The sequence below is a fragment of the Thalassophryne amazonica genome, chromosome 4 (assembly GCF_902500255.1).
Source record: "Thalassophryne amazonica chromosome 4, fThaAma1.1, whole genome shotgun sequence".
NCBI classification, from domain to species: Eukaryota; Metazoa; Chordata; class Actinopteri; order Batrachoidiformes; family Batrachoididae; genus Thalassophryne; species Thalassophryne amazonica.
The window spans coordinates 90,801,102-90,873,190 of NC_047106.1; the positions used below are offsets into that span (position 1 = coordinate 90,801,102).

The following is a 72,089-nucleotide window of genomic DNA, read 5'->3' on the forward strand; positions in this document are numbered from 1 at the left end:
CATGTGGTCCTGGATAGCAATGACCCAAGAAGACAACCGGCCATTCCCAACCTTGCCTAAGTAATCACTGAACTGCTCAACCTGGTTTCAGGGCAAGTTGTGATTCAGCAGCATGAAATATACATTAATCTATTGGTTCATGATATTGTCACGAAAAGCGCCTCATTTTCATCATGGCAGCACAAATTCATTCTAATTCATTCCGTGATGGCTGCATAAAATTAAAAGTGAAGCGGGGGAGTCGGGGTGGTTATGGTTAGGGTTGGGGAAGGAGTAGGGTTAGGTTATGGTTAAGGTTAGGGTTGGGTGTAGGAGTAGGGTTAGTAATAGTGAGTTAAAAAAAAATCCAGTCACGAAAATTTGACTCATTTTGTGACCCGAACATGAAAAAAAACAAAAAAAAAAAAAACATGAGAATGGGCTGAAATGCTACAGCCAGGTGAAATGTGGGCATCCCCTTGTCCTTCTCCAGCCTCTGTGATCCTCATAACTGAGGATCACAGTTATGAGGATCATGATCATGACCCAGAGAAATGCACGCCATGGCCAAATTTTGAAGATGATGTTCTTACCAAATGTAAGTGATAATCTAGTCTTTGTCTCTCCAAGTAACCACTTGTTTGAAAGTCATCCCAGCAGCTCTGAAGAGACCTTGTCTCAAGGACATTTTGCTATCAATGAACAACCACATTTTCTGTCTCCCTGCTCCTCCACAAGCTGACGAGCTCATTCGACAGAGTGCAAATGGCATTCACGAGGGAAGTTGTGAAATTTCTCGATACTTCCGCGGGGATTTGCATTCTCCTCGCATGAGTCACAGGGTGTCATTCTCATGTAGGTTGAATTTTGAACAGGTCAAAAAAAAAAATGTGACACATTTTCTGTCTAAAGAGTCATAGCATTATCATGGGCATCTTGAACCCTTCTGAATTTAGTTTCCATGAGTCAGAAAGTGTGAGAGAACTTGTGAGGGGTTGACGACACACTCATCCTTTTACATGATTGGAGGGGAACAGTGTTTCTGGAAGTGGTGCGATCATGGCCAAGTGAGTCCAGCAGCCTCCGGCCAACTGGCTCTGCTGCTGGGCCAGTTACAACCTAGTGTGCAGGCAGGGGTAGTGGGCTGGACAAGTCCTGTCCCCTGGTGGGGGAGTTTGACTACATGTGTGATCCAGATTTGTTTTGGGGGGTGGGGGGACCACAATCGAAATAACTTTAATGCATTGTTTTGTTATCCTCAGCAATTTTATATACATATTGTAGTGTTTATTTGTGTGCATGTATGTTATTGCCAACTAAACCAAATCAAATCAAAACATGCACACACCCCAAGTGCAGCTGGACATCGTGCTGTGTCATAGAGATATGGCAGTTCAGGCACATCAAGGAGTGATTCGAGTAGATCCCAGAGCCCAGCCAGCAGAGGACCGTATCAACAGAGGATCATATAGTGGTCATTCCCGAGAGGAGAGGAGAGTGGATCTCATGGGGAAAATAATGATTTTCCACTGCTTAATTGCAGTTTGAACACTGTTGATTGGCATTCTCAGTCCCTTGGATATCGTTTTATATCCCTTTCCTCTCTTATACAGTTCAATTACCTTTTCTTTGTCAATTCTTTTGCTTTCCCTATGACTCAGCAACCAGAAACATCAGTACAGCACTGGATGAAAGATGCAAGGGTCTGTCAGGAGCCCAGAAACTCACTGACCTTTTATACACACACACACTGATTACAAGCCAACAGATAAAAGTTGAGGATGGTTACCTTTTGTGCCCATTCAAACCCGTTTATGTCAACTTGTGTGCATGTTATCAGGCCAATATCACCAGGGTATGTAAACTATTGATCAGGTCATTTGGTTAGTTAGTGATATAAAAGAGTAAACACAGATGTTTGACAATTGGCTTCACACAACCACAAACCATGAGTAAAAAAAAAACAAGAATTCTGGCAGGTTATGTAAACTGTATATCACCTGAGTATGAGTCACCGACCGCTCAGGCACAGAACCAGTTCCCTACCCCATCTGAAGAAAAGCAGTAGCCATGGGCAACACAGGCCAGCCATGCAAAGAAAGAGTGCACCTAATCCATCCGCCAGTGCCAAGCATTTGTCCATTTTGTGTGTACACAATATATAATGTGGACTGTTGCATCCAACACACACACACACACACACACACACACACACACACACACACACACACACACACACACACACACACACACACACACACACACACACGTGCACTCATACACACACATGGATTCATTAATTTTATAAATGTATACAATTTATGAAATCATTTTTTAATTAATACATTTATTTAATATTAGTAGTGACCAATGACAACTATTAATATGACACTAATAACCATACCTGCCCTTAAGTGTGCAGAACAATAACAACATCATAAGCATGGTCACTGCACAAGTTACAATAAAAGCTCACAATAAATGTGTAGTTTTATCACACAACACAATGCCACAAAGTGTACAATTGGCATGTTGACTGCAAGAATGTCCACCAGAACTGTTGCCTCTGAATTGAATGTTCATTTCACAACCAAAAGCCCCATCTAATATCATTTCTGAGAGAGAATGTCACAGTATATCTCCCTGGCCTCACAACCACAGACCATGTGTAACCACACTAGCACAGGACCACCACATCCTGCTGACAGATCACCTGAAACCAGTGACACAGGTGATTTGTACAACCAAAGACTTTTTGCACAGTTTGTCGGACACCATCTCAGGGAAGCTCATCTGTGTTCCTGTCACCTTTACAGCAATGTGTCATCTTAACATGCTTATTTTGGAAAGTGCTGACTTTTGATTATGTGTGGCACCCTGGAGAAATGTTGTCCTAAGAATGAATCCAATTTAACTGCGAATGCACCATGACGTCTGTCAGTGTATGTCCCAGGACACTGCAGGATCAAAAGGTTGTAATTCAAAGTACCCCTGTAATACTGGCACGCACTGAGATTTCAGCAGTCATAGAAATTCACTGCAAGCCACAAGGTATTAATTTATTTAACTTTAGTAAGACTCCAAGTTTGATGTGTGCAGACTCTGCAGTGTAAAAAGAATGATGGGATGAAACTTCCATCACATCACCCTGACAACAAGACAATAGAATGAGATTAAAGCTCACTGACAGAAGATTGGACAGACTGTATTTTTGGTGAGGGAGACTGCTTTTTAAAAACATAGCTGTGCTTTATTTTTCTACTTTTTGAAGGAAAGAACACATTATTATTTTTGTAGTGCAGCTCAGCAGTATGATGTTGGTGTGTGAGTGAATGGGTGAATGTGATGTAACATTGTAAAGCATTTTGAGTATCTGTTTGCCTCAGAAAGAAAAAACATTCTATACTTGCATTCAATTTACAAAGTTTACAGGGGTCGCATTGTGCAATACCACATTTTATAGATCATTTACAGTTAAGTTTGGCTCAGATTTCCTATTAAAAATTCTGAAAGTCTCACAATTGCATGATGAGGTACGAAGAAATGCCGCTATAAACAAAATCTAGTTCAAGCATGACTTGAACAGTTCAAATGCCTTAATATAAACACTTACTTTACTTAAAATATGATGTTGTTGTTCATTCGGTTGCTTCCAGTTTTGTTCGGGGTCGCCACAGCGAATACAGCCAGATCTGCATTGGTAATTGGCAAAAAATATCATCCACTTCTCTGCAAGATTAAGCCAAGATATTGATTTGTATCAATTTGTGCAAATTTATTATGAAGACATTTTAAGACAAAGGATGTAGTCAGTTTGAGGGACAGCTGCTGAGCTAAGCACCTCCAACTCTCACAGCATCTGCAGCTCAGCGGCTGCCACTAGGTGTTTTGGAGGGCTGTGTCTGTTATTTTGACCATACTGTTACAAATTCCTGGAATAATATGTGTGACATGAAGCAGGGTTTGTCCAGTATGTATATCCAGGCTATTTCAAAAACTGTGTGTGATTTATTTTATTATTTATTTATTTAGTTCTTTATTTTAATGAAAGGACAAATCCTCACTTTTCTACCAGGGGGAAACACAAGTTATATATTGTTTCATCGGCTCTTATTGCAGGCTCTCCAGTGACACTATTGAAGATCCAGAGAACAGATATTGAGATAGTAGACTCTTATGCTGCGTTCACACTGGGTGCAACACGAGCGACTGCAGCCACAGGTTGCCATGTAATTCCTATGTAATGACGCGTTTTGGCGCCAAACCGCGCAGCGCGACGCGATGGACGCGAGTGAAGCGATTTTGAGCGTATTGCACGTTTGTAGCACAATATTGCGTCACGTCACGTCGAGTTGCCCTCCTCCCCAAGTTGAAAAATCTGAACTTTTTCATCTCTTCGCGCCGCGATGACCAATCAGGGACTGAATATGTAGTGACGTGGAGATGTCTGGAGTTTGACTGAAGATTTGAACATGTCCTGTCTCTGGTAGCAGCCTGTGAGCAGGACTTATGTCTCTTTTGTCCTTTATTTCACAATTATGAGAGAGCTTTTCGAGCGAGCAGCAGCACCACAGCAGGGGGAGTGGAGTTTCTTTTTATTTTTATTTTACGTGCGCGCGAGGGAATCGTCCATGGAGATTATTTTACTTATTAACTACACAGATGTATAATAAAGCAAATGGTGACTGGTTTCTAAAGACAATTATGACAGAGTTTTTTGGAGAAAGAGCGAGGAGCAGCCTCACAGCAAGCAGCGGAGTTTCTTTCTGTCTTTCTTTCTTTCTTTTTTTTTAATCTTATGTGCGCGCGCGAGCGAATTGTCTGTGGAGAATATTTTATTAATTAGCTACACAGATGAATAATAAAACAAATGGTGACTTGTTTCTAAACACAATTATGACAGAGTTTTTTGGGGGAAGTGCGAGCTGCAGCAAGCAGTGGAGTTTCTTGTTTTTTATTGTTTACATGTGCGCGCGTGAATGGGACAGTTGGTCCTCAAACTGGGTCCTGCAGAGGCAGAAGGACCGCTGAAAGTGGCTGTCATCCAGACGCAGCTCCTGCAGCAAATAATGATACTCTCTGTATTGGGAGCTTTTCACAACAACTCGCTCCGTGTGATCAAGGTCCATCATGATGACTTGACGCCGAGCGGAATGGAAGCTCCTCCTATTTGATGACGCACCGGGGTGAATTTTCGCAGCGAAAGTCCACCCAAGCAGAGCGACACACCGGGCGAAGGAGGCGCATCCTTCACCACGCGACCCCCGTGAATTTGTAGCGTCTGATCGCGCCTGGTGTGAACGTGGCATTAGAATTACCTGGGTGTTCACCTAAACAATAAACTGGACTGGTCAAACAACGACTACTGCACTTTATAAGAAAGGCCAGAGCAAACTCTACCTGCTGAGGCGAATCAGGTCCTTTGGAGTGTAGGGGGTACTCTTGATAACCTTCTTTGACTCTGTAGTGGCATCAGCCATTTTTTACAGAATGGTCTGCAGGAGCAGTTGCATGGGATCGAGTGTGCGCACAGTGTCGCACACCATCTCTGCTCCACATGGACGCAAACCGAGTAATTTTAACATTTATTTATTTTTTGCTTTGTGATCATGGGAACATTTCATCACGTGCACACAGAATCGACTGATGCCTGCAGCAACTGAGACAATGACTGACAATGATTCTTTCAACTTGTGGCGCAAAGAGAGAGGCTCAGTAGACGGAGTTGAGTCTCTGCTGACAGGAGACATTCAAGCCAGCAACCACTACAATAGACACCCAACCAATGGATTACACCTGTAGCAGACCATGCCAGTCCCTCATTGGCCCAGCCCCACTGCAACTCAACAACCTGATGGACGACCTCCGGCATAGAAACCATGATCTGGCAGAGCAACTGTGGCCCAAAGTTCTGGTGTCACAGAGGGACTATTCCACACTCTCACGAGCGCCACTAGCTTAGCTTATGGCAAGCTAAAAGTGGACGCTTTTATTTTAGCCGAACTTCGAACCAGTTTCTGGGTATTCTGTGTTAGTACGCACCCGCAGAGCCGACGTGCTTGATGGATTCCTGCGCAAAAAGTAGTTCCCAGGTAATTGTGATATATTCCTGTGAGATAATGAGAATATCTCATCTAAATTAATTCTAAATTTACCATCTAAATTAATTCTAAAATTTACCAGTAATAAAATTATAGCAGGGGTGGTGGCCAAGTGGTTAATGCGCTTGGTTTCAGTTCAGAAGGTTCCGGGTTCAAATCCCACCCCTGCCACAAGGGCATCCGGCGTAAAACTTGTGCAAATTCAATATGCAGATCCACCTTGGATTTGCTGTGGTGACCCCAAGTGCAAACAAGGGAGCAGCCGAAGGGACTTACTTTTATTATCAAATCAAATCAAATCAGTTTTATTTATATAGTGTCAAATCACAACAAACAGTTGCCCCAAGGCGCCTTATATTGTAAGGCAAGGCCATACAATAATTATGGAAAAACCCCAACGGTCAAAACGACCCCCGTGAGCAAGCACTTGGCAACAGTGGGAAGGAAAAACTCCCTTTTAACAGGAAGAAACCTCCAGCAGAACCAGGCTCAGGGAGATGCAGTCTTCTGCTGGGACTGGTTGGGGCTGAGGGAGAGAACCAGGAAAAAGACATGCTGTGGAAGAGAGCAGAGATCAATCACTAATGATTAAATGCAGAGTGGTGCATACAGAGCAAAAAGAGAAAGAAACAGTGCATCATGGGAACTCCCCAGCAGTCTAAGTCTATAGCAGCATAACTAAGGGATGGTTCAGGGTCACCTGATCCAGCCCTAACTATAAGCTTTAGCAAAAAGGAAGGTTTTAAGCCTAATCTTAAAAGTAGAGAGGGTGTCTGTCTCCCTGATCTGAATTGGGAGCTGGTTCCACAGGAGAGGAGCCTGAAAGCTGAAGGCTCTGCCTCCCATTCTACTCTTACAAACCCTAGGAACTACAAGTAAGCCTGCAGTCTGAGAGCAAAGCACTCTATTGGGGTGATATGGTACTATGAGGTCCCTAAGATAAGATGGGACCTGATTATTCAAAACCTTATAAGTAAGAAGAAGAATTTTAAATTCTATTGTAGAATTAACAGGAAGCCAATGAAGAGAGGCCAATATGGTTGAGATATGCTCTCTCCTTCTAGTCCCTGTTAGCACTCTAGCTGCAGCATATGGAATTAACTGAAGGCTTTTCAGGGAACTTTTAGGACAACCTGATAATAATGAATTACAATAGTCCAGCCTAGAGGAAATAAATGCATGAATTAGTTTTTCAGCATCACTCTGAGACAAGACCTTTCTAATTTTAGAGATATTGCGCAAATGCAAAAAAGCAGTCCTACATATTTGTTTAATATGCACATTGAATGGCATAACCTGATCAAAAATGACCGTGTGTCATTTTTTTGTGTAATCTATTAGATAAATATTATTCAAACCACCGCAGCGCAGTGCCTTTAATATGTATGGCATGCTCTAATCTCTGTAATAAAATTTTATGGTCAACAGTATCAAAAGCAGCACTGAGGTCTAACAGAACAAGCACAGAGATGAGTCCACTGTCTGAGGCCATAAGAAGATCATTTGTAACCTTCACTAATGCTGTTTCTGTACTATGATGAATTCTAAAACCTGACTGAAACTCTTCAAATAGACCATTCCTCTGCAGATGATCAGTTAGCTGTTTTACAACTACCCTTTCAAGAATTTTTGAAAGAAAAGGAAGGTTGGAGATTGGCCTATAATTAGCTAAGATAGCTGGGTCAAGTGATGGCTTTTTAAGTAATGGTTTAATTACTGCCACCTTAAAAGCCTGTGGTACATAGCCAACTAATAAAGATAGATTGATCATATTTAAGATTGAAGCATTAAATAATGGTAGGGCTTCCTTGAGCAGCCTAGTAGGAATGGGGTCTAATAGACATGTTGATGGTTAGGAGGAAGTAACTAATGAAAATAACTCAGACAGAACAATCGGAGAGAAAGAGTCTAACCAAATACCGGCATAGATAACGATACGTCTTTGGGATGGTTATGAGTAATTTTTTCTCTAATAGTTAAAATTTTATTAGCAAAGAAAGTCATGAAGTCATTACTAGTTAAAGTTAAAGGAATACTCGGCTCAATAGAGCTCTGACTCTTTGTCAGCCTGGCTACAGTGCTGAAAAGAAACCTGGGGTTGTTCTTATTTTCTTCAATTAGTGATGAGTAGTAAGATGTCCTAGCTTTACGGAGGGCTTTTTATAGAGCACAGACGTGAAGATCTTAAGTGAAGATCTTCTAAATTAGTGAGACGCCATTTCCTCTCCAACTTACGGGTTACTGCTTTAAGCTGCGAGTTTGTGAGTTATACACGGAGTCAGGCACTTCTGATTTATTCTGATTCCGACCTCTTCGGAAAGTTCTCTGTTCTCTCACGATGTCCTGGGTCAACAGAGGCTTAATTTGGAGGTTTTCAGCTTGAAACAGGATGACGACGTCGCCTCAGAGCGCTGCGCGACGTCCCGCTCCATGGGCAGTCCTTACAGCGATAGAAACAATCCAAAATCTCTCATCAGCCGTTAAAATTTTCACTGAAAACCAGCTGAATTTCTCGAATGGTGTCCACTCGGATGTGCCTCACAGTTTTTGAAAAAATTTTGATCAAGCACAGCGCCAGTCCTCTCAGCAACTTCTCAGACAAAGGAATTCCGACGAGGGGGCTGGACCACTCCTTCCACAAGGCGTGCTCACAGGTGAATGACATCACCGACAGGCGTGAAAAAAACTCTTGCATGCCCACGAGGGTTCAAGCTTGGCTGATGTAATCACACGTGATTCAAATCCATATGTTTTTTTTTTTTAAATAATAAGGTCGGATACTTTTCTCACAGACCTCGTATATATATATATATATATATGAATTGAACTAGCACATAATTGCCTGCCTACTGCTGCCTCTGGTTTTTCTCTGTTCCACGTTGTTTTTGGTCATCAACCTTCTCTATTCACCTCCAGAGTTCTGTGCTCGCCTGTACCTTCTGCTCTGTGACTCATCATGCGGTGCTGGCAGACCTGAGAGCCCTGTTTGCAGTCCTCCAAAAGTTACAAGGTGGCGGCAGATTGTATACAGTCAGTGACACCCTCTTACATTCCGTAACAACAGGTCTGCCTATCCACACAACACCTGCTGCTTCGTGGTGTGCCTCGGAAGATGGCTCCCAGGTTTGTTGGCCCTATCTCTGTAGCTAAGGTCATTAATCCAGTCCGTCTTCATCTTCCAAGGTCCAAAGTCAGCCTTCCAAGATGGCGGACTTTCCACGTCAGCCATATAAACCAGTCCATTCCAGCCCTTTGTGCCCACCTGCCAATCCCCCCGCCGCTGCCCGGTTTGTGGATGGGGCCCGTCTTCATTATGTGGTGCCTTCTGGCTTCCAGGCAGCAGGGCCGTGGCTTTCAGTACTTGGTGGACTGGGAGGGTTATGGCCCCGAGGAGTGGTCCTGGATTCCCTCCCAGTTTATTTTGGACCCTGGTCTTGTGTGGTGAGTTTCATGCTTCTCACTCTTCTGCTCCTAAGCCGTCGGTTGGATTGTTGGGTTGTTTTTGTGTTCTGTCTGTCTCTTGCTCTGTCTTTCTGCTTGGGTTTTCTCTGTCCTACTTCTTCTTGTCTCCCTCTCTTGGCTCTTGGTGGTGGGTGTCTCTTTCTGTCTGGCCACTCCCCGGTTCTGGGAGCTTCTCTGCACACCTATTCTTAATCACCTGGGTGCTTTATAAGCATCACACTTTGACTTTGTTCTTCGCCAGATCGATGTGCCTTGTGTCTTCCTTCCTTTCTTACTTTTGTGATCAAAATCATTGATTTGAATCTCAATTTGAGGCTGTTCTGTAAATAGTTTTTCAAATAAACAATAAATATGGCAACTTCTGATCAATCCATATCAATTTCAGGGTTAAAATAATGTAATGATTTAGCCCCGCCCATTTCTGGCCAAACCACGCTCACTTCCAGTTTAGGCCCTGCCCACTCCGAGTACAGATACAGATCATTTAGATGGTTGAATAGATACAGATACAGATACAGTTAGTGGTGTACTCGCTCATCCCTCATCGGCGGGTCAGCTGACCTGCGCTGATCTTGACCTTGATCAGCCTGCCATTATGCTTTGTTTGTGCTTTTGTTGACTGTTTTTTGGATCCTTTTTTATTTCCGGTGTGTTGTTTTGCACAATAAACCGGTGTTTTTTTTTGTTTTGTTTTTTGCTGTTTTTTCACCACCAACCTTGTTCCTGCTTTGGGGTCCCACTCACAACCCTTACAGAAACATTTTAGTTTATATGTAATGTTTATATGTCATGTTCTAAAATATCTGAGAAAAAGTATTGAACTTTTTCACAATATTCTAATTTTGTGAGATGGACTTGTATATATTAAAAAGCAGTCAACTTCATACATTCGTGGACATCAAAGTAAATTATTATTATTATTATTATTATTAACATTTATTTAACCAGGAAAGTCTCACTGAGATTAAAAATTTCTTTTGCAAGGGAGTCCTGGTCAAGAGGCAGAAAAAGTTACACTACAATTCGAATTAAATTCACACAATTAAAATAAAAAAGATGAACAAAAAAAGTTACAATTTAAAGAGGTCATCTCAAGTGCTCTCAGTCTTAAACGTGGACGTAAACGTGCTCAATGAAATAAGTTCAGTTAATTTCCAGTCTTTTTGCAACATGATCCATGTAGACAGAGCCCGAGTAAACAAAAGCCCTTTTTCCCCAGTTCTGTGCAGGCAAATGGAACAGAAAGCAACAAATGATCATTTGAAGGCAAAGTATAAGAATCAGCACTATCGGCTCAACTGCTGGTGACTCAGGTACTGGCACATTCCGATCTAATGGCTGCATTCACATAAGAAAAGGCGGCCTAATGATTTGTAAATTACCCCAGCAGTGCCATTTGGCACCCTTCGGGAGAAAAAGGACTAGTGTGAAAGGCTGGTAGTTCTAGTGTTAAATAACTGAAGTAATATCAAGAGCTGGAGCTCACACAGCAGGAAAAACACGACTGATAACTTTAACATTACGAACCTAAAAGTTCACAAAGTATACAGACCGGTTATGTCTGACCAGAAAACCCACAGAGGAAATAAAATATAGCAAATTAAGCCTGGAAGCTTGTAACAGGAAAAGACAGCCCCTGAGCTTGGAAGCTCAACTCAACAGTTTATTTTCTGAGCATGGGGGCTAAACTCGACAGGTTGCATTCTAAGCCTCGAATAGACAGCGGGAAAAACACAATAAATTATGTTCTGGAGCGCGGTAGCTCACAGTGGGAAAATCACAGCAGTTACGTACTGAGCACGAGGCTCACTGCGGAAAACACAACAGTTGACATTCATGGGCATGGAGCTCACAATGGGAAAAACACACAACAGGGTACATTTGATCCATAACTGACAAGAGACACCAAACCAAGATCTAAACAGACAAACATTAAAAGACCAGGTTACCGGCTGGGTGCATTGTTGGAGCACAACTGGAACCCGGTGGAAACCCGGAGACAACCTGGTATCAACCTGGAAAATACCCCGGAGATTCTGGTCCCAAATCACTGGAAGGTTTAATACTGGTGCTGACGAGGTGAGATGGCAATCATCTGTTAACACGCTCCTCTGCAGAAATGACAAATCACTCTGAGATGCCGCTCTGACAGAACCCATGTGCTGTCTTGACAGGATGGGTGGATCCCTGATGTGAAGACGCCGCTCTGACAGCTCCCATGTGCTGTCTTGACAGCAGGGCAAGAGCCATGGCATCACCAACAGACGAAGCACCGTCTGAACAGAAAACTGCCACAGTAACTTCACCTCAGCTTCACCTGGAAAGACAAACAGAGCAGGAACCAGGACAGACCAGACAGAACCAGAGGCAAACCCCAACAAATGCCCTTGCATGGTTGACATCATATGTGACCAGTTGTTCTCACTGTGTTTTGTACAACACACAACCTCTAACTTTAGTGACATGGAATTTGGGGTTCCACAGGGGTCTGTCTTAGGATGCCTGCTTTACTCCCTTTATATAGCACCCCTTGGGCACATATTGGTGATGGTCCTTGTAGTTAAGCGCTGGCTTGAGACCAGAGGATCCTTGGTTCAAATCCCAGGCTGACCGGAAAATCATAGGGCCCTTGGCAAGGTCCTTAATCCTCAAGTTGCTCCTGTTATGTAGTGAGCACCTTGTATGGCAGCACCTAGACATTGGGGTGAATGTGAGGCATTACTGTAAAGTGCTTGAGCGTATGATGCAGATGGAAAAATGTGATATAAATGTCCATTACCATTAGCATTCATTGCTATGCTGATGATAGTCAGAGTAGAGAAGCTTGAATCTTCGACTGGACTGGGTTGCTTGACGCGAGGATGTTTCGCTTCAAATCGCAGAAGCTTCCTCAGCTCAAATTCTGGCTCGCTTGCTTGGTCCTCGCGTCAAACACCCAGTCCAGTCGAAGATTCAAGCTTCTCTACTATGGAAACCACCTGGACAACTGAGACCCTACACAGAAACGATGATAGTCAGAGTAATACATGCCGATAACTGCTGGTAATCTCATCCACATAAAATCCTTAGAGGATTGCCTTGCATCAGTGAAAAGCTGAATGTCTAGCAATTTCCTACTTTTAAACTCTGACAACACTGAAATGATGATTCTTGGTCCAGTGAGACATTGGCATCAAATTGACCCACTTACACTTAGCTTAGGCTAGTGTGACATACATCACACTGATAAAGTGAGGAACCTTGGGGTAATTTTGATCCTCCATTGTCCTTTGACCTCGACATAAATATTATGAGGACTGCTAAAAAAGCCTGTGGATCACAGAGCTTTCTCTTATCATACACCTTTCAAGTCCAACTTAAAATGTGCTTATTTCCCTTTTGTTTGGTGAGCATGCTGGCATAGTAATGGTACTATGCTTCCTACCCTTTTAAATTCATTTTATTAGTAAACAGAGTGGGATGCGGCCATCAACTTTATCTAAAGTCTGGGTCTTTTAGTGAAAGCTTAGGGTTTGTGGCTGGCAATCACCTTAGTGTTTCTTCAGTTTTTTCTTGTTGCTTAATGCTGACAATTTATTTGACCTCCCATCCTATACTCCAACAAGCCTCCCCTCCTGCACACCAGCATGCACTCCCAAAATTTCCTGTATAATGGTATTGTCAAGTGTGTGGTAGCATGGCCCAAGCAGAGGGTCACCCCTTGGAGTCTGGTCTGCTTGAGTTTCTTCCTCAAATCATCAGAGTGAGTTTTTCCTTATTACTGTTAGACCATGCTTGTGTGTGTCAGGACGCGAGGATGCATGGCACAAAATGTGGGGGGGCACAAAATGCAGACTTGAGGAAAAAGTGTTATGAGTAAAAATTATCTTTATCATTTTCACAAGCAGGGGTGCGGTACATGGGAAGGCAGGCAGCGAAGCAGAGGTACAGATAGAGGCAAAAACGTGGTCGTGACAGGCTGGGTTCAAAGGCACGGAGAGATACTGTATCATAGGCTGAGGCAAAACAAGGTCTGATAAACAAAGCAAGGTCGTACGCAACGACAATACTAAAAACCAGAAAGAGCTGGAACGTGGATACAAGGATCACAATGAACTGGCAGGGGAGTGAGAAAGTGAAGGACTTAAATACACAGGTGGGGTAATTAGGTTAATAAGGTGCATGTGTGGAAGATGTTGTAGAAGGAAGGCGTGGTCAGGTGAATCCGAGAGGAGGGAATAGATGCAAGAGAGTGAGGGAGTGATCCAGGCAGACTGTGACAAACATGAAACAGGCAAGTGCAAGAGTGTAAGTGAACATATGGGGGAAAAAGAGACAAAGATGAAACAAGCATGTGGACGAGTGTAAGTGAACATAGAGGGAAAAACACAGACAAGAAGAGACAGACAATGCGAGAGTATACATGAAAGAAATACAAACGATGACCAAAAGCAATGACTATAAAGATAACATGCTAAACATTACACATGGCAGAAAGTCTCAAAGATAATACACATAACAAAGTAATCAATAGATAAACAGCTTAACTGTAGAACAGAAAACAAAACATAAGATAACCATATGAAGTGAACGAACAAAGAGGACTGAAACAACTAAAGACTACATTATAAGAAGCAGCAGAGAAAACCAGAAACAAAAGCATAACATAATGGAAATAACAATAACTGGACAGAAACCACGACTGAATAAACCACATGACTAAAATATGAAAAACAGAAAAGACAAAATAAACAGAAAACAAAACCAGAGACTACAGAATACAGAACACAAATAAATGATGAACTCAGAACAAAACTAATGTCTAGAAAATCATACTGTGGAAAGGGGAAATAAAGAAGGGACCCCACCTTGGGGCCGAAACCTGACAGTGTTTAGAGCCTTGATACAGCTTTGCTGTGATTTGGAACAATATAAATCAAATCAATTAAATTAAATTAAATTAAGAGAACCTCTCAGCATTGCAGATTTACAATACTGAAATGGATCTTTATTACAATGTGCTGCCTATGACTACCCTTGCTGCAAAACAAGGCCCAGGTGCATCCCCTGACTTCAAGCAGTCTAAGGAACAAGTGACCCTGTTGCTCTGCAAAAACTGGGAAGGAGACCATAAGCTGGTCCCACTGATGATTGGAAAATGTTGGTCTCCTAGATGCTTCCATCATGTGAACATGGACACTCTTCTCCTGCTTTATAACTCCCACAATGTGTGGATGATGGCCATCATCTTCCAGGAATGGCTTATGAAGACATTTGTACCATGGTTGAAAGAGTGCCTACACAACCATGGAGTGGAAGAGAAGGCCTTTCTACTCCAGATAACTGCCCTGTCTGGAAGTCCATTCACAAGGACTCCATGAAGAAATGCTGGACCAAGGCCCTTGGAGATCCCTTAAGCAGTGAAGATGCAGTTCCATTGACCAGCTCATCCCCAACCATCCATGAGCAGCCAGCCATCCACTAGTCAGCCTGCAGATGATGATGAAGATGATGCCGACTTCATGGGCTTCACCCAGGAAGACCTGCAGACATTCACCTTTTGCAATGTCTAGCTGTGATGCAGGACTGGCAATGTTCATCTATGAAGGAGCTTGTACAGACCTGGGCCACCATAGATGAATATGCCAATGCTGCTGAAATCTGCACTGACAAAACCCTTGTCACTGGAAGGCAATAGCCTGAAGGGGAAGAAGACTATCCTGAACCCACTTCAAACAAAGAAATCATAACCATCCTGGAACGAGTTATCTACACCAAGGAGATGGTAAAACATTACAAACTCTACCTGGGCTATGAGTGTTGTATGGCTGGGGGGCCTGGCTGCCTTTTTGTTTCTGTCGTTTGTTTTTCCTTCCAGGTGGCTTGCATTTGGGACTGAGTGGCTGTGTAGCTGAGTTTATCAGGACCTCACCCTGATCACCTGCGGCTCGTCAGGACTCACAGCTGTGGTGCATCTACATGGATTGGAACATGGTGGCATTTAAGACTGGAGTACACAGTGTGTATTTGCCAGAGACTCGACCTTGTGACCAGACGGGTGAGATCGTCGTCTCGAGAGCCATCTCATCATCAGTGGATGCAGAGAACGTCCAGGTTTGATGCATGGTCTGTAAAAGAGGAGGGGGTGAGGTCTCACGCTCGTCAGCACACTTCCTGAGGTACGTTAGATTTTGTGACTAACATTTATACAGTCAGTAAATATGGTGTCCCTCACCTTTATTATATTGAGCTGTATGTAGTCGTTTAATCAGCTTCCACTGCTGTGGAGTTTTGTGAACTGGATGTTCCATGCCTGCAGGGTGGGAAGCTGATTAGTAATTAAGCCAGGAAGTGTTTGCTGTTTGTACACCTTTGAGCGTTCTCTCTGTGTGTTGAGTGTGGACTCACATAATGATTCCTTCTTTCACAGACTCGGTTTCGCGGCCACCTGGGGGGTGTCGGCGGGGTCCTTGGGTCCGAACCAGTTCTGGCTCCGGACCGTTAGCGCTGCTGGGAGCGCACCGCAGTCCACCACGCCAGACCGCGCACTTTTATATTTTTCACAGCACTGTTATGTTCATTAAACTCTGTTATCCTTTGTACCGTGCTCTGCTTATTTTTACTGGGTCCTTCAAACGCTGGTCGGTTCTCCGGGCTGCGTCCGACACATAACAGTAGTCTCTGGCCAAACATCACGGACCCAGCGGTAGCAGAGACGGTAACGCGCCGGGAAGGCGGCAGCAGACGTTCAGAAGTTATCCGGATCAGTTGCGGGTGCTCTCCGCCCGGATGGTGCGCATTGGAGAACCCATTACTGAATACTGATTTGAGCGCTCATGCAGCCGTGTTCCTGTGTGTGCCTTATCCGAGGTCGTGGTGGAGTGTGACTGGCGACGGCCTCGTGTCGCACTTCGACCGGATAAGAGGTTTGAACGGGAGCTGCAAGAGTGTGTCTGTAATGGGTGCACGCGCACGGCGGAGCTCTGTGGCACGGGTCGCGGTGCTTCCCGTGTGACAGTTGTAGCCCCGTTTCCCCGGATGAAGATAACTACTGCGTCCGCGGCATGTTCCTGGTGAACTGTGCATCCCTGACGCTGGTTCCACAGCGCGGCCGCTCCATGTAGCGCCAGTCCCCGCGCCTCGAAGGATCTGAACGCCACAGCCAGAATCACGAGCTCCAGCCACAGCGATCACTTCAGCTCCAGCATTGCCCGAACCCTCTTTGCGACCGTCCTCCAAGTTCAGCTGAACACTGGCCACTGAGGTCGCAAATCGAGCCATCGGGAGAAGTCCTGTCATCATGGAGCTCGGAAGAGCCCGTGTCCCGTGAGCAAGTTAAGTCGCCCATGTCTTCTGTGTGTCCAGCCTCGGTCGCGGCGCATGGCCCGCCGCTCGAAGGGAAACAGTCATGGCGCGCGGCCCGCCGCTTGAAGAGGAAACAGTCATGGTGTGCGGCCCCCGCTTGAAGTGGAAACAGTCATGGAGCGCGGCCCGCCGCTCGAAGAGGAAACAGTCATGGCACGCGGCCCGCCGCTCGAAGAGGAAATAGTCATGGCGCGCGGCCCGCCGCTCGAGAGGAAACAGTCATGGCACGCGGCTCGCAGCCCGATGAGGAAACAGTCATGGCGCGCGGCCCGCCGCCCGAAGTTGGTCTCGTCTCGGCGTGCGGCCTGCCGCCCGAAGTCGGTGACGTCTCAGCGCGTAGTATCGTCACATCCACTGATCAATGCTACCACAGTCGGTCCAGCTTCATTGTCACCTACAGCCCACTCAGACTCTGCTTCCGTGTGCATCGCGACCACCTCACTGGTGACGTCATGCCAATCTGCCGTCTCACCCTCATCTACTGTCGTCGAAACTTCACTGTGCTCCATTCTCGCTGGCTGCTGAAGGAGTCTCTCCACACCGAGTGACTCGACCAGCGGTGGCTCCAGAGGGGGGAGTCCACCCGCACACAGACAGTTCATCCGTTCCAGGGCATCTACAAGCTGCACCAGCATCTGTCCTGGAGACATCCTCCAAAAACAGAAACTGCAGGATGGTCAGTTGTTTTTCGTTTTTCCTGTGGTTAATTTTGATCGGTTCACATGCCTGTGAAGCTCTCAGAAGTGTTAAAGCTGCCTTGTCTGAACCTAAAACAGTTTTCTTATGAATCTGTGGGAAATATGTTTAAAGCAATACTTCTGAGCCAGAGAAGGTTTCTTGTAAATGTTTACGAAATGCTAAACTTCTTTCACATTCTGAAACGTGCTTCATGCAAGCTTCTTTTTCAATTATTGACTGCACTGTGTGTGCTCCAGCTCTGCAAATTCTTTTCTGTGTTCAGTTCCTTCCCAGACATTCGGCATTTTGGGAGCTGTAACTCCTCTCATGCAGCTGTGTACATTAATGGATTCCCAAATTATTTTTTCAGTCTGGATCCCCTTTCTGAGCTATCAGGAACAATCAGTGTGAATGATTTGAAGAAAGAAATCTACAAAATTGGCATGTTCTCTGTTGAGATTTCTGTTCCCTGGCTATATACTACATCCTGCAACTGGATACAAAACACAGTAGAGTTTTTGGTCATGTATCTGCGTGCCTTGTTTAACCTCCTTTTGGCTGCTCATATTGGTACTTTGGTTCAATGGTTGAAGCCCTATTTGAATTCATTGAACTCCTGGTCCTTAATCTCTCGGATTGGTACTCAGTGTAGGGGTTTGGAGTCTAGCTACGGTTTTCCCTCTCAGTGGATGGTTGGGACAGTCTGGATTTCATTGTTTTGTTTGTTCCTGTGGTTTTGCCGCTTGCTTTATTTCCCCTTTAAACGTTTTTTATTTTATTTTATGTGGTTCCAGACGTCTAGTCCCTAGATCTGTTCCTTTGTGTCCTTCTAACTCCGCCTCTGTGTCCCGTGCCCCCCAGAGTCCGGTCACTGATATGTTTAAACACTTTGAGAAGCCTCATGGTCGTCCTCCGGATCTTGCCCTGAGTCGGTTCCCTGCTATGCCTGTGCACCGGGTTTTCCATTATGACTGTCCTCCTGCTAGTATTTCATGCCCGCTGCTTTCGGCACCTGTTTATGGTCCTGTTTTCGGTAATCTGTGGGGTCTCCTGCCTATAGGCCTCTTGTGTGCTGCCCTGGTCTCTGTGTCCACACAGTTGAAGTCCATCCCAAAATAACCTGTTGAACAGTGTGATTATGAAGTGGGATACTATGCACACGGCTGTGTGGAGCTTTAACTGAATCTGAGGGGGGACTTTAACTTAAAACAGTGGGCACTTACAACATTAAAAGGTTTTTGTATTTCTGTTTGTGGAGTGAGGATGTGGAACAGATTGAGGGTGGAGCTCAAGCAATGTCCAAGCATGAACCAGTTTAAGCAGCGGTATAGGTACATGGTTTTTTCTAGGTATAAGGAGGAGGAAGGGTGTTGAGGGTTAGGGTGTTTGTTGATCATTGTTTAGTTGTGTGCACTTTGTTTTTCTATCTTGTAAATATGTCGTATAAAATCACACGTATTGCATATGTATGTAGGTATGTGTGTATGTAGGTATGTGTATATATGTATGTATCTACACTAGAGATGTTTGTTACAGAACTCACAGGCAACTTTACACCTATTTTGATTACCCTGGAGCTGATCATAGGCTGAGTCTTTGCCATTCTGGCTATTTGATGCATTTGAATGGTGGTTTTCTGTTTTCTTCCATGTGCTTCTGGTTTTGTTGCCATTTTATAGCATTTGAGATCATTTTAGCTGAGCAACCTATCATCTTCTGCACTTCTTTCAATGGCGGCTCTACACTGAATCACTCCCTGGGTGAGACTCCCCCCCCCCCAAAAAAAAGTCAACTTTTTTGCACAAACAGCTGTTTATTATTATTATTATTATTATTATTATTATTATTATTATATAAGTTCTCCTGAAATTGCAATTGAAATTGACATCAAAAGGTCACAGGATACAATATAACACTTATACAAAAACATGCATGAATTGTAAATTGGAAAAAAACATGCCCTTACATGCTAAATGTCTGTTATTAGATGCTATTTTAATCTGTGTTTCAGGTAGGGATGATTACTTCTTAGTTACTGCCTCAAATTCTATGCTTGGCACACTGTTAGTTTTAACAGGTGCTTTGTCACAAACAGAGTTGTAGCAAATGGCAAGTGTTCATCTTTGAAACTACCTACAAATATATGAAAATTCTGTTGGTTAATTACAGGGCCCAACGTTAACCCAAATGATGGATATAAATAGTAACTGAACTGAAGCATGAGTAATTTTTCTATTGAACAATGTGTTAATTTTATTATTAAGTGCTCATGCTATTGACTCCTTTATATGTTTTCCCCTGTCCTGTCAACTTTTTAATCAAAGTATGCTGTTCTTCTGAGCAATATCTGGAACAACCCACTTTATTCAGATTTTCAGAGAGAAATGCACTACAACCAGCATGTACATTTGCTGATTTCATCCTTTAAAAAAAGGGCCACCTGTAATGCTGTAATAATGGCCACAAAAAGAAAAATACAGACACTACTATTTTTTTAAACAGCCTAATATTCATTTTTCTTCACTTTCTGGAAAGTAATAATAAATTTGCTATTTTTTTCATGTTTTGATTTGGAATCGAATGTGCAGTGTTCCCAATGCATTTGCATGTATGGGAAATAAAACTTATTATAAGGATTTTGAACTTTATTCACTTTTTAAACACACTTCTGTTATTTTCACATGACTGCAGTACATCCCAACAACAACCAGCACAACACACAATCATATTTAGATTTAGCAGCCATTTCTTGTTTAAAAAGATTAAGTAAAATATGAGGACTAAGGTCAATCTGAAGATATTTTTATTTTGTCACAGATCACTCTTGGTGCATCTTCCTGAGAGCAACTAAGTGCAAATGCACGGGAGATGCTGAAAACTGTTGGCGAGCAAGTGAGCCTGAAGAGCTGGAAGGGAAAGAAGCATTGTAGTCACTTGCCCTTTAGGGCATTATGAAGAGTAGGTTTTGTGAAAAGCATTGTTTTAAAATGCATGAAAAAAATATCTGTACATTTCTGGTCAATTTTGATAAAGACAACTTCACATTATAATGTACGATACATCTTCCTGTCCACAGAAGCCTTCTTGTGGAAGATGAAAAATATAAAGGTTGATGACATAGATGATACCATCATGGAGTGACATGCACCAAAAAGGGTAAATAATTATTTAGATTTTTTTAAAAGATCTTTATCACTTCAACAAATTGTGAGCATTTATTAACAACATGTTTACTGATTTTTACTTTTTCAGGCAAAGAAAGAGGCAGTGGAAAGATCAGAGGACAGAACTGATAACATCGATAATGACCTTGAGAGCATGGACAAGGAGGCTGAACTTGACGTCAAGGCTGGTAGATGTGGATTATGATGAAAGTGACATATCTGACAATAACTACAATGACTAACACTACAGTATTCCTGTCAAATTAAGCTACTATTGTGGCAACCTTCTTAGGCATTCTGAAAAGCAAACACAAATGGAAGCATTGCCTGTCACATCAAGTCATCCGAACTCCTGCTCTGCTGTCCAATGAAAAGTGCAACTTTCATTGCACTATGATAATCCTGAGCATAGTTTTTTTGGATACGTAGTTGCATAAAGAATAAAAAGTAATTTAGTTTTTTTTTTGTTTCTATAGAAATGCTGCTTCAACTCTCAATGCCTCGGCTCATGATTGCCTTCTTTGTGTTTCTCTCAGGTCGTAGGAGGATAATGTAACATTTTGGTCCAAACAGTGCAACCAAGAGGCCAAAACTGGAGGCCAGGATGGCAAATACTTCCACTGCATCTGAATATTTTCGGGAGAGGTGATATACGAGGTCTGTTAGAAAAGTATCCGACCTTATTATTTTTTTCAAAAACCATATGGATTTGAATCATGTGTGATTACATCAGACATGCTTGAACCCTCGTGGGCATGCAAGAGTTTTTTCACGCGTGTCGGTTACGTCATTCGCCTGTGGGCAGTCTTTGAGTGAGGAGTGGCCCACCCTCTCGTCGTTTTTTTCATTGTTTAGGAATGGCTCAGAAACTGCTGCTTTGTTTGATCAAAATTTTTTCAAAAACTGTAAGGCACAACTGAGTGGACACCATTCGATAAATTCAGCTGGTTTTCTGTAAAAATTTTAACGGCTGATGAGAGATTTTGGTCTGTAAGTGTAGCTTTAAGGACGGCCCACGGCGCCTGACGACGATCTGCGCTCCGAGGCGGCGTCGTCTCACTGTTTCAAGCTGAAAACTTCCACATTTCAGGCTCTGTTCACCCAGGTTGTCGTCAGAGAACAGAGAAGTTTCAGAAGAGGTCGGCATGAGGAGTTTATGCGGACATTCCACTGTTAAAGGAGATTTTGTAATGAAAGAACGTGCGGGCAGATTCGCATGCCGGGCCCGAACCCAACCGCGGGGGGACGCGACAGGAAAAACCCTCCATTGGAAACCTTAATGGACAAGTTGGAACATGCCCAGCTGTTTAAACAATTTCTCAGATACTCACTTGTTGAAAGCCATCAAAAGCCGCCTGAATTTACAAATGGTTTTCAACACGGAGGTGTTTTTCCTGTCCGCGCGCGGTGCAGACGATTTGCGGCGACGTCACGGAACCGACTCAGCTAATTGCCCGCATGTTCTTTTCATTACAAAAATCTCCTTTAAACAGTGGAATGTCTGCAATAACTCCTCATGCCGACTTCCTCTGAAACTTCTCTGTTCTCTGACGACGTCCTGGGTGAACAGAGCCTTAAATTAGGGAAGTTTTCAGGTCGAAACAGCCAGACGGACGCCACCTCCGACCGCGCCGCGCCGATCCGCTTTGTGAGCTGTCCTTAAAGCGAAAGAAACTCCACAACCTCTCATCAGCCGTTAAACTTTTCACCGAAAACCAGCAGAATTTCTCGAATAGTGTCCACTCGGATATCCCTCACAGGTCCCGAAAAATTTTGATAAAGCACGCGTGCCGTCTCCAGCAGCGTCTCAGACAAAGGATTTCAGCCGAGAGGGCTGGACCAGTGCTCACTCAAAGCCTGCCCACAGGCGAATGACGTCACCGACAGGCGTGAAAAACTCACGCATGCGCACGAGGGTTCAGCATGTCTGGTGTAATCGCATGTGATTCAAATCCATAGTTTTTTTTTTTTAATAAAACTGCCGGTTAGTTTTCTAATACACCTCGTAAGTGGGGACAAATGCCACCCACACAGCACAGAATATCAGCATGCTGAAAGTGATGAGTTTAGCCTCATTAAAACTGTCCAGGAAGATTCCTGGCCATGAATGCAGCAGAAGGCTGAGGACAGCCAGAAAGCTGATATAGCCCAGTAACACTGCAAAACCAGCTGTGGAGCCAACAACACATTCATAAACTATTTTGTCATTGTGATACTGAGTGTTTTTATGAGGAACTGGAGAGGAAGAGACAAGCCAAACAGTGCTAATTACTGCCTGGACAGAGCTCAAAGCGAGAACTGTCCCTCTCTCTTGCATGACACCAAACCATTTTAGTCTGGCCCCACCTCCTGGTTTGGAGGACTTAAACACAGCCAGAACCACAATAGTCTTTACCAGGATACATGAGACACAAAGTACAAAGCTGATCCCAAACGCTGCATGCCTCAGCTGGCATGTCCACAGCTTCAGATGGCCAATGAACAGGAGTGAGCATAGGAAGCACAGCTTTAGAGAAATTATAAGGTGGAAGCTCAGTTCTGAATTACTGGCACGCACCATTGGTGTACTGCAATAATATGTGAAGATCCCGAGGACAACAGCACAGACAAATGTCCCAAGCAATGAAGCAGCTGTTAAGCAGATACCCAGAGGCTCATGGTAGGACAGAAACTCAGTTTCCTTAGGAACACATTGATCACGCTGGGGACTAGACCAAAAGTCCTCTGGACAACTGGTGCAGTCCATGGAGTCTAACAAATAGAAAGGGACAGAAAATGTATTTTAATTACACTTAGCCAAGTAGATAAATGCTAAAATACAAATGCACATTTTTGTTTTCCTTAATGAAGTAAAATATCTATATCATTTGAACAAGAATGACTTATTTTCCCTCAAACTTGTTTACACATCAGGTCTGGGAGCATGCAGTGGTGCTGTCTATTTGCACAACCTCCACACCAGAGAACCACATGTGGTCCTGGATAGCAATGACCCAAGAAGACAACCGGCCATTCCAACCTTGCCTAAGTAATCACTGAAACTGCTCAACCTGGTTTCAGGGCAAGTTGTGATTCAGCAGCATGAAATATACATTAATCTATTGGTTCATGATATTGTCACGAAAGCGCCTCATTTTCATCATGGCAGCACAAATTCATTCTAATTCATTCCGTGATGGCTGCATAAAATTAAAAGTGAAGCGGGGGAGTCGGGTGGTTATGGTTAGGTTGGGGAAGGAGTAGGGTTAGGTTATGGTTAAGGTTAGGGGTTGGGGGTAGGAGTAGGGTTAGTAATAGTGAGTTAAAAAAAAAATCCAGTCACGAAAATTTGACTCATTTTGTGACCCGAACATGAAAAAAACAAAAAAAAAAAAACATGAGAATGGGCTGAAATGCTACAGCCAGGTGAAATGTGGGCATCCCCTTGTCCTTCTCCAGCCTCTGTGATCCTCATAACTGAGGATCACAGTTATGAGGATCATGATCATGACCCAGAGAAATGCACGCCATGGCCAAATTTGAAGATGATGTTCTTACCAAATGTAAGTGATAATCTAGTCTTTGTCTCTCCAAGTAACCACTTGTTTGAAAGTCATCCCAGCAGCTCTGAAGAGACCTTGTCTCAAGGACATTTTGCTATCAATGAACAACCACATTTTCTGTCTCCCCTGCTCCTCCACAAGCTGACGAGCTCATTCGACAGAGTGCAAATGGCATTCACGAGGGAAGTTGTGAAATTTCTCGATACTTCCGCGGGGATTTGCATTCTCCTCGCATGAGTCACAGGGTGTCATTCTCATGTAGGTTGAATTTTGAACAGGTCAAAAAAAAAAAATGTGACACATTTTCTGTCTAAAGAGTCATAGCATTATCATGGGCATCTTGAACCCTTCTGAATTTAGTTTCCATGAGTCAGAAAGTGTGAGAGAACTTGTGAGGGGTTGACGACACACTCATCCTTTTACATGATTGGAGGGGAACAGTGTTTCTGGAAGTGGTGCGATCATGGCCAAGTGAGTCCAGCAGCCTCCGGCCAACTGGCTCTGCTGCTGGGCCAGTTACAACCTAGTGTGCAGGCAGGGGTAGTGGGCTGGACAAGTCCTGTCCCCTGGTGGGGGAGTTTGACTACATGTGTGATCCAGATTTGTTTTGGGGGGTGGGGGGACCACAATCGAAATAACTTTAATGCATTGTTTTGTTATCCTCAGCAATTTTATATACATATTGTAGTGTTTATTTGTGTGCATGTATGTTATTGCCAACTAAACCAAATCAAATCAAAACATGCACACACCCCAAGTGCAGCTGGACATCGTGCTGTGTCATAGAGATATGGCAGTTCAGGCACATCAAGGAGTGATTCGAGTAGATCCCAGAGCCCAGCCAGCAGAGGACCGTATCAACAGAGGATCATATAGTGGTCATTCCCGAGAGGAGAGGAGAGTGGATCTCATGGGGAAAATAATGATTTTCCACTGCTTAATTGCAGTTTGAACACTGTTGATTGGCATTCTCAGTCCCTTGGATATCGTTTTATATCCCTTTCCTCTCTTATACAGTTCAATTACCTTTTCTTTGTCAATTCTTTTGCTTTCCCTATGACTCAGCAACCAGAAACATCAGTACAGCACTGGATGAAAGATGCAAGGGTCTGTCAGGAGCCCAGAAACTCACTGACCTTTTATACACACACACACTGATTACAAGCCAACAGATAAAAGTTGAGGATGGTTACCTTTTGTGCCATTCAAACCCGTTTATGTCAACCTTGTGTGCATGTTATCAGGCCAATATCACCAGGGTATGTAAACTATTGATCAGGTCATTTGGTTAGTTAGTGATATAAAAGAGTAAACACAGATGTTGACAATTGGCTTCACACAACCACAAACCATGAGTAAAAAAAAAACAAGAATTCTGGCAGGTTATGTAAACTGTATATCACCTGAGTATGAGTCACCGACCGCTCAGGCACAGAACCAGTTCCCTACCCCATCTGAAGAAAAGCAGTAGCCATGGGCAACACAGGCCAGCCATGCAAAGAAAGAGTGCACCTAATCCATCCGCCAGTGCCAAGCATTTGTCCATTTTGTGTGTACACAATATATAATGTGGACTGTTGCATCCAACACACACACACACACACACACACACACACACACACACACACACACACACACACACACACACACACACACACACACACACACACACACACACGTGCACTCATACACACACATGGATTCATTAATTTTATAAATGTATACAATTTATGAAATCATTTTTTAATTAATACATTTATTTAATATTAGTAGTGACCAATGACAACTATTAATATGACACTAATAACCATACCTGCCCTTAAGTGTGCAGAACAATAACAACATCATAAGCATGGTCACTGCACAAGTTACAATAAAAGCTCACAATAAATGTTGTAGTTTTATCACACAACACAATGCCACAAAGTGTACAATTGGCATGTTGACTGCAAGAATGTCCACCAGAACTGTTGCCTCTGAATTGAATGTTCATTTCACAACCAAAAGCCCCATCTAATATCATTTCTGAGAGAGAATGTCACAGTATATCTCCCTGGCCTCACAACCACAGACCATGTGTAACCACACTAGCACAGGACCACCACATCCTGCTGACAGATCACCTGAAACCAGTGACACAGGTGATTGTACAACCAAAGACTTTTTGCACAGTTTGTCGGACACCATCTCAGGGAAGCTCATCTGTGTTCCTGTCACCTTTACAGCAATGTGTCATCTTAACATGCTTATTTTGGAAAGTGCTGACTTTTGATTATGTGTGGCACCCTGGAGAAATGTTGTCCTAAGAATGAATCCAATTTAACTGCGAATGCACCATGACGTCTGTCAGTGTATGTCCCAGGACACTGCAGGATCAAAAGGTTGTAATTCAAAGTACCCCTGTAATACTGGCACGCACTGAGATTTCAGCAGTCATAGAAATTCACTGCAAGCCACAAGGTATTAATTTATTTAACTTTAGTAAGACTCCAAGTTTGATGTGTGCAGACTCTGCAGTGTAAAAAGAATGATGGGATGAAACTTCCATCACATCACCCTGACAACAAGACAATAGAATGAGATTAAAGCTCACTGACAGAAGATTGGACAGACTGTATTTTTGGTGAGGGAGACTGCTTTTTAAAAACATAGCTGTGCTTTATTTTTCTACTTTTTGAAGGAAAGAACACATATTATTTTGTAGTGCAGCTCAGCAGTATGATGTGGTGTGTGAGTGAATGGGTGAATGTGATGTAACATTGTAAAGCATTTTGAGTATCTGTTTGCCTCAGAAAGAAAAAACATTCTATACTTGCATTCAATTTACAAAGTTTACAGGGGTCGCATTGTGCAATACCACATTTTATAGATCATTTACAGTTAAGTTTGGCTCAGATTTCCTATTAAAAATTCTGAAAGTCTCACAATTGCATGATGAGGTACGAAGAAATGCCGCTATAAACAAAATCTAGTTCAAGCATGACTTGAACAGTTCAAATGCCTTTAATATAAACACTTACTTACTTAAAATATGATGTTGTTGTTCATTCGGTTGCTTCCAGTTTTGTTCGGGGTCGCCACAGCGAATACAGCCAGATCTGCATTGGTAATTGGCAAAAAAATATCATCCACTTCTCTGCAAGATTAAGCCAAGATATTGATTTGTATCAATTTGTGCAAATTTATTATGAAGACATTTTAAGACAAGGATGTAGTCAGTTTGAGGGACAGCTGCTGAGCTAAGCACCTCCAACTCTCACAGCATCTGCAGCTCAGCGGCTGCCACTAGGTGTTTTGGAGGGCTGTGTCTGTTATTTTGACCATACTGTTACAAATTCCTGGAATAATATGTGTGACATGAAGCAGGGTTTGTCCAGTATGTATATCCAGGCTATTTCAAAAACTGTGTGTGATTTATTTTTATTATTATTTATTTAGTTCTTTATTTTAATGAAAGGACAAATCCTCACTTTTCTACCAGGGGGAAACACAAGTTATATATTGTTTCATCGGCTCTTATTGCAGGCTCTCCAGTGACACTATTGAAGATCCAGAGAACAGATATTGAGATAGTAGACTCTTATGCTGCGTTCACACTGGGTGCAACACGAGCGACTGCAGCCACAGGTTGCCATGTAATTCCTATGTAATGACGCGTTTTGGCGCCAAACCGCGCAGCGCGACGCGATGGAACGCGAGGTGAAGCGATTTGAGCGTATTGCACGTTTGTAGCACAATATTGCGTCACGTCACGTCGAGTTGCCCTCCTCCCCAAGTTGAAAAAACTGAACTTTTTCATCTCTTCGCGCCGCGATGACCAATCAGGGACTGAATATGTAGTGACGTGGAGATGTCTGGAGTTTGACTGAAGATTTGAACATGTCCTGTCTCTGGTAGCAGCCTGTGAGCAGGACTTATGTCTCTTTTGTCCTTTATTTCACATTATGAGAGAGCTTTTCGAGGCGAGCAGCAGCACCACAGCAGGGGGAGTGGAGTTTCTTTTATTTTTATTTTACGTGCGCGCGAGGGAATCGTCCATGGAGATTATTTTACTTATTAACTACACAGATGTATAATAAAGCAAATGGTGACTGGTTTCTAAAGACAATTATGACAGAGTTTTTTGGAGAAAGAGCGAGGAGCAGCCTCACAGCAAGCAGCGGAGTTTCTTTCTGTCTTTCTTTCTTTCTTTTTTTTTAATCTTATGTGCGCGCGCGAGCGAATTGTCTGTGGAGAATATTTTATTAATTAGCTACACAGATGAATAATAAAACAAATGGTGACTTGTTTCTAAACACAATTATGACAGAGTTTTTTGGGGGAAGTGCGAGCTGCAGCAAGCAGTGGAGTTTCTTGTTTTTTATTGTTTACATGTGCGCGCGTGAATGGGACAGTGGTCCTCAAACTGGGTCCTGCAGAGGCAGAAGGACCGCTGAAGTGGCTGTCATCCAGACGCAGCTCCTGCAGCAAATAATGATACTCTCTGTATTGGGAGCTTTTCACAACAACTCGCTCCGTGTGATCAAGGTCCATCATGATGACTTGACGCCGAGCGGAATGGAAGCTCCTCCTATTTGATGACGCACCGGGGTGAATTTTCGCAGCGAAAGTCCACCCAAGCAGAGCGACACACCGGGCGAAGGAGGCGCATCCTTCACCACGCGACCCCCGTGAATTTGTAGCGTCTGATCGCGCCTGGTGTGAACGTGGCATTAGAATTACCTGGGTGTTCACCTAAACAATAAACTGGACTGGTCAAACAACGACTACTGCACTTTATAAGAAAGGCCAGAGCAAACTCTACCTGCTGAGGCGAATCAGGTCCTTTGGAGTGTAGGGGGTACTCTTGATAACCTTCTTTGACTCTGTAGTGGCATCAGCCATTTTTTACAGAATGGTCTGCAGGAGCAGTTGCATGGGATCGAGTGTGCGCACAGTGTCGCACACCATCTCTGCTCCACATGGACGCAAACCGAGTAATTTTAACATTTATTTTATTTTTTGCTTTGTGGATCATGGGAACATTTCATCACGTGCACACAGAATCGACTGATGCCTGCAGCAACTGAGACAATGACTGACAATGATTCTTTCAACTTGTGGCGCAAAGAGAGAGGCTCAGTAGACGGAGTTGAGTCTCTGCTGACAGGAGACATTCAAGCCAGCAACCACTACAATAGACACCCAACCAATGGATTACACCTGTAGCAGACCATGCCAGTCCCTCATTGGCCCAGCCCCACTGCAACTCAACAACCTGATGGACGACCTCCGGCATAGAAACCATGATCTGGCAGAGCAACTGTGGCCCAAAGTTCTGGTGTCACAGAGGGACTATTCCACACTCTCACGAGCGCCACTAGCTTAGCTTATGGCAAGCTAAAAGTGGACGCTTTTATTTTAGCCGAACTTCGAACCAGTTTCTGGGTATTCTGTGTTAGTACGCACCCGCAGCCGACGTGCTTGATGGATTCCTGCGCAAAAAGTAGTTCCCAGGTAATTGTGATATATTCCTGTGAGATAATGAGAATATCTCATCTAAATTAATTCTAAATTTACCATCTAAATTAATTCTAAAATTTACCAGTAATAAAATTATAGCAGGGGTGGTGGCCAAGTGGTTAATGCGCTTGGTTTCAGTTCAGAAGGTTCCGGGTTCAAATCCCACCCCTGCCACAAGGGCATCCGGCGTAAAACTTGTGCAAATTCAATATGCAGATCCACCTTGGATTTGCTGTGGTGACCCCAAGTGCAAACAAGGGAGCAGCCGAAGGGACTTACTTTTATTATCAAATCAAATCAAATCAGTTTTATTTATATAGTGTCAAATCACAACAAACAGTTGCCCAAGGCGCCTTATATTGTAAGGCAAGGCCATACAATAATTATGGAAAAACCCCAACGGTCAAAACGACCCCCGTGAGCAAGCACTTGGCAACAGTGGGAAGGAAAAACTCCCTTTTAACAGGAAGAAACCTCCAGCAGAACCAGGCTCAGGGAGATGCAGTCTTCTGCTGGGACTGGTTGGGGCTGAGGGAGAGAACCAGGAAAAAGACATGCTGTGGAAGAGAGCAGAGATCAATCACTAATGATTAAATGCAGAGTGGTGCATACAGAGCAAAAAGAGAAAGAAACAGTGCATCATGGGAACTCCCCAGCAGTCTAAGTCTATAGCAGCATAACTAAGGGATGGTTCAGGGTCACCTGATCCAGCCCTAACTATAAGCTTTAGCAAAAGGAAGGTTTTAAGCCTAATCTTAAAAGTAGAGAGGGTGTCTGTCTCCCTGATCTGAATTGGGAGCTGGTTCCACAGGAGAGGAGCCTGAAAGCTGAAGGCTCTGCCTCCCATTCTACTCTTACAAACCCTAGGAACTACAAGTAAGCCTGCAGTCTGAGAGCAAAGCACTCTATTGGGGTGATATGGTACTATGAGGTCCCTAAGATAAGATGGGACCTGATTATTCAAACCTTATAAGTAAGAAGAAGAATTTTAAATTCTATTGTAGAATTAACAGGAAGCCAATGAAGAGAGGCCAATATGGTTGAGATATGCTCTCTCCTTCTAGTCCCTGTTAGCACTCTAGCTGCAGCATATGGAATTAACTGAAGGCTTTTCAGGGAACTTTTAGGACAACCTGATAATAATGAATTACAATAGTCCAGCCTAGAGGAAATAAATGCATGAATTAGTTTTTCAGCATCACTCTGAGACAAGACCTTTCTAATTTTAGAGATATTGCGCAAATGCAAAAAAGCAGTCCTACATATTTGTTTAATATGCACATTGAATGGCATAACCTGATCAAAAATGACCGTGTGTCATTTTTTTGTGTAATCTATTAGATAAATATTATTCAAACCACCGCAGCGCAGTGCCTTTAATATGTATGGCATGCTCTAATCTCTGTAATAAAATTTTATGGTCAACAGTATCAAAAGCAGCACTGAGGTCTAACAGAACAAGCACAGAGATGAGTCCACTGTCTGAGGCCATAAGAAGATCATTTGTAACCTTCACTAATGCTGTTTCTGTACTATGATGAATTCTAAAACCTGACTGAAACTCTTCAAATAGACCATTCCTCTGCAGATGATCAGTTAGCTGTTTTACAACTACCCTTTCAAGAATTTTTGAAAGAAAAGGAAGGTTGGAGATTGGCCTATAATTAGCTAAGATAGCTGGGTCAAGTGATGGCTTTTTAAGTAATGGTTTAATTACTGCCACCTTAAAAGCCTGTGGTACATAGCCAACTAATAAGATAGATTGATCATATTTAAGATTGAAGCATTAAATAATGGTAGGGCTTCCTTGAGCAGCCTAGTAGGAATGGGGTCTAATAGACATGTTGATGGTTAGGAGGAAGTAACTAATGAAAATAACTCAGACAGAACAATCGGAGAGAAAGAGTCTAACCAAATACCGGCATAGATAACGATACGTCTTTGGGATGGTTATGAGTAATTTTTTCTCTAATAGTTAAAATTTTATTAGCAAAGAAAGTCATGAAGTCATTACTAGTTAAAGTTAAAGGAATACTCGGCTCAATAGAGCTCTGACTCTTTGTCAGCCTGGCTACAGTGCTGAAAAGAAACCTGGGGTTGTTCTTATTTTCTTCAATTAGTGATGAGTAGTAAGATGTCCTAGCTTTACGGAGGGCTTTTTTATAGAGCAACAGACGTGAAGATCTTAAGTGAAGATCTTCTAAATTAGTGAGACGCCATTTCCTCTCCAACTTACGGGTTACTGCTTTAAGCTGCGAGTTTGTGAGTTATACCACGGAGTCAGGCACTTCTGATTTATTCTGATTCCGACCTCTTCTGAAAGTTCTCTGTTCTCTCACGATGTCCTGGGTCAACAGAGGCTTAAATTTGGAGGTTTTCAGCTTGAAACAGGATGACGACGTCGCCTCAGAGCGCTGCGCGACGTCCCGCTCCATGGGCAGTCCTTACAGCGATAGAAACAATCCAAAATCTCTCATCAGCCGTTAAAATTTTCACTGAAAACCAGCTGAATTTCTCGAATGGTGTCCACTCGGATGTGCCTCACAGTTTTTGAAAAAATTTTGATCAAGCACAGCGCCAGTCTCTCAGCAACTTCTCAGACAAAGGAATTCCGACGAGGGGGCTGGACCACTCCTTCCACAAGGCGTGCTCACAGGTGAATGACATCACCGACAGGCGTGAAAAAACTCTTGCATGCCCACGAGGGTTCAAGCTTGGCTGATGTAATCACACGTGATTCAAATCCATATGTTTTTTTTTTTTAAATAATAAGGTCGGATACTTTTCTCACAGACCTCGTATATATATATATATGAATTGAACTAGCACATAATTGCCTGCCTACTGCTGCCTCTGGTTTTTCTCTGTTCCACGTTGTTTTTGGTCATCAACCTTCTCTATTCACCTCCAGAGTTCTGTGCTCGCCTGTACCTTCTGCTCTGTGACTCATCATGCGGTGCTGGCAGACCTGAGAGCCCTGTTGCAGTCCTCCAAAAGTTACAAGGTGGCGGCAGATTGTATACAGTCAGTGACACCCTCTTACATTCCGTAACAACAGGTCTGCCTATCCACACAACACCTGCTGCTTCGTGGTGTGCCTCGGAAGATGGCTCCCAGGTTTGTTGGCCCTATCTCTGTAGCTAAGGTCATTAATCCAGTCCGTCTTCATCTTCCAAGGTCCAAAGTCAGCCTTCCAAGATGGCTGACTTTCCACGTCAGCCATATAAACCAGTCCATTCCAGCCCTTTGTGCCCACCTGCCAATCCCCCGCCGCTGCCCGGTTTGTGGATGGGGGCCCGTCTTCATTATGTGGTGCCTTCTGGCTTCCAGGCAGCAGGGCCGTGGCTTTCAGTACTTGGTGGACTGGGAGGGTTATGGCCCCGAGGAGTGGTCCTGGATTCCCTCCCAGTTTATTTTGGACCCTGGTCTTGTGTGTGAGTTTCATGCTTCTCACTCTTCTGCTCCTAAGCCGTCGGTTGGATTGTTGGGTTGTTTTTGTGTTCTGTCTGTCTCTTGCTCTGTCTTTCTGCTTGGGTTTTCTCTGTCCTACTTCTTCTTGTCTCCCTCTCTTGGCTCTTGGTGGTGGGTGTCTCTTTCTGTCTGGCCACTCCCCGGTTCTGGGAGCTTCTCTGCACACCTATTCTTAATCACCTGGGTGCTTTATAAGCATCACACTTTGACTTTGTTCTTCGCCAGATCGATGTGCCTTGTGTCTTCCTTCCTTTCTTACTTTTGTGATCAAAATCATTGATTTGAATCTCAAATTTGAGGCTGTTCTGTAAATAGTTTTCAAATAAACAATAAATATGGCAACTTCTGATCAATCCATATCAATTTCAGGGTTAAAATAATGTAATGATTTAAGCCCCGCCCATTTCTGGCCAAACCACGCTCACTTCCAGTTTAGGCCCTGCCCACTCCGAGTACAGATACAGATCATTTAGATGGTTGAATAGATACAGATACAGATACAGTTAGTGGTGTACTCGCTCATCCCTCATCGGCGGTCAGCTGACCTGCGCTGATCTTGACCTTGATCCAGCCTGCCATTATGCTTTGTTTGTGCTTTTGTTGACTGTTTTTTGGATCCTTTTTTATTTCCGGTGTGTTGTTTTGCACAATAAACCGGTGTTTTTTTTGTTTTGTTTTTTGCTGTTTTTTCACCACCAACCTTGTTCCTGCTTTGGGGTCCCACTCACAACCCTTACAGAAACATTTTAGTTTATATGTAATGTTTATATGTCATGTTCTAAAATATCTGAGAAAAAGTATTGAACTTTTTCACAATATTCTAATTTTGTGAGATGGACTTGTATATATTAAAAAGCAGTCAACTTCATACATTCGTGGACATCAAAGTAAATTATTATTATTATTATTATTATTAACATTTATTTAACCAGGAAAGTCTCACTGAGATTAAAAATTTCTTTTGCAAGGGAGTCCTGGTCAAGAGGCAGAAAAAGTTACACTACAATTCGAATTAAATTCACACAATTAAAATAAAAAAGATGAACAAAAAAAGTTACAATTTAAAGAGGTCATCTCAAGTGCTCTCAGTCTTAAACGTGGACTTAAACGTGCTCAATGAAATAAGTTCAGTTAATTTCCAGTCTTTTTGCAACATGATCCATGTAGACAGAGCCGAGTAAACAAAAGCCCTTTTTCCCCAGTTCTGTGCAGGCAAATGGAACAGAAAGCAACAAATGATCATTTGAAGGCAAAGTATAAGAATCAGCACTATCGGCTCAAACTGCTGGTGACTCAGGTACTGGCACATTCCGATCTAATGGCTGCATTCACATAAGAAAAGGCGGCCTAATGATTTGTAAATTACCCCAGCAGTGCCATTTGGCACCCTTCGGGAGAAAAAGGACTAGTGTGAAAAGGCTGGTAGTTCTAGTGTTAAATAACTGAAGTAATATCAAGAGCTGGAGCTCACACAGCAGGAAAAACACGACTGATAACTTTAACATTACGAACCTAAAAGTTCACAAAGGAATACATGACCGGTTATGTCTGGACCAGAAAACCCACAGAGGAAATAAAATATAGCAAATTAAGCCTGGAAGCTTGTAACAGGAAAAGACAGCCCCTGAGCTTGGAAGCTCAACTCAACAGTTTATTTTCTGAGCATGGGGGCTAAACTCGACAGGTTGCATTCTAAGCCTCGAATAGACAGCGGGAAAAACACAATAAATTATGTTCTGGAGCGCGGTAGCTCACAGTGGGAAAATCACAGCAGTTACGTACTGAGCACGGAGGCTCACTGCGGGAAAACACAACAGTTGACATTCATGGGCATGGAGGCTCACAATGGGAAAAACACACAACAGGGTACATTTGATCCATAACTGACAAGAGACACCAAACCAAGATTCTTAAACAGACAAACATTAAAGACCAGGTTACCGGCTGGGTGCATTGTTGGAGCACAACTGGAACCCGGTGGAAACCCGGAGACAACCTGGTATCAACCTGGAAATACCCCGGAGATTCTGGTCCCAAATCACTGGAAGGTTTAATACTGGTGCTGACGAGGTGAGATGGCAATCATCTGTTAACACGCTCCTCTGCAGAAATGACAATCAGCTCTGAGATGCCGCTCTGACAGAACCCATGTGCTGTCTTGACAGGATGGGTGGATCCCTGATGTGAAGACGCCGCTCTGACAGCTCCCATGTGCTGTCTTGACAGCAGGGCAAGAGCCATGGCATCACCAACAGACGAAGCACCGTCTGAACAGAAAACTGCCACAGTAACTTCACCTCAGCTTCACCTGGAAAGACAAACAGAGCAGGAACCAGGACAGACCAGACAGAACCAGAGGCAAACCCCAACAAATGCCCTTGCATGGTTGACATCATATGTGACCAGTTGTTCTCACTGTGTTTTGTACAACAACACAACCTCTAACTTTAGTGACATGGAATTTGGGGTTCCACAGGGGTCTGTCTTAGGATGCCTGCTTTACTCCCTTTATATAGCACCCCTTGGGCACATATTGGTGATGGTCTTGTAGTTAAGCGCTGGGCTTGAGACCAGAGGATCCTTGGTTCAAATCCCAGGCTGACCGGAAAATCAATAAGGGCCCTTGGGCAAGGTCCTTAATCCTCAAGTTGCTCCTGTTATGTAGTGAGCACCTTGTATGGCAGCACCTAGACATTGGGGTGAATGTGAGGCATTACTGTAAAGTGCTTTGAGCGTATGATGCAGATGGAAAAATGTGATATAAATGTCCATTTACCATGTAGCATTCATTGCTATGCTGATGATAGTCAGAGTAGAGAAGCTTGAATCTTCGACTGGACTGGGTTGCTTGACGCGAGGATGTTTCGCTTCAAATCGCAGAAGCTTCCTCAGCTCAAATTCTGGCTCGCTTGCTTGGTCCTCGCGTCAAACAACCCAGTCCAGTCGAAGATTCAAGCTTCTCTACTATGGAAACCACCTGGACAACTGAGACCCTACACAGAAACGATGATAGTCAGAGTAATACATGCCGATAACTGCTGGTAATCTCATCCACATAAAATCCTTAGAGGATTGCCTTGCATCAGTGAAAAGCTGAATGTCTAGCAATTTCCTACTTTTAAACTCTGACAACACTGAAATGATGATTCTTGGTCCAGTGAGACATTGGCATCAAATTGACCCACTTACACTTAGCTTAGGCTAGTGTGACATACATCACACTGATAAAGTGAGGAACCTTGGGGTAATTTTTGATCCTCCATTGTCCTTTGACCTCGACATAAATATTATGAGGACTGCTAAAAAGCCTGTGGATCACAGAGCTTTCTCTTATCATACACCTTTCAAGTCCAGACTTAAAATGTGCTTATTTTCCCTTTTGTTTGGTGAGCATGCTGGCATAGTATGGTACTATGCTTCCTACCCTTTTAAATTCATTTTATTAGTAAACAGAGTGGGATGCGGCCTCAACTTTATCTAAAGTCTGGGTCTTTTAGTGAAGCTTAGGGTTTGTGGCTGGCAATCACCTTAGTGTTTCTTCAGTTTTTCTTGTTGCTTAATGCTGACAATTTATTTGACCTCCCATCCTATACTCCAACAAGCCTCCCCTCCTGCACACCAGCATGCACTCCCAAAATTTCCTGTATAATGGTATTGTCAAGTGTGTGGGTAGCATGGCCCAAGCAGAGGGTCACCCCTTGGAGTCTGGTCTGCTTGAGTTTCTTCCTCAAATCATCAGAGTGAGTTTTTCCTTATTACTGTTAGACCATGCTTGTGTGTGTCAGGACTCGAGGATGCATGGCACAAAATGTGGGGGGGCACAAAATGCAGACTTGAGGAAAAAGTGTTATGAGTAAAAATTATCTTTATCATTTTCACAAGCAGGGGTGCGGTACATGGGAAGGCAGGCAGCGAAGCAGAGGTACAGATAAGAGGCAAAAACGTGGTCGTGACAGGCTGGGTTCAAAGGCACGGAGAGATACTGTATCATAGGCTGAGGCAAAAACAAGGTCTGATAAACAAAGCAAGGTCGTACGCAACACAATACTAAAAACCAGAAAGAGCTGGAACGTGGATACAAGGATCACAATGAACTGGCAGGGGAGTGGAGAAAGTGAAGGACTTAAATACACAGGTGGGGTAATTAGGTTAATAAGGTGCATGTGTGGAAGAATGTTGTAGAAGGAAGGCGTGGTCAGGTGAATCCGAGAGGAGGGAATAGATGCAAGAGAGTGAGGGAGTGATCCAGGCAGACTGTGACAAACATGAAACAGGCAAGTGCAAGAGTGTAAGTGAACATATGGGGGAAAAAGAGACAAAGATGAAACAAGCATGTGGACGAGTGTAAGTGAACATAGAGGGAAAAACACAGACAAAGAAGAGACAGACAATGCGAGAGTATACATGAAAGAAATACAAACGATGACCAAAAGCAATGACTATAAAGATAACATGCTAAACATTACACATGGCAGAAAGTCTCAAAGATAATACACATAACAAAGTAATCAATAGATAAACAGCTTAACTGTAGAACAGAAAACAAAACATAAGATAACCATATGAAGTGAACGAACAAAAGAGGACTGAAACAACTAAAGACTACATTATAAGAAGCAGCAGAGAAAACCAGAAACAAAAGCATAACATAATGGAAATAACAATAACTGGACAGAAACCACGACTGAATAAACCACATGACTAAAATATGAAAAACAGAAAAGACAAAATAAACAGAAAACAAAACCAGAGACTACAGAATACAGAACACAAAATAAATGATGAACTCAGAACAAAACTAATGTCTAGAAAATCATACTGTGGAAAGGGGAAATAAGAGAAGGGACCCCACCTTGGGGCCGAAACCTGACAGTGTTTAGAGCCTTGATACAGCTTTGCTGTGATTTGGAACAATATAAATCAAATCAATTAAATTAAATTAAATTAAGAGAACCTCTCAGCATTGCAGATTTACAATACTGAAATGGATCTTTATTACAATGTGCTGCCTATGACTACCCTTGCTGCAAAACAAGGCCCAGGTGCATCCCCTGACTTCAAGCAGTCTAAGGAACAAGTGACCCTGTTGCTCTGCAAAAACTGGGAAGGAGACCATAAGCTGGTCCCACTGATGATTGGAAAATGTTGGTCTCCTAGATGCTTCCATCATGTGAACATGGACACTCTTCTCCTGCTTTATAACTCCCACAATGTGTGGATGATGGCCATCATCTTCCAGGAATGGCTTATGAAGACATTTGTACCATGGTTGAAAGAGTGCCTACACAACCATGGAGTGGAAGAGAAGGCCTTTCTACTCCGAGATAACTGCCCTGTCTGGAAGTCCATTCACAAGGACTCCATGAAGAAATGCTGGACCAAGGCCCTTGGAGATCCCTTAAGCAGTGAAGATGCAGTTCCATTGACCAGCTCATCCCCCAACCATCCATGAGCAGCCAGCCATCCACTAGTCAGCCTGCAGATGATGATGAAGATGATGCCGACTTCATGGGCTTCACCCAGGAAGACCTGCAGACATTCACCTTTTGCAATGTCTAGCTGTGATGCAGGACTGGCAATGTTCATCTATGAAGGAGCTTGTACAGACCTGGGCCACCATAGATGAATATGCCAATGCTGCTGAAATCTGCACTGACAAAACCCTTGTCACTGGAAGGCAATAGCCTGAAGGGGAAGAAGACTATCCTGAACCCACTTCAAACAAAGAAATCATAACCATCCTGGAACGAGTTATCTACACCAAGGAGATGGTAAAACATTACAAAACTCTACCTGGGCTATGAGTGTTGTATGGCTGGGGGGCCTGGCTGCCTTTTTGTTTCTGTCTTTTGTTTTTCCTTCCAGGTGGCTTGCATTTGGGACTGAGTGGCTGTGTAGCTGAGTTTATCAGGACCTCACCCTGATCACCTGCGGCTCGTCAGGACTCACAGCTGTGGTGCATCTACATGGATTGGAACATGGTGGCATTTAAGACTGGAGTACACAGTGTGTATTTGCCAGAGACTCGACCTTGTGACCAGACGGGTGAGATCGTCGTCTCGAGAGCCATCTCATCATCAGTGGATGCAGAGAACGTCCAGGTTTGATGCATGGTCTGTAAAAGAGGAGGGGGTGAGGTCTCACGCTCGTCAGCACACTTCCTGAGGTACGTTAGATTTTGTGACTAACATTTATACAGTCAGTAAATATGGTGTCCCTCACACCTTTATTATATTGAGCTGTATGTAGTCGTTTAATCAGCTTCCACTGCTGTGGAGTTTTGTGAACTGGATGTTCCATGCCTGCAGGGTGGGAAGCTGATTAGTAATTAAGCCAGGAAGTGTTTGCTGTTTGTACACCTTTGAGCGTTCTCTCTGTGTGTTGAGTGTGGACTCACATAATGATTCCTTCTTTCACAGACTCGGTTTGTCGCGGCCACCTGGGGGGTGTCGGCGGGGTCCTTGGGTCCGAACCAGTTCTGGCTCCGGACCGTTAGCGCTGCTGGGAGCGCACCGCAGTCCACCACGCCAGACCGCGCACTTTTATATTTTTCACAGCACTGTTATGTTCATTAAACTCTGTTATCCTTTGTACCGTGCTCTGCTTATTTTATACTGGGTCCTTCAAACGCTGGTCGGTTCTCCGGGCTGCGTCCGACACATAACAGTAGTCTCTGGCCAAACATCACGGACCCAGCGGTAGCAGAGACGGTAACGCGCCGGGAAGGCGGCAGCAGACGTTCAGAAGTTATCCGGATCAGTTGCGGGTGCTCTCCGCCCGGATGGTGCGCATTGGAGAACCCATTACTGAATACTGATTTGAGCGCTCATGCAGCCGTGTTCCTGTGTGTGCCTTATCCGAGGGTCGTGGTGGAGTGTGACTGGCGACGGCCTCGTGTCGCACTTCGACCGGATAAGAGGTTTGAACGGGAGCTGCAAGAGTGTGTCTGTAATGGGTGCACGCGCACGGCGGAGCTCTGTGGCACGGGTCGCGGTGCTTCCCGTGTGACAGTTGTAGCCCCGTTTCCCCGGATGAAGATAACTACTGCGTCTGTTGTGTCAGCTCCGGTGTTATTTAGTTGAATCACATTTTTGGTTGTGTGCTGCTCACAGGAAAAGCAGCATGAATTATTTTCTGTCACCAAAGGGTTTTTTTTTTCATTTTTAGCACTTTGGCTCCCTCTTTTGGTGACTGAGTCACATTACCGTCAAGCTCTTAAGTTGGAACAGGTGTGTTCCATTTGTTTGAGCTTGACGGTATAAATCACTTATTAGTTTTGTGTGTGTTCATTTTGTGTAGGTGTTTTTTGAGTTGGTTTTTGTGTGGGGTTTTTATTTGTACAGTATTTAGTGTCTGGGGTCGTGACCCTGCAGTTCTGTCAAAAAAAAAAAAAAAAAAAAAAAAAAGGACCCAAGCAACTTTATGTTAGTCTGTTAGTCTTTCTTTTTATTTCTTTCAGTTTCACCTCCCAGGGTTTGATGGGACGGTCCCCTGGGGGGTCATGGGGGGTAATTGGGTTGTTTTTTCTTTTTTTTTTGTTTTGTTTTTTGTTATGCCCTCTCTTCTCCTCTGACTCCAGCCGGGTGAGCCGTAGAGTCGGCGTTGCTGGAGTGGTGCAGTTTGGTTATGCTGGGCGTTTCCCAGGTAACCTCTGCACCTGGGAGGGGAGGGGGGGGTTTGGGGTATTTTCTTTTTGTTCCCTCTCTTCTCCTCTGGCTCCAGCCGTGTGAGCCGTAGTGTCGGCGTTGCTGGAGTGGTGCAGTTTGGTTATGCTGGGCGTTTCCCAGGTAACCTCTGCACCTGGGGGGGGGGGGGTTTGTTTGTTGTTTCCCTGTTCCACCTCCGGCTTCAGCACGCCTTTGAGCCGTCTGCCATCGGCGTGGCTGAGGTTTGGGGCAGTGGGATATACCCGCAGCTGGTGGCTGGTTTGGAAGTCGGAGGAGTGGCACCGTTTTGTGCCGTCTGCCATGACCGCTGTTCCACTCCTCCCGGTTGGCTTCTGGGGTATAGTCACGGTTGGTGACACTGGACGTGCTTCCAGTTTCCACTGTGCCAAGGGGGTGGGGTTGGGGTTGTTTTGTTTGTATGTTTTTTTTTCTCCTTTTGTTTTCCCCCCCAGTTTCCGCCCTCAGGGTTTGACTGTGGTGTCCTCTGGGGGGGAAAGGGCTGTGGGTCCATCTAGCCATAGACGGCCGGGGCTGGGTCCATTGGTCATGAGGGGAGGCGTCTCCTGGGGTTGATGGAATGGTCCTCTGGGAGGCGCTGGGTGTCCCCGTGGGTGACGTTGGATCCCAGAGGGACCTCGGCTGTGGTTATTACTCCTGGAGCTGGCGGGATGTCCTCTGGGGGGTGTTGGTCCCTACATGTCGTTGGGGGGGGGGGGGGGGGGTGTTAGTGTTTTTATTTGTTAGCTTAAGTTTGGGTTGTTTTTCTTTTCTCCCCTTCCCCGGGTTTGATGGAACGGGCCTCTGGGGAGGGGGGGGGAGGTTTTGGTTGTTTGTGTTTGTCTTTTTTGTTTTATGACTAATCAGACTGTGAACATGGTTGGACAAAGGCTGACCGCACAGGTTCAAGAACTCCTGGCCACACCTGTGCTAATTGACTGATAGAAACAAGGGCAAAGATGCAGCCAGAGGAGAAGACATCTACCGTTCTGTAGATGAAGATTCTGTTGGAAGATGAATGCAGATACGGTTTCCAGCCATGGTCCCTGGAGGGGGGTGTTTCTCCTGGGCCAGGTTTGTGTGGTCGCCGGGAGGTTTCCCGTGAGGGTGGGGTACTGTTGTATAGCTGGAGGGCCTGGCTGCCTTTTTGTTTCTGTCGTTTGTTTTTCCTTCCAGGTGGCTTGCATTTGGGACTGAGTGGCTGTGTAGCTGAGTTTATCAGGACCTCACCCTGATCACCTGCGGCTCGTCAGGACTCACAGCTGTGGTGCATCTACATGGATTGGAACATGGTGGCATTTAAGACTGGAGTACACAGTGTGTATTTGCCAGAGACTCGACCTTGTGACCAGACGGGTGAGATCGTCATCTCGAGAGCCATCTCATCATCAGTGGATGCAGAGAACGTCCAGGTTTGATGCATGGTCTGTGAAAGAGGAGGGGGTGAGGTCTCACGCTCGTCAGCACACTTCCTGAGGTACGTTAGATTTTGTGACTAACATTTATACAGTCAGTAAATATGGTGTCCCTCACACCTTTATTATATTGAGCTGTATGTAGTCGTTTAATCAGCTTCCACTGCTGTGGAGTTTTGTGAACTGGATGTTCCATGCCTGCAGGGTGGGAAGCTGATTAGTAATTAAGCCAGGAAGTGTTTGCTGTTTGTACACCTTTGAGCGTTCTCTCTGTGTGTTGAGTGTGGACTCACATAATGATTCCTTCTTTCACAGACTCGGTTTGTCGCGGCCACCTGGGGGGTGTCGGCGGGGTCCTTGGGTCCGAACCAGTTCTGGCTCCGGACCGTTAGCGCTGCTGGGAGCGCACCGCAATCCACCACGGCAGACCGCGCACTTTTATATTTTTCACAGCACTGTTATGTTCATTAAACTCTGTTATCCTTTGTACCGTGCTCTGCTTATTTTATACTGGGTCCTTCAAATGCTGGTCGGTTCTCCGGGCTGCGTCCGACACATAACAATGAGGCCAAGAAGCTCCAAATGCAAGTTAATCTTCATGACTTGAAAAGAAAATTGGAGGAACGTCGGGTAAAACCTAAGATCTGCACTTTCTTCAAGAACTAATCTATACTTCAAATGCTCAAAACTATTGTAATATGGCAAGTTGATCTGATTTTAAGTTATTTTGGTCTATCTTATTAACTCATGGTTTTAGATATCTCATGGCCCGATTTTATGCAGACTCGCAAAAAGTTAATGAGGCTCACATGTACTTTGCTGATGCACCTTAACAGCAATTGCAGCCTCAACTCTTCTTTAATATGATGTCACAAGCTTGGTGCACTTATCTTTGGACAGTTTTGCCCATTGCTCTTTGCAGCACCTCTCAACCTCCATCAGGTTAGAGCGTCGGTGCTCAGCCATTTTCAGATCTCTCCAAAGATGTTCGCAGAGCTGATGGCCCTCGATGAAGGGCTGACAAGTGCTGACAGCGGAGATTCTGTGGAGTGGACAGGCCTCGACGGCAAGCCAGCGAGCCCCGATGGCGGGGTTTTCCAGCAGTCACCACGGAATGGACGGCCCTTGATAACGGGCTGACAAAACAAAACCAGAGACTACAGACGGCGGAATTACCCAGCAGCGGTCGCAGAGTGGACGAGCTTGGTGGTGGACCTGACAAGCATAAGCTAAGATAACCAAGCTAACCGAGCTAACAGCTAGGCTGTGTTCTACTCGGTTGACTTCTGTTGGGAATTTTAGCTCAATATTTTATTTTATTTTATTGTTCTATTTTATAATTGTTATTGTTTATTAATTTCAGAAATGAGTTTCTTTTAGTAGTTTCAGGAGCTTCGGGTGTTTTAATTAAATCTTGCATGATGTTGGCATTCCGTGCAAATCCTTTGCAAATCATTTATGGAAATTGTGGATGCATTAGGATTCCAGCAATGCATTCAGGATTTGACGCACATTAGTGGAAATACCCTGGATTTGGTTCTCACACATGGTTTTGCTGTCACGAATATCGACATCTTGCCTCTTGCATCAGGGGTCTGTGAACACTCACTTATTAGGTTTACATTCATGCTGCTGCGTTTAGTGGAACAACGACCTTGTCTGTTATTGCGGTGAAGCATTAAACCTTCAACTATGACTGAACTCAAAGCTAGACTGCTTGACATTTTACCTTCAAGGTTGGAGAATGCTCAATCACTAGACATTTTTGTAGATAGTTTAAATTTAGAGCTCAAAACTATACTTGATAACATTTAACCCCCTCTATTAAGGCCACACCTTCCCAAGGCACAGTCGCCTTGGTTTAATGGGCACTTGCGTGACCTCAGGTAGAAGGCAGTAACGGAAATTGCACAGCTCCAAATTAGATTATAAGCATAGACTATTGGCTACAAAGAGGGCCTATTATTCTGATTTTCTAAAAACAAGCATAACTCAAAGTTTTTGTTTGACATAGTAGCATTTCTTATTCATGGACAGCCACCTGTTAGTCACTCTCCCTTTTCAGCATAGGACTTCTTGGATTATTTTGAGAAGAAAATAGAAGACATTAGGCTGAGCATTTCTCAGCATTAACTGGCCAAACCACTGCACCCTGCTATGGAGGTGGGTGCTACCACTGAGGTGTTACCTAGATTTACAGAATTTGACAGTATCTCACTGGGTGCACTGACAAAACTCGTGATGTCTACAAAAGCACAACCTGTTTATTTGATCCCATACCAACAAAACTGAGTAAGAACTTATGGCCCATTCTTGGGCTGACTGTTCTGGAAATCATTAATCTCTCTTTCTGGATCTGTTCCTAAATGTTTTAAATCTGCAGTGATTAAACCATTACTTAAGAAATCCATTCTTGATCCTCGTGTATTGAAAAATTATAGGCGATATCAAATCTATCATTTTGTTCTAAAATTCTGGAAAAAGTAATTTCACACCAGCTCATGGACCACCTTACTGAGAATAATCTTTTTGAGCAATTGCAGTCTGCTTTTAGAAAATATCACTCCACAGAGACAGCGCTCACTGAAGTATTGAATGACCTTCTATGATCAATGGACTCGGATACCACTACGGTCTTAGTGCTGTTGGATCTTAGTGCTGCATTTGATACCATGGATCATATTTTACTCGATAGGCTGGACAATCATTTTGGGATTACTGGAACTGCCCTTGCTTGGTTGAGGTCATACCTGTCCAGTCTTTCTCACTGTGTTTTATACAGTAACACTACCTCTGATCTTAGCGACATAAAGTTTGGGGTTCCGCAGGGATCCGTTTTAGGCCCCCTGCTTTTTTCTCTTTATGTAGCACCCCTTGGTAATATACTGCTGCATTTTGGGATTGCCTTTCATTCCTATGCTGATGACACTCAATTGTACATGCCGATAACTGCTGGTAATCTTATTCACATAAAATCTGTAGAAGATAGCTTTGCATCAGTGAGAAGCTGGAGGTCTAATAACTTCCTACTTTTAAACTCTGATAAGACTGAAATAATAGTTCTCAGTCCAAGCATCGGCATCAATTTGACCAGCTGGTGCGTAGCTTAGGGCCCCTTCACACATATTGCGAATTTGGTCAAACTGCCATTCAGTGCGCATGAAGCATGAATCGTATTTAAACCATGCAATTTTGTAACTGCTTCCAATGCCTTGTACACCTGTTGCTACAACTATTTGCGCACACCAGAGGCTGAAAAACAGTGTGCATTGTGAAAGCCCATTGAACCCTCTCGCGGCAGGTGTCAGCCAAACTCCAGGTGGCACGCACGAACATCTAACACCACTCGCATGGTACTTAGAAAATTTGTGGCCATTCGCACTCTTGGCACGACAACAGTCTGCTTCTTGAGGCAGTGTTCAGCACCTTTTACAGGACAGCGATGGTAGCTAAATTGGTAAAGTTTATGACTGCAATCAGAGCTTTTGGGAGGCGCGGGCTCAATTCCCGTGGGTGACGTGTATATTTATTTTTATTTATTTATTTTGCTTTATTTTAGCTGCGCATTGTGGTTAGTTGCTGGGTTAAAACTACTGTGCTTCTGTGTACACGGAACCATCACATCATGTATTTTTTTTTTTATTTGCTATTCATTTTTTCTTCACACCAGCTGCATGATGTATAACCACAAGGTAGCTGGTGGTACTGTGTTCCCGCATGCACGAACCATCGCACCAGCATCGTGCATGCCTGGCCGTCGGCACAATGTTTCGTGTTGTGCGCATACCAGTTTCTCCGATGGGCTCTGGAGTTATACATATTCGCATTATATGTGAAGGGACTTTTAGCACTAGAATGCCTGGAACTTTCTGCTGCTGCTGCAAGGCCCTCCTCCCCCTCTCAAATTAATGTTGTGATCACCCAATTGACTGGTTCCTCTGAGTTGCAAATTAGATCAGTACCTGCTCCCTTGCCCCACTCAGACTGTGTTGACAGAGGGAGACATGTGAAGCCCCTTTCACACCGGGGCTGCTCCCAGTTGCTCCCTGTGGCGTCATGACGACGCAGGAATTTCTGCGTCAGGTGCGTGCAGCAGGGAGCAGAGAGGAGGCGAGAACGCAGCCTGCAGGTTCCTGCACAGAGAAGTCAGAGTGCACAGTTTGGCTGCAGACAGACTGTGCACTCTGACTTCTCTTCTACTCGTTGTTGTGCTGAGCTGCAGGGCTGCGCTCTTTCTGTTATAGTTTATCTTTCCTCCCTTGACCGCGAGATGCGTGAACCGTCCTAAGCAAATGTGGAGATGTCTGGAGCTCTACTTGATGTTGACATGTCCTGGACTTATGTCCTTTTTTAACTGTGATAAGAGAGTTTGAGGAGAGAAAGGAACTATTTTTTTTTCTTTCCTCCTCGATTTTTTCTTTCCTCCTTGATGTTGACATGTCCTGTCTCAGGACTTACGTCCTTTTTTGTCCTTTTTTTAACTGTGATGTGAGAGTTTGAGCAGAGAACAAGGAACTAATACCTGCAGCCAGACTTTTTTTTTTCTTTTAATTGTTCACATATACGCGCGTGAATGAATGTGCATGAGTGGACTAGAGATGTCCAGACTTTTTACTGGATATTTCTGGCAATCATTCTGCATTTTTTTTTTCTTCAGCATGTAGTTTTTACTGCATTAAGTACACGGTATAAAAACAATCCTGTGTGATTTATACTGCGGGAACAGTGGAACACAGCAGGAATCATAAATTGGCTTCGAGTCAGGCCGGGTAACGCCTCTTTGCCCCGAGTTACGCCTCTTTGCCCCGACTTCCGCTGGAACCACTTCCTTTCTGCGTCGAGCACAGGACGCCAAAAAAATTAAACAGGTTTAATTTTTCGGCACCCGACTTGCTTCCTCCTTTGCGCCCCTCACACTGTTGTGGCGCCGAGCTGCATCGTCTCGGCACTGAGTTGCTTCCACGTGGCGTCATCATCATGATGCATGGCACAACTGGGAGCAACTGGGAGCATGCCCGGTGTGAAAGGGGCTTAAGAAAACAGGTTTTGAGGACCAGGGTTGGGCATCCCTTGCCTAAATTGAAGGATAGACCAAACAAAGGACTTCAGTGAAAAAAACAACATTTATTTCACACATAAAAATATTCAAGATAAATCGCATTGATAAACAATTTGTGAGCACAGTCAACAAATTGTGAGTTCCTATGTACAGTGTTGTTTTTGTTTAGTTTGTTTGTTTAGTTTTTAGCAATTTTTACACATGAATGGAGATCCTTTCCTACATTTCCGACAGGTGTACTTGTGGCAAATGGCATATTTCTCTGTACTGCGATATCTGTTGCAACTCTGATGCACTTGGCATGTTGTTGTTTTCCCTTCAGAAACTCTTCTCATTTCACTTAGTGCCTCCTCTCTCTCTTTCCAGTGCGCGTTCCTGCATGTGTCTGTTTCTCAGTTCAATTGCAAGCTTATGCTGGAACTTTTGCCTCGACTCCTTTGATCCTGTACATGCCTTGTACAATACATGTGCATTAGCAGCAGCAAGGTCCAGGATGTTGTAGAAGACAGCTATAGCCATCTCCGTGTTCCTGTGCGCACTGTGTAAGCACGCAGTTTTTGATCCAGCACATCAACACCACATTTCAAATGGTTGTAGTCTATGATTACATTTGGTTTTCGCCGCAAATCTTCTTCAAGCTCCACTTTCTTATGCAGCATGCTGAGAAGACACACATTTTTCTTCTTTTTAGCTGCGTAAACTGTTAGCAGGGCACTGGCATAAGTGAAAACCTGTGTTGAAAACTCCTCACATTCTCTGTTTTTTTACCTGCTCTGGAACTTCCCGTCAAATTCTGTTTATTGTGCCAGGCAGAGTTGTGTTGCGTTGTACAAGCCTGTTCACCAGAGACAACGTTGTGAAAAAATTGTCCATAGTGACAGTTCTGCCTCTGTCCAAAAAGGGTTCCATGAGCCTTGTCACAACATTGTCTGCAAGTCGCTCTTCTATGGCACGGCTGGGATCTTTTCCTAAGTAAAGAATGGCATTGCACATGTACTTAGTGTCCAAGTCTGCTGTAATCCAAAACATTATTCCAAACTTGTCTGGTTTAGATGCAATGTATTGCAGAAAAGAACATCGGACCTTTGTTGGAAATAACTGTTCATCAACTGTTATGTGTTGCCCTGGGTTGTACGACAGCATACAGTTCTGAACAAAGCACCTCCAAATGTCTGAAATGACAGCAAATTTGTCCGTCTGCATGCGTTCCAAATGGGTGTCCTTGTTATCGAAGCGTAAATAGCGCATCAACTCTTCATATCGGTCTTGGGACATTGTGGACATGATTTCGGAATGCCAAAGCTGTTGTGAAAGTGTCGTGACACGGACCCACAACAGGGGGCGTTAATGAACGGACAATGGATAAGCCAAAAGTAACAATTTAATGTTGTGAATCGCACAACGACGTACAGACAACAACAATATGGTGGACTGTCAATTATACACCAGGTGACGTGTGGGCAGGCTCGACGATAGAAGACGCCTGGCGAGAGAAGAGCTGGATCCCACACAGCTTCCACCACCAACGGAGCTGAAGAACACCGGAGCCGCCAAGCCCTGCGCCCCAGGTGGCCGCTGTCTTCAGCAGTCAGACCCGGTACTACTGGCAGAGAACAGAGACAGTCCTGATGAGTGTGAGTTCGCACACTCAGTAATCCCACAGTCTGTATTCAGTAAGGAGGGAGCACCTCCACCTCCAATCACACACTCGTGCAGCTCCTGTCTAATCACTTATCTGGTTGGGGTGTGAAGCGAAGCCGTCGCTGATCACACCAAACGCCAATCCCACAGATAAGGACACCGTCACAGGAAAACGGCTGCAAAAGAGTTTAGACTATTACACAAGGTTTTGTTCAGCAGAGAAAATTACCTGAATGGTAGCTGATTTCTCGGCGGGGAGGTGGAGTTGCAGTCCGCCCTTTATGGTGGTGGTGATGAGTAGTGGATGAGTGACAGCTGGTACGGATGATGAGTGACAGCTGTCACTCCTGGTCGCTCCGACGCCCTCTCGTGCTTGAAGCCCGCACTTCAAGCAGGGCGCCATCTTGTGGTGGTGGGCCAGCAGTACCTCCTCTTCAGCGGCTCACACAACAAAAGAATTTTGACCAGCAGTCATGCATAGCACCGGTTTTGCCAATCACTCCTCTGAAGAATAAAACAGCAATGAATGCCATCAGCTCGTAGACACTTGTGCTCCAGTCAGGGTTTGTTTTGCGGGCTTTGTGTAGTGTGCAGTCTATGATGGTCCTCAGCATGCTGATGTCAAATAGACAAAGGAAGCTTTGCAAGCGGCTAGTCACTTTGCGTCTTGCAATCTCCGTCGGTCATGCATTGTAGTCTGATGTCTGGGTTGTCTGCATTGGCTGAACAGCGCTGAAGTCCTCAATTTGTTGCTGAACCCAAACAGTTCCATCTCTCGCTGTCTCACAAGGTCCTGCCTAAAGATAACATGAGATAAGATGAAACCTCTATTGCTCAAAAGGGAAGAATTGTTTTGCATTTAGGAGCATATATAAATAAAACCATAAACAGAAAGACGTGAACACAGACAATGCTACAATATAAAAGCAAAATGTAAATACCTTGGAGTTTTCGCTTGCGTCCTTGCTTTTCTGGGCCTTCTCTTTTCTTTTCTGGGACTTCTGTTCAGTACGCTTGCGCTTCTGGGATGAAGAAGACTTTTCTCCAGTGTGTCTGTGTTTTTGGCACCATTGTTTGACTTCAGCATGCTGTTTGCCTTTCCTGAATTGGGAAGACTTTCCTTTCACAAATGAAGGCTTCTCTTCATCGTCCTCCTCTGTAACAATTATTAGTCATTTAGTCCACTTATGTGTAAGTCTTGTGTGAAGAGGCTGTTTCGGCTGTGAATCCATTGGTGCTGGCATGTCCTCATCAGAGGAGGAATCAGACGGGATGAACTCTGATTCACCAACGAAGGAATATTCATCACTACTCCCTGAGTCCATATCTGGGAGTGCTTGCAAAAGAGATAAGGCTTCCAGAGGAGTGTATTTCTTGCTTGACCATCTTGCTGCCATTGTGATGTTTGTCTGGGGGAGGTGATGATCTAGTGGTTAAGGTGTTGGGCTTGAGACCAGAAGATCCTGGGTTCAAATCCCCGCCTGACTGGAAAATCACTAAGGGCCCTTGGGCAAGGTCTTTAATCCCCCATTGCTCCCGGTGTGTAGTGAGCGCCTTGTATGGCAGCACCCTGACATCGGGGTGAATGTGATGCATTATTGTAAAGCGCTTTGAGCATCTGATGCAGATGGAAAAGTGCTATATAAATGCAGTCCATTTACCATGTCTTCTTGACTTGAAGATGTGTCTGCTTTTATAGTCAAAATGTCACACATACGCCCACATACATCAGGTAACCCTAACCTCACACAGCCTGTCTATGCAGATTGGGGACTGCATGCTGCATTAACATATTTTTGGGCTAGTGAATGGCTCGCATTGTGCCACAATGATGGGCTCTTGGAGTAGAGGGGGGTACCTTTCCCTGCGCAAATTTGCACAGGCTCAGGCTCTAAAGTGTTAGGTTCGTGTGTTATACATCATACAGACAAAGTGAGGAATCATGGGGTAATTTTCGATCCTACATTGTCCTTTGACCTCCACATTGGAGATATTACGAGGACTGCTTTTTTCCATTTGTAAAATATAGCAAAGAATCATCCCATCTTGTCTATGGCTGATGCTGAGACTTTGATACATGCATTGTTTCTTCACAACTGGACTATTGTAATACTCTATTTTCTGGTTTGCCCCAGTCCAACACTGGGGGTCTTTAACTGGTTCAAACTACTGCTGCCGGACTTTTGACACGAAGCACAAAGTTTGACCATATTAGGCCCATTTTGACATCCCTTCACTGGCTTCCTGTCGCTGCAAGATCAAATTGTTCATGGACTTGCACCTCCCTATCTGGCTGACCTGGTAAAGCCCTACGTAACGGCTCGGGCTATGCATTCGCAGGGTGCAGGACTTTTATGTGTTGCCAGGGTGAATAAAAGTGATCATGGTGTTAAAACTCAAAATCAGCTTGTTAGTAGTTGCAAGTGTACTGGAGACATAGGTTAGCTGTAGCTTCCGATAATTTTTTGGGTGGTTTATCAGTTTAGCTTCATAAAAGAAAACTTTTCAGTTAGCTGATTAGCTGTTATTGAAGCTAATTTTTTGGGTAGCTGTGCCCACCACTGGTTACATGTAACAGGATTTGTACAACCGGCTTTAATTTCCTTAAACTTATCAAAATCAATAAGTCCCTAAGACTGCAGTGTGACAGTGGCGCCTCAATATCCACCCAAATTGAAGCGCTCCCCTTAACCCAATCATTTATGTACCTTAAGTGGGCAGACAGTAGGTATGTTTTAATATTAGGCAGATCCAAGTCCCCCTTTGAACTTGGTAAATGCAGTTCTGTGATCTTTAACGTGGGTCTACTCTTATTCCACATAAAAGAATTGAGCCAACCATTTATGTCCTTCAACACTCTTTTGGAGAATAAAACAGGGATCATTTGAATATGATGCAGTAACCTGGCCAGCACATTCATTTTAACCAGGGCTATACGACCTAGCCCAGAGACGTTCTAGGTACTGCTTAATTTAAATAAAAAATTAAAGGTACAAAGTTAGCTTGTAAAACTTGTGCCAATTCAACCTGCAGATCCACCTTGGATTTGCTGTGGCGACCCCGAGTACAAAACAAGGGAGCAGCCAAAGGGACTTACTAAAGGTACAAAGTTAGCTCTATATAATTGGTCAGAAGATGGAGTAATAAAAATCCCCAGATACTCAAACCCATTAGGAGACCATTTAAAAGGAAAGGGAGGATGTATAGTTGGTATTATTGAAAGACAACCAAGGGGCATAGCCTCTGATTTGGCCAAATTAATCTTATAACCAGAAAATCTAATAAATCTGTCAATCACATCAATAAGACCTGGTATAGATGTTTCAGGGTTGGTCAGGAGAATTAGAACATCATCTGCATACAATGTTATTTTATGACACAGCGGTTCGATCTCTAAACTGCGTATTGCAGGTGTCACCCTTATAGCCTCAATCAATCAATCAATCAATCAATTTTTTTATATAGCGCCAAATCACAACAAACAGTTGCCCCAAAAGGGGCAATAGAGGACGTAAGAGTGTTCCATGATGCATAACACAAAATGGCTTATGCACATCCAAAATGTCCTTGTAACTATGTGATCTTAACCTAACTTCTTTTTAAAATGGCTGACACACAAAATGTCCTTGTATTCACTAAAACTATCTGATCTTTTTACAACTGTCTAATTGATAAAACAATCTGATCTTTTTGTAAATGTTTAATTTATAAAACCAATCAGCATGATAGAACACTGTTTTATTGTGTGACACTACACTACATACATAAATACACTATAAGATTTTTACAGAACAACCATGAACGCACCACGGGCAGCTGCATATTTTCACCTCATTTTGCAGCCATCTCACATAGACACTGACTCAAGCCAGGTTAAGCCGGGTGCCTTACGCTGAAGGAACAAAAGGTAGTGAAGGAGAAAAATGTAGGTTCTTTGTTCTAGGTGTTCGCATGCAACCTGTTCAAGATCCCAGCGCTGAGATAACTCTGTATCAGTGTAACAACTTTTTACAATGCAACAGCTAAACTTTGAAGTCCGTTTCCTGTCCAATTCTTTTTGGAGATCACTCACCATACTCAGTTTTGTCAAATGCTTTCTCAGCATCGAGGGAAAGCACCAGACCACAACTAGAATTTTGCTGAAAAACTTGAATGGCCTTTAACAGTCATCTGATGTTATCAACCGAGTTCTGGCTCTTAAACCCCCGTCACATAACCAGAATCACACAGAAAGGCATCAGAATGACGAATCGGTGCACATCCGAGAAGTATCGGGTTTCAGTTCCAAAACATTCTGACAGCCATCTGCAAGAGTCCATACAGTTGGTCAGAATTGGCCAGCAGCCCTGAGTGTGATGTACATGTTCAAAAACCTCCGGGCGCCGTCGAGATGGGACGATGGGACACCTATCCGACGGCAGTCCCTGTGCAGTCTGAGGACCATCTGACCACAATTTACATATTCTGATGGGAGCAAAGCAGGATGTGAAATGATGTGAGCACATACGAGGGAACCTTGAGATGGATCTGGCAGGACAAAGCATGCTGGTATGACGTGCACGTATAATAACTATTGTACACATGCCACCGCAAATCAGAACAGGCTGTTATATCCACAATAGACCTTACAGTAGTACAGATATTTGTCCCTTCCTTCCCATGGGTGACTTAATAATGTGAGCTTTTGTCTCCATATATCTGTATTTAACACAGGCAGCTGTGCTTCTCCATGATGCACAGTAATGTGTCATTGCACACGTCAGGCTCAAAGCTGAATGGATCTAATCTATGCTCACCTTCGAACTCTGTAGGAGATATGACATGGAACTGTTGTGTCAGGCCGTGACAACATTAATAAACATGAATCTCACCTCCAACAATGGTCCAGGAGTGCAGTATGGATGTAGAGCCAAGACTGCAGCCTGTGGTTAAAATCCTCTCACCCGGCTGCTGTGTGCTGGAATCAACAATGCAAAAATACATCCCATGTGATAATCCAACCATGACAGTGTCCTAAGTTGTGTTGTGCTCCTGAAGTGAGCAAAAAAGAAAGAAGAAATTAAAATTCACTCGAAATGCGCCATCTGAAGCATGGGACAGCATGGCCCGCTGCCAGCAAACTTTCAGCAAAGCTTAGTGGCTCATGCAGGTTCATGCATACATACACATACACACACCCATGGCTGAGTGATAATTGCAGATAATTCTTTCTCCTTCACCTTACTTGTCTGGTTCAGCTCCTCTGACCTGTGGAGTTCCCCAGGGTTTGGTCCTGGGCTCAGTTTTGTTTTCTTTATACATGTTGCCTCTCTGTAATATTTAAAAAAAATATATAATATTACCTTCCACTGTATTGCAGATGACCTGCAGATGTATCTGTCCCTCAAATCAGGTAGCACAGTGACTTTGCTGGCTTTCTGCAGGATGTGAAGAATTGGCTGGCACAAAATGTTTTAAAATTGAATATAGACAAAACCAAAGTTGTGTTCGGCCATCCCAATTCTCCATCATTCACTGACTGTGTTCTTGGCCTCTTTTTCCCTGTCTGTGGTTAAAAGAAAAAAAAAAAAACTTGGAGTTCTAATAGACAGCTCATTTAAGTTGGACAAACAGATCAGTTCTGTGGTTAAAGCTAGCTTTTTTCAACTGTGAGTCCTAAGCAAGGTGAAACCTTACCTTCCCCGCAAGGATTTTGAGCATGTCCTCCAGACTTTTATCACATCACGACTTGATTACTGCAACTCGCTGTGCTGTGGAGTTGACTAATTCTCCCTTATCCATTTACAGCTCATGCAGAATTCTGCTGCGTGCTTGCTGACGGGCACCAGGCGCAGTGAACGCATCACGCTTGTTCTGTCATCTCTGCACTGGCTTCCAGTCAGCTATCACTTTGATTTTAAAATCCTGCTCATTGTATTTAAATGCTTGAATGGTTCAGTCATCCTGTCCCCTTTGCAGAAAAGCACCCCCAAAGTATGATGTTCCACCCCCATGCTTCACGGTTGGGACGGTGTTCTTGGGGTTGTTCTCATCCTCCAAACACAGCGAGGGGAGCTGATATCTAAAAGCTCTATTTTGGTCTCATCTGACCACATGACCTTCTCCCATGCCTCCTCTGGATCATCCAGATGGTCACTGGTTAACTTCAAATGGGGCTGGACATGTGCTGGCATGAGCAGGAGGACCTTGTGTGCCCTGCAGGATTTTAAACCATGATGGCGTAGTGTGTTACTCTTTGCAGTTATGGTCCCAGCTCTCTTCAGGTCATTGGCCAGGTCCTCCCATGTAGTTCTGGGCTTTCTCAGAATCATCCTTATCCCACAAGGTGAGATCTTTTATGGAGCCCCAGACTCACAAAGATTGACAGTCATCTTATGTTTCTTCCATGTTCTAATAATTACACCAACAGTTGTTGCCTTCTCACCAAGCTGCTTGCCTATTGTCCTGTAGCCCATCTCAGCCTTGTCTATGTCTACAATTTTCTCCCTAGTGTCCTTAGACAGCTCGTTGGTCTTGGCTGTAGTGGATAGGTTGGAGTGTGATTGATTATGTGGACAGGTGTCTTTTATACATGTAACGAGTTTAAACAGGTGCGATTAATACAGGTAGAGTGCAGAATAGGAGGGCTTCTTAAAGACAAACTAATAGGTCTGTGAGAGCCAGAATTCTTGCTGATTGGTAGGTGATCAAACACTTATTTTATGCAATAAAATGCAAATTAATTATTCAAAAATCATACAATGTGATTTTCTGGATTTGTTGTTTTAGATTCTGTTTCTCACAGTTGAAGTGTACCTACGATAAAAAAAATACAGACCTCTCCATTCTTTGTAGGTGGGAAAACCTGCAAAATTGACAGTGGATGAAATACTTATTTTCCCCACTGTATCCTATTTATTTAGTTTTGCCACCACCCCTCTCCTCTACAGGTTTGTTTCCTTTTTTGGTATCTCTGAACTTGAACACAATTTAGTTAATATCTGTCAATCATTTCCAGTTGCAGTTTGTGTATATTCTGTTTTATCGATTTCCTTGAAAATAGTTTTTTTTGTTTTGTTTTTTTGTTTTTGTAACCTATTTAAAATGCTCATTGTGTTCCATTTTAATTGTAATTAGTAAAACAAGAAGTCATTTGCAATCATGGTCATAATTACTGATGGACTGCAACTGTAATTGGAGTATTAAGCATTGTACTTATAACAAATTGTATTTGTTAGCTCTTCAGAAATAACATGTGAGTTCTCAAAAAGAATGAGAGTGTGCTTTCATTAAATATGAATGGCACTCTGCATCAAATGGCCCATTTCCACTGCAGGAACTTGTAGGCTACACTGTAGCATACATCTCCACTCAGTCCAGTACCATCAGGAAATATTTTCATGACACCATCATGAATTTGTACTCAATTTCATGACAATACCACAAACTAATACATTAAATCACTTTTTTGTGATGGCACTATGAACTTGGCGTGAGATCAGGCTGCTCCACTGCAGGGGCTGGCCCTTAAAGATGTGTTTTTGGTGCTTTAACCTTGAGTGAAAAAGTCACTGTTCTGAGGTATGCATTTCTTTGCGGCCCTGAAACAAAACAACACAACAGCAAGCGGCATTTCGAAAAGTGAGCAGAAGAAAATGAAACAAAATAAAGCAGAATAGAACAGAACTTTATTTGTCATTGCACAAAATGATAGACAAATGGACTGCATTTATATAGTGCTTTTCCATGTACATCAGACGCTCAACATGCTATACAAATAATGCCTTGCATTCACCCCGATGCCAGGGTACTGACATACAAGGTACTCACTACACCTGGGGATTAAGGACCTTGCCCAAGGGCCTTTAGTGATTTTCCAGTCAGGCTGGGATTTGAATCAAGGCTTTAACCACTAGACCATCACCTCCCCCAAAATACAATATATATCTGTTTTGCAGCTCTTCATAAAAAGACATAAAAGACATGCTACAACGGGAAAATTGTCAGAAACAGGGACAAGAGTCCCTACTTTCTTGTTCAGCTGCATACCTTGCAGTGGAAAGCAGGACTAGAAATGATCACTCAGCAAGCTAACAAAATATTGTGCCACAGATTTTCATATATCAGTGGTATGGAAAGAACAGAGTTGCAGCTATCAATGCAGTGTCAATTCAGCACAAGTGGACATGCCGCTTGGCTGTCACCAAAAGTCACTTCAGACACATCAGACAAGTAATCTGCACCCTTGAAGACCTGCCACCATTGAAGACAAAATGAGCTAAATATTAAATTAATCCTTTTTCCACATTTCTGTACATGCACATTCAATTTAGATTACGCATGCGTGTGTGGGTCTTTTTTCCCACTGCCATGTGCCTGTCTACAGAGCCCTGGAAGTGTCATCACAAAATGTTTTGCATGTAGAGAGAATGTGTGCATGTTTTATTATATTGTGCGCTCATTTTCTTAAATTGTGCGCACGTTTTATTATATTGTGTGATCGTTTTATGATATTGTGCGCATGTTTTATTATATTGTGCGCTCGTTTTATATTGTGCGCATGTTTTATTATACTGTGCGCTCATTTTACGATATTGTGCGCACGCTTTAAGCATCGTTTGAGTACAACAAGGGCACGATCTACTTAAACGTGGCCACAATTTGTAAAACATGCACTCAATATTGTCTTGACACACAAATGTTGGCTTTTAGCCAACAAACCAGGAGACAGTGTAATACATTTCCCCATTAGAAATGGATCTGGTCAGGGTATATCATGGTTTGGGCACACAAGGACATATAAAGAACTCTGGCTACCCAGCATGGCATCATCATTAAAAAGGATGGTGAGGGTGAAGCGTCTCCCCGTCGTGAGGATGACAATTTAGGTCATATTATGGAGTTCATTTTGAACGAAAGGAAAACGTGCGCACGTCTTATTAATTCGAGGGCTCAATTAAAGGAAAACGTGAGCACGTTTTATTAATTCAAGGGCTCAATTAAAGGAAAACGTGAGCACGGTTTATTAATTCAAGGGCTCAATTAAAGGAAAATGTGTGCACGTTTTATTAATTTGAGAGCTCAATTAAAGGAAAACGTGCGCACAAATTATCACGGCCATTAAAATGTGCACACAAATTATCATGGCCAGGAAATCATGCACATGTTTTATTAATTTGAGAGCACTTTTTATTAATTCGTGGGCTCAATTAAAGGAAAATGCGCACACAAATTATCATGGCCAGAAAAACAATATCATTTTAAGTGGCCTCTCCCGGGTTCTGTACCTGTCAGCACATGCCTGAAAACACCTCACTTGGAACATGCTAATATATAAGTAGGTACATTATGCTTTTAAAAGTAATTTGGTGGCTTTGTATATTTCACAGTAACAAACAGCTATACTGACTTAATAAAATCTATGAAACACATCCAATTGATTGTTTGAGTTGGATCTAACAAATGAAATGCCTAAAAATTTAACAGTTAATTTTATCTTAACTTTACATTTATTATTTCATTGAATTAAATTAACATTTGCTTAACAAATTGTATTTTTTTTTAAATATACTTAATTTGTTTGGTAAATTTCATTCAGAATATTTGGAAAAAACTAATGTACTTAATATTTTTACTTAAATTTACCAAGATCATCAAGTATATTTAAATGATTCACAGCTTTTTAATTTACTCAGTATGTTTAAGTGTGTTTAAGTATGTTTAAAAAAAAAAAAAAAAAAAGAATAGAGCACAGTAACAGTTTTTACATTGTAAGTTCATGTGGACTCACCACAATTTTGTTCTTTTTTCCATGAATTGTATAATCGAGGGACTGACTCCATGACAAAAGTCATGTTACTTATTTCAGTCCCCACAATGGTTTAAAAAAGTTTTCTAAAATATATATATATTTTTCATGGTTGTCAGTTGCTTTCCAGCCACAGAGAGTCCAGTGATTTCATTTTTTCGACAGATTTAGTTGACACCACCCATGAATGATGGGGATACACACGTGCACACAAGATAAATTCAATGACAAGTGTGAAAAATTAACAATTTAATATTTAGCTTGTTCTGTCCACTCTCTCTCTCCCTCTCTGTCTCCTTTCTCTCTCTCTCTCTCTCTCTCACACACACACACACACACACACACACACACACTCAATGTGCACAAACAGTGAGGAACATGCACATGGGCTGCTGAGGTGGTTGCACAGAAAGGTGTTTTTGCCTCACCACTGTGGATTGGGTGTGTTTTAAGCCGCACAACAGACTCACTATGTAAAGGGGGCTTTTAAATTAGATATCGAAAAATATACACTTTCACTGCACTGTGACAACTCTGACTGTGTGTGTGTGTGTGTGTGTGTGTGTATATATATATTATTGTGTAGAGTGTAGAATTAAAAAAAGTAATTTTGGTGGAAAAGTTGTGCTACTTTAACACTCAATACCTCGGCTCATGATTGCCTTCTTTGTGTTTCTTTCAGGTCTTAGGAGGATAATGTAACATTTGGGTCCAAAAAGTGCAAGTAAGAGGCCAAAACTGGAGGCCAGGATGGCAAATACTTCCACTGCATCTGCATATTTACCAGGAGAGCTGATATAAGTGGGGAGAAATGCCACCCACACAGCACAGAATATCAGCATGCTGAAAGTGATGAGTTTAGCCTCATTAAAACTGTCAGGAAGATTCCTGGCCAGAAATGCGAGCAGGAAGCTGAGGACAGCCAGAAAGCCAATATAACCCAATAACACTGCAAAACCAGCTGTGGATCCAACAACACATTCATAAACTATTTTGTCATTGTGATATTGAGTGTTTTTATGAGGAGCTGGAGAGGAAGAGATAAGCCAAACAGTGCAGATTACTGCCTGGACAGAACTCAAAGACAGAACTGTCCCTCTCTGTTGTCTGGCACCAAACCATTTCAGTCTAGTTCCACCTCCTGGTTTGGAGGACTTAAACACAGCCAAAACCACCATGGTTTTTACCAGGATACATGAAACACAAAGCACAAAGCTGATACCAAATGCTGCATGCCTCAGCTGACATGTCCACAGCTGAGGGCGGCCAATGAACAGCAATGAGCACAGGAAGCAGAGTTTAAGAGAAATTATGAGCTGGAAGCTCAGTTCTGAATTGTTGGCTCGTACTATGGGTGTACTGTGATAATATGTGAAGATTCCAAGAACAACAGTACAGATAAATGTCCCCAGTAATGAGGCAGCTGTCAAGCAGATACCCAGAGGCTCGTGATAGGACAGGAACTCAATTCCTTTTGGAACGCATTGGTCACGCTGGGGACTGGGCCATAAGTCCTCTGGACAACTGGTGCAATCCATCGAGTCTAACAAAAAGAGGAGGAGATGAAAATATATTGTAATTACACTCAACCAAACATATAAAAGCAACACTTTTGTTTTTGTTCATATGAATGAACCTAAGCCCTTTTGATGTTACTTCTGTGAACAAGAGTGCCTTGCATTGCACTGTGGGATTGACTGGGGGGAAAATCTGGCATCATGCTTTGTTGTTGTTGAGCATGCAGGGTAAAACCTCATCTGCACTGTGCAATTTTCCTCTGTCCCAGGTGAAAGATAAGCATTGTTAAATAAACCTTTCATTAGCTTTAGTCCTGGCTCTGAAAATGTTGGCCTCACATCACACTGTGAGACAGGTTAAAATAAGATAACATAAGATGCCTGGTGTCTGTGGCATGGCTGCTCTCAAGAAGTATTCCTGGACAGTTGCAACACTGTTGGTGTGTGGTGGTGCTGTGGACTGAGGCAAGGTTTGCTGGCTGCCGTTTCTGGCATTGGGCAAAGTGTTATTTCTTGCTGTTGTTGGGCTTGTGTGGAGTAGAGCATTGGTGAGGCCTTTCAGAGGGGTTGTTCTCCGTTGGCTGTCTTTGAGTGTGTGCTGTTTCTCTGGTCACTTGCTGGTGGACCATGTCATTGGAGGAGCTGGTCGGCTGATCCCATCTGCCATGTTTTGCAGTGTCACCTCTCAGACCCTTGGTCAGGATGGTGACCACTCTTGGGTTCCCGTCAGAAGTGTTGGGTTGCTGTCTGTGGGCCATCCAGTGCTTGGCAGTCCACCACTGAGTATGTTCTTCTGACAGCTTAAGCAGCTTGCTGGCTGCTTTGGGCAAGGGTAGGTGCTTCTCCTGTGCTCCTGGTTGGGCTGAGTGTTTGGATCCTTCTGGGTATCCTTTGCCTTCTCCTTGCAACAATATCATACCATATAATATGTACAGGTATGTACTTGTAGGATGATTAGCTTGTGGCTCTTGCCTTGTGGTATTTCCTTGTGTAGTGTTGCCCTGTTATGTTTATGGAAAGGGAGATTCAGGTATCAAGTTGGTCAGGGACAGCCAGCCATTGGGGTGTTGATCTCAGTTTGGTTCTGGAACTGTCATCTCTGTCCTATACCTCATTCTCAGGGGCCTGTTTCACACCAACATGTGTGGAGTTCATTGTTTCAGAACATGGCTGGACTGCAATGTGTGTGGCTGCAATTGTGTTGGCTACTTGTCCTTTGCTTGTGCATGTGTTTTCTTGTGGAGGTGCTCTAAGCTCTCTCTTCCCTGCTGTAGCTGTAGCTGTGTGGCTCTGGGTGGCTGTTGAGTAGCATCCAAGTTTTGGGGAAATGTTTCTCTCATGTGGCAAGTCAAGTATGGGAGCATGTGCTGGTGCTGAACTTCGCCGCATCCACGGCACAATGGAACACCTTGGGTTCTGGACGGCAACCACCCAGGCAGACAAACCCATCCCCACAGTAAAGGGACTGTATTTCTGTAGTGGCTTTTCAGCTAGCAGATGCTCAAAGCACTTTAAATTGTCTTGTCCAAGGTCACAGACAGATGATAGCATGAGCAGAATTCAAACCCAGGTCTACATATGGGCAGCTCAACTCCATTGCCACTGAGCTACCTGTTCCACAAAGTAACAATCTGTCACAACCAGGTGAAACTGGGGTCCTCAACACTCAAGCACCTATGTGCTGGATCATGCATGGAGAAACACCCCACATGACCATAATGTGGAAACTGATGCACAGTCACAGTGCGATGCACAGTCACAATGGAAGTGATACTCCTCATCATCGTCTCCTGAAGTAACTGCTCATTTCACTGAAATTTCTTCCAGCAACACTCAAGGATTCTCTAAAAAGACATCAAGTTGCCACCTAAGGTCAAAGGTTATCATCCATGTCTCACAACCATACAATAATGTTGTGTGGGCCGCTGAAGAGGAGGTACTGCTGGCCCACCACCACCAGAGGGCGCCCTGCCTGGAGTGCGGGCTCCAGGCACCAGAGGGCGCTGCCGCATCATGGGAGTAATCTGGGTGACAGCTGTCACCCATCACCAAACACAGCTGTTTCCACTCAGCACCGAGGTATATCAGGAGGACGGCGTCTCCACCTCAGTGCCGAGATATCACCTAAGACCAAGGTAGTATTCTCTGCAGGTATACTTTGCATTATTAACTAAGACTGTCAAAACCGTTTTTCAGGACTGGTGACTACTAAGAACCTTATTCCTTGGATAAGTACTCACCTTCCTGCTGAACTTTGTCAAGAGGTGGAGGCGGCTTCTCCCCTCTCTGTAACTGGGTGCGTTCATCCACTCCTGTGTGTTGTTGCTCTCTCCTGCCAGCAGTACCGGATCCGACGAGCGGAGGCAGTGGCCACCTGGGAAGTCGGGACTTGGCGGTTCCAGTATTTCCAGGGTTCGGTGGCAGAGGAGATCTGGGTGGTTCCGGTTCGACTGAGACGGACGTCTCCTACCTTCGAGCCTGCCCACACGACACCAGCGGATTCGACCCTAAATTGTGTTTGTTGTATTACTCTTGCTTGTTCAGTAGTAAATCTTGTTATTTACTTTCTCCATTGTCGTTCATTGCGCCCCCTGTTGTGGGTCCGTGTTCCAACACTTTCACAACAGGATATCTCGGCCAGCGTCATGGACCCCGAGGGGCGTCAACCGGCTGTTGAACGGCCAATGGAAGACCAAGACGCGGCGGAGGCTTCGGGAGGGGTAATCGGCGAGTTGCAGCGGATCCTCACCGCTTTCACCTCTCGGATCGATTCAATGACCGAGCAATACGTTCTCCTAAACCGCAGGGTGGAGGCTCTCGCCGCACAAGTGGAGGCGCGCCCTTCGGGCGCCGCTGCGGCTCTCCCTCCCGAGGACCCTGCGCGTGAAAGTGACGTTCCACTGGTCGTTCAACGGTCCCTTCCTCCGTCCCCAGAAGCATACATAAGCCCTCCAGAACCGTACGGAGGCTGTGTGGAGACGTGCGCGGATTTTCTGATGCAGTGTTCGCTCGTCTTCGCACAGCGTCCCGTAATGTACGCGACTGATGCTAGCAAAGTAGCTTATGTAATAAATCTGCTTCGCGGGGAGGCACGCGCTTGGGCTACAGCGCTCTGGGAGCAGAACTCACGGCTCCTTCATACGTACGTTGGGTTTGTACGGGAGCTCAGAACGGTGTTCGACCATCCCAACAGAGGAGAGTCCGCTTCAACCGCGCTACTGTCAATGAGACAGGGGCGTCGGAGCGCAGCTGCCTATGCAGTCGCCTTCCGCATCGCGGCGGCGAGATCCGGCTGGAATAGCACTGCCCTCCGCGCCGCCTTTGTAAACGGACTGTCACTGGTCCTAAAAGAGCATCTGGTGGCGAAGGACGAACCGCGGGACTTAGACGGGCTCATCGATCTAGTCATACGACTCGACAACCGGTTAGAAGAACGCCGTCGGGAACGAGGCGAAGGGCGTGGCCAGGCACGCGTCGTCCCTCTCCCTTCCGGTTCCGATCGAGCACCGCCTTCCCCACGCTCCACAGCCCCTGCGCTCCGTGGGGTCACAGCTCCCCCTACTGACGAAGCTAGGGACACGAGTAGGGCAACATTTAGGGCACCAGATGCACAGAGGAGATGGACCCACGGAGCGTGTCTTGTTTGTGGTTCAATAGAGCACCATGTGAGAGACTGCCCCGAGCGGTCAAACGCCAAATGCCCGCCCCTAGAGACTGGGCCAGGGGTGGGTCAAAACATTCACGTGGGACACACCCACATTGCTACACGACTCCCAGTCACGATCCTGTTTGAGGATTCAACCCTGAAGGCCCCAGCACTGGTGGACACGGGCTCTGAGGGGAATCTGCTTGACAGTAGATGGGCCAGGGAGATAGGGCTCCCTCTGGTGGCTCTTACCTCGCCTGTGCAGGTTCGGGCACTAGATGGCTCCCTACTCCCACCAATTACGCACAAGACACCTCCAGTAACTCTGGTGGTGTCAGGTAACCACCGGGAGGTGATCGAGTTCTTCGTGACTAAGGCCACCTCCCGTGTGGTTTTAGGGTTTCCATGGATGCTTAAACACAATCCCCGGATTGATTGGCCGTCCGGGGTAGTGGTTCAGTGGAGCGAAACCTGCCATCGGGAGTGTCTCGGTTCCTCGGTTCCTCCCGGCTCCCAAGCTAAAGAGGAGGTCCGAGTCCCGCCCAATCTGAAGGCGGTGCCAGCGGAGTACCATGACCTCGCTGACGTGTTCAGCAAGGATCTGGCTCTCACGCTTCCTCCCCACCGCCCGTATGATTGTGCCATCGATTTGGTTCCAGGCAGTGAGTTCCCGTCCAGTAGGCTGTACAACCTCTCACGGCCGGAACGCGAATCAATGGAGACCTACATCCGGGACTCATTAGCTGCCGGATTGATCCGGAATTCCACCTCACCGATGGGCGCAGGTTTCTTTTTTGTGGGTAAAAAAGATGGCGGGCTTCGTCCATGCATTGATTACAGGGGTTGAACGAGATCACGGTTCGCAACCGATACCCGTTGCCCTTGTTGGATTCAGTGTTCACTCCCTTGCATGGAGCCAAAATGTTCACCAAGCTGGATCTTAGGAATGCGTATCATTTGGTTCGGATTCGGAAGGGAGACGAATGGAAGACGGCATTTAACACCCCCTTAGGTCATTTTGAGTACCTGGTCATGCCGTTCGGTCTCACTAACGCTCCCGCGACTTTCCAAGCGTTGGTAAACGATGTCTTGCGGGACTTCCTGCACCGGTTCGTCTTCGTATATCTGGACGATATACTCATCTTTTCCCCGGATCCTGAGACTCATGTCCGGCATGTCCGTCAGGTTCTGCAGCGGTTGTTGGAGAACCGGCTGTTTGTGAAGGGCGAGAAGTGTGAGTTCCACCGCACTTCTTTGTCCTTCCTGGGGTTTATCATCTCCTCTAACTCCGTCGCCCCGGACCCGGCCAAGGTTGCGGCGGTGAGAGATTGGCCCCAACCTACAAGCCGTAGGAAGCTGCAACAGTTCCTCGGCTTTGCAAATTTCTACAGGAGGTTCATTAAGGGCTACAGTCAGGTAGTTAGCCCCCTGACAGCCCTGACCTCTCCAAAAGTTCCCTTCACCTGGTCGGACCGGTGCGAGGCCGCGTTCAAGGAGTTGAAACGGCGCTTCTCGTCTGCACCAGTTCTGGTGCAGCCCGATCCTAGCCGCCAGTTGGTGGTTGAAGTGGATGCCTCGGACTCAGGGATAGGAGCGGTGCTCTCCCAGAGCGGGAAGACCGATAAGGTCCTTCACCCGTGTGCCTATTTTTCTCGCAGGTTGACCCCCGCTGAGCGGAATTATGACGTCGGCAATCGGGAACTCCTTGCTGTGAAAGAGGCCCTCGAAGAGTGGAGACATCTGTTGGAGGGAACAGCCGTGCCATTCACGGTTTTCACTGACCATCGGAACCTGGAGTACATCAGAACCGCCAAGCGTCTGAACCCCAGGCAAGCCCGCTGGTCACTGTTCTTTGGCCGTTTTGACTTCCGGATTACCTACCGCCCCGGGACCAAGAATCAGAGATCGGATGCATTGTCCCGGGTGCACGAAGATGAGGTCAAAACGGAACCGTCGGATCCCCCGGATCCCATCATCCCGGAGTCCGCTATCGTGGCCGCCCTCACCTGGGACGTGGAGAAGACCGTCCGGGAGGCCCTGACCCGTGTCCCGGACCCCGGAAACGGACCAAAAAACAGACTATACGTCCCACCAGAAGCTAGGGCTGCAGTCCTGGACTTCTGTCACGGTTCTAAGCTCTCCTGTCACCCAGGGGTGCGAAGGACCGTGGCAGTCGTCCGGCAACGCTTCTGGTGGGCATCCCTGGAGACCGACGTCCGGGACTACATCCAGGCCTGTACCACCTGTGCCAGGGGCAAGGCAGATCATAGAAAAACCTCAGGGCAACTACAGCCATTGCCCGTGCCTCATCGCCCCTGGTCCCACATCGGCCTGGACTTCGTCACGGGTCTCCCGCCGTCCCAGGGAAACACTGTCATCTTCACGATAGTGGACCGTTTCTCCAAGGCGGCCCACTTCGTGGCCCTCCCAAAGCTCCCTACGGCCCAGGAGACAGCGGACCTCCTGGTCCACCACGTCGTCCGTCTGCATGGCATACCATCAGACATCGTCTCCGATCGCGGTCCCCAGTTCACCTCACATGTCTGGAGGAGTTTCTGCCGGGAACTGGGGGCCACGGTCAGCCTCTCGTCTGGGTACCACCCCCAGACCAACGGGCAGGCAGAGCGGGCGAATCAAGAACTGGAGCAGACACTTCGCTGTGTGACAGCCGCGCACCCGACGGCCTGGAGTACCCATCTGGCCTGGATCGAGTACGCCCACAACAGCCAAGTGTCATCAGCCACCGGCCTCTCCCCGTTTGAGGCGTGCTTGGGGTATCAGCCCCCCTTGTTTCCGGTGGTTGAGGGAGAGGTCGGTGTGCCCTCGGTCCAGGCCCACCTACGGAAGTGCCGTCGGGTGTGGCGGGCCGCCCGCTCTGCTTTGTTGCAGGCCCAGACGAGGGCGAAGAAACATGCAGACCGGCGACGGGCCCCGGCTCCCAAGTATCATCCTGGGCAGGAGGTCTGGTTATCCACCAAGGACATTCCCCTACAGGTTACCTCTCCTAAACTGCAAGAACGATACATCGGACCATATAAAATCCTCAAAGTCATCAACCCCGCCGCAGTGAGGCTCCATCCAGTTTTCCATGTTTCCCGGATCAAGCCTCTTCGCACCTCACCCCTCTGCACCCCGGGTCCGGCACCGCCTCCTGCCCGGATCATCGACGGAGCACCGGCTTGGACTGTCCGCCGGCTCCTTGACGTCCGTCGGATGGGCCGGGGTTTTCAGTATCTGGTGGACTGGGAGGGGTACGGCCCCGAGGAGCGCTCCTGGGTGAAGAAGGGCTTCATCCTGGACCCGGCCCTCCTGGCCGACTTCTACCGTCGCCATCCGGATAAGCCCGGTTGTGCGCCAGGAGGCGCCCGTTGAGGGGGGGGTCCTGTTGTGTGGGCCGCTGAAGAGGAGGTACTGCTGGCCCACCACCACCAGAGGGCGCCCTGCCTGGAGTGCGGGCTCCAGGCACCAGAGGGCGCTGCCGCATCATGGGAGTAATCTGGGTGACAGCTGTCACCCATCACCAAACACAGCTGTTTCCACTCAGCACCGAGGTATATCAGGAGGACGGCGTCTCCACCTCAGTGCCGAGATATCACCTAAGACCAAGGTAGTATTCTCTGCAGGTATACTTTGCATTATTAACTAAGACTGTCAAAAACCGTTTTTCAGGACTGGTGACTACTAAGAACCTTATTCCTTGGATAAGTACTCACCTTCCTGCTGAACTTTGTCAAGAGGTGGAGGCGGCTTCTCCCCTCTCTGTAACTGGGTGCGTTCATCCACTCCTGTGTGTTGTTGCTCTCTCCTGCCAGCAGTACCGGATCCGACGAGCGGAGGCAGTGGCCACCTGGGAAGTCGGGACTTGGCGGTTCCAGTATTTCCAGGGTTCGGTGGCAGAGGAGATCTGGGTGGTTCCGGTTCGACTGAGACGGACGTCTCCTACCTTCGAGCCTGCCCACACGACACCAGCGGATTCGACCCTAAATTGTGTTTGTTGTATTACTCTTGCTTGTTCAGTAGTAAATCTTGTTATTTACTTTCTCCATTGTCCGTTCATTGCGCCCCCTGTTGTGGGTCCGTGTTCCAACACTTTCACAACAAATAAGACAGGAAGCAAAATGATTCTGAAGACTTACACATTAGCTTTGCCATAAAAATATTGGCATCACCAAACACCTCTGTCCACCTCTGTCCTGAGCAGCAAGTCACTGGAACTGAATCCAATAAAGAATAATTCTTACAAGCACCTTCCCCGGCACATAGAACAGTGTTATACCCCTGGAGTTGTTGCAATCAATGCAGTCACCATTTATTTTCTAGACTCAAACAAGTCCTTTCTCCTAGTCCATAGGAATGATACCTGCTTGTGATGTCTGAAGGATAGCATCTCCACCCATCTGATGCTGCAGATCCCTGCTTCATGGCTTTTGTGATATCACCTGCATTTGTTGTTTCACAGTTGACTGCAGAATCAGCCACAAGAACCTTGTCACTGGAAATGTCTAACATCCCAGTCAGCCTTATATAACTCCTCAAAGCCCAGTGTTACAGTACAGCAAAGGCATCTGCCAGGACTGAAACTTTTTCAAGCATAACTGCAGCAGGACAAGGTGTAGGTTTGAAGGAAGAAAGTGCTTTGATTCCTCTGCAAACAGGCCGAGGGTGATGATGGTGAGTTACCTGAGATTCCTCTAACAGGTGCCTCTTTGTCCACTCTCAGGGCCATCACATCCCACTTTCTCAGCTCTCTATACAGCATAGAATTTCCATTAAGCTGTGTTCTACAACATCTCTGGATAATATTTGGAGTTCTTTCAGACATGAAACACTTCCTCCTATATAAATTTCTCATTAACTTTTAAGGTATAGTTCTTGAAACACTCACAAAATCCTGAGAAACAGTCTGCTCTTGAAGTCTGTTCAGATTTAAACTTGGGAACTCAGCAGACAGTATTCTGCGCGGTTTTAGGTGAATCCTTAGGGAAGCCAGAACAAGACTGTAGTAAGTAACTAGGTACTTTTACAGACCCTACAGTCCAGCATAATTCTCCAGAATTTTCCATTGAGAACTGGGACAATCTCCTTAGCAACACTGCGGGGATTAGAATGCCATGTGCAGTGATGTACTTCTGTATGTTGAAACCAGGGTCCACTGACCCATACCCCCTGACTTTTTGCAAAGCTAAGAAGCATTCATGTGAACAAGTGCAGTCCTCACTGTCAGCCCTGTCGGTGTCAGTGGTCACACTGCAATTACATATAACCAATAAAGAGTCACCTCTGGAGACAGTCATCAATCGCCAAGTGTAGTTGTGAATAAATCTAGCATGGTGCTCTGCAATTATTCAGTTTCACACACCTCTATCTTTTGAACTTTCACACTCTGCATTTCCTGTATTTTCTGTTATGTGTCGGACGCAGCTCGGAGAACCGACCAGCGTTTGAAGGACCCAGTATGAAATAAGCAGAGCACGGTACAAAGGCTAACTGAATTTAATACATAACAGTGATCATAATAATAATAAAAGGTGCGGTCTGGCGTGGTGCGCTCCCAGCAGCGCTAATGGTCCGGAGCCAGAAGCTGTTTCGGACCCAAGGACCCCGCCGACACCCCCCAGGTGGCCGCAACAACCGAGTCTGTGAAAGAAGGAACCATTATGTGAGTCCACACTCTACACACAGAACACTTAAAGGTGTACAAACAGCAAACACTTCCTGGCTTGATTACTGATCAGCTTCCAACCTGCAGGCATGGAACATCCCGTTCACAAATCACCACCGCAGTGGAAGCTGATACATGACTAACATACAGCTCAATACAATAAGGTGTGAGGGACACCACATTTACTGACTGTATAACTGTTAGTCACAAAATCCAACGTACCTCAGGAAGTGTGCTGACGAGCGTGAGACCTCACCCTCTCCTCTTTCACAGACCGTGCATCAAACCTGGACATTCTCAGCGTCCGCTGCTGATGAGATGGCTCCCAAGACGACGATCTCACCCGTCTGGTCACAAGGTCGAGTCTCTGGCAAATGCACACTGTGCACTTCAGTCTTAAATGCCAACATACTCCAATCCCTCCAGATGCACCTCAGCTGTGAGTCCTGACGAGTCGCAGGTGATCAGGGTGAAGTCCTAACAGCCTCAGCAACACAGCCACTCAGTCCCAAATGCATGCCACCTGGGAGGAAACACAAAAGGCAAACAAACCGGCAGCCAGGCCCCCCCCAGCCATACAACATTTTCAAAGGAAAGCTTAAGTGTTAAAAACACCAACCAGTTTCATTGCTGATCTTTCCCTCAGAACATGGCACGCATTCAAAACAGCATACAGGTTTGCCTTTGATTCTTGCCATGCGGGTGCCAGGTGGGCAGTTTTCACTACACACTGATCGGGGTGTCTGCAGAAACAGAAGAAATTATCTTATTCTCCACTATTTTATACTGCTGGACTTAGCTTTTTTATAAAAGCATGAAAATACCACAGTAGACCTCTTTGAGTTGTGAGCTCCAGAAGATTCTATCTTCTTCAAGTTTGAGATCTTCACCTTTTCCAGCTGACTTCTGGACCACACCCACATTCTCAATCTGTATTGTTCCATCAGAGAGGCACATCCAGTTAACAATGTCATAGGTTGGTAAGGCATCACCCTTATCATCAAATAGCACCTGATCACCAGACGCTGTGGTGAAATTAACATTTTGCAAGTAATGCACAAGCTGTGAAATCAGAATAAGGGACAGAAAATAACAGGGTTATTAAGGTCAGTCGCCCAACTAATAAAAAATACAATGCATTGCGCTGTGTTTTTATCTTTTGAATTAAATTCCACTTTATGTACTGTCACTATATCAATATGAAACATCACAAATATGTTACGTTGGCAATATGACATGTCACCAAGTGTAGTGGAGTTGAGAACACATGATCATCATGCATCCATGGCTTGTGTGGCACAGAGGAGAGTATGCCAAAATCTCCTTTAAATAATGGCTGTATCAGAATGGTGCAACTGTCACTTGATCCTGACTGTGTCTTAGTGTTTTCTGGGCAGTGTCTTTTGTATCAAAACACTTAATACATGCTCGTCTGTATGGCACATAAAACAATTTCATCAAATAAATGTCACACCTGCCATGGCTGGAGGCTGTTTAAACTGGCACAGCTGTTCCCTGTGAAAGGTCCTCTCCCTGGCACACACTGCAGCATGTCATCAAGGGCATATGCCAGTGCATACACAGCCTTATACACATCGTACTCTGTCCTGAGATTTGAAACATCCAGAAACTCACTTTCCACTTTCCTTTGATCTTCCTGTCCAGTGCATAGTGCTCCCCCAGTTTCCACCCAACCTGCTGGAAGTGGAGCAAATCTACACTGAAATGTGTATTCCCAAAACTGCTTTACCTGAAATGTTTAAAAAAACCAGTTAAAAGAAATACAGAAAAAAAATAAATAAATCTGTATATATTTTATACAACACTTGGAGGGTCATCTCTTACCAAGTTATGTCCGTAGCTGGAGTTGTAGTGTTGTCCAGGATGTATTTTTAAAAGGAACTCCACTAGTCCTGGGATTTCTTGTTGTCGGATGGCAATGCCCAGTGTCCCACACAGGTATGGCGCAAATTCGGGGGTTTGTAGCATTGCAGAGGAAGTCCAGACTTCACTGGCTATCCACTGCAGACCTGTCACATTCTCTTTTACTATCTGCACATTGTGTTGATAGGATAGAAAAGTCATACAGCAGTGACACTGATACACTATTACTGTTGAAACTGTACTCAATTGATAGAGTAGGTGCTTGTTTATCAAAGATTTCATCATAAATTTCATGTTCTGATATCACAACATAAAATGTAATGACATAGATATACTGATATGATAGCAACAATATCAGCATTATACTTTAACAGGTGTAAGAACCCATTTGTCACTTAAATGGAACAATTCAAGAAAACTCACACTGTTATTTTTAAAAATCCCTAGTTAAAATGCATCTTAATTATATGATGTATTTTAATTCTTACCTCTTCCATGAGTTGAATTACTTGTCTGTGAGAGGCAAATACAATCACCACACGAGCTGTTGATTTCTTTATCACTTGCACTA

The 72,089-nt window shown here is 44.7% G+C and overlaps 2 protein-coding genes across 2 annotated transcripts in view; both read right to left on the minus strand.

Annotated features, from left to right (window-relative positions):
- Nucleotides 1–21,214: 21,214 nt before the first annotated feature.
- LOC117508962 (extracellular calcium-sensing receptor-like) lies at nt 21,215–33,822 on the minus strand. The gene is made up of 3 exons (XM_034168794.1): nt 33,789–33,822; nt 22,734–23,479; nt 21,215–21,379 (listed from the first exon to the last, which is right to left on the minus strand). Exons 1-3 carry the CDS (start codon nt 33,820–33,822, stop codon nt 21,215–21,217), a joined length of 945 nt encoding a protein of 314 aa, XP_034024685.1.
- A 25,619-nt stretch (nt 33,823–59,441) lies between these two features.
- The window catches only part of LOC117508963 (extracellular calcium-sensing receptor-like), a 20,523-nt gene continuing 7,875 nt past the window's right edge, over nt 59,442–72,089 (minus strand). The window contains exons 5-10 of the mRNA XM_034168795.1: nt 72,007–72,089; nt 71,480–71,686; nt 71,109–71,384; nt 70,469–70,696; nt 70,254–70,377; nt 59,442–60,352 (exon numbers count right to left, since the gene is read on the minus strand). The exon at nt 72,007–72,089 is cut by the window's right edge and continues 187 nt beyond it. Coding sequence (XP_034024686.1) covers nt 59,442–60,352; nt 70,254–70,377; nt 70,469–70,696; nt 71,109–71,384; nt 71,480–71,686; nt 72,007–72,089 — 1,829 coding nt within the window. The remainder of the gene's footprint in view (nt 60,353–70,253; nt 70,378–70,468; nt 70,697–71,108; nt 71,385–71,479; nt 71,687–72,006) is intronic.

Bases quoted from the DNA above. Each gene is read 5' to 3' on its own strand.
- LOC117508962 (XM_034168794.1), bottom strand. From the start codon at position 33,822: ATGGCAGGCTGGATCAAGGTCAAGATCAGCGCAG. The intron at 23,480-33,788 runs GTCAGCTGACCG...TCTATTTGTTAG, and splicing joins CAAGGTCAAGATCAGCGCAG to ACTCCATGGACTGCACCAGT. The intron at 21,380-22,733 runs GAGGTGTATTAG...ACAGACCTCGTA, and splicing joins TGGCATTTGTCCCCACTTAC to TATCACCTCTCCCGAAAATA.